The sequence below is a fragment of the Diplotaxodon limnothrissa genome, linkage group LG6 (genome assembly GCF_057381915.1).
Source record: "Diplotaxodon limnothrissa isolate DT_005_m linkage group LG6, D_limnothrissa_male_GT1.1, whole genome shotgun sequence".
Classification (NCBI taxonomy): Eukaryota; Metazoa; Chordata; class Actinopteri; order Cichliformes; family Cichlidae; genus Diplotaxodon; species Diplotaxodon limnothrissa.
Window position 1 is genome coordinate 24,321,893 of NC_140601.1, and position 71,796 is coordinate 24,393,688.

At 40.5% G+C, this 71,796-nt stretch overlaps 3 protein-coding genes and 1 non-coding gene across 7 annotated transcripts; 2 read left to right on the forward strand and 2 right to left on the reverse strand.

The window, feature by feature from the left end:
* Window positions 1-14,822: 14,822 nt before the first annotated feature.
* On the forward strand, window positions 14,823-22,009 carry LOC146630608 (uncharacterized). 2 transcript variants are annotated; one of them, XM_085355982.1, is made up of 10 exons: window positions 14,823-15,188; window positions 15,741-16,037; window positions 17,601-17,900; window positions 18,652-18,762; window positions 19,013-19,066; window positions 20,491-20,526; window positions 20,603-20,644; window positions 20,741-20,773; window positions 20,857-20,904; window positions 21,869-22,009. In XM_085355982.1, exons 1-10 carry the CDS (start codon window positions 15,101-15,103, stop codon window positions 21,928-21,930), a joined length of 1,071 nt encoding a protein of 356 aa, XP_085212108.1. In that variant the 5' UTR covers window positions 14,823-15,100; the 3' UTR covers window positions 21,931-22,009. The 2 variants fall into 2 exon arrangements, with proteins under 2 accessions (XP_085212108.1, XP_085212109.1); XM_085355983.1 differs by having other exon boundaries at window positions 20,606-20,644.
* A 2,316-nt stretch (window positions 22,010-24,325) lies between these two features.
* On the reverse strand, window positions 24,326-38,683 carry fam114a1 (family with sequence similarity 114 member A1). 2 transcript variants are annotated; one of them, XM_085355984.1, is made up of 13 exons: window positions 38,646-38,683; window positions 35,836-36,162; window positions 35,238-35,322; window positions 33,850-34,082; window positions 32,080-32,214; window positions 31,700-31,852; window positions 31,436-31,616; window positions 29,754-29,839; window positions 27,775-27,987; window positions 27,450-27,589; window positions 25,934-26,006; window positions 25,388-25,441; window positions 24,326-24,801 (listed from the first exon to the last, which is right to left on the reverse strand). In XM_085355984.1, the coding sequence occupies exons 2-13, from the start codon at window positions 36,154-36,156 to the stop codon at window positions 24,676-24,678; spliced, it is 1,800 nt and encodes a 599-aa protein (XP_085212110.1). In that variant the 5' UTR covers window positions 36,157-36,162; window positions 38,646-38,683; the 3' UTR covers window positions 24,326-24,675. The 2 variants fall into 2 exon arrangements, with proteins under 2 accessions (XP_085212110.1, XP_085212111.1); XM_085355985.1 differs by lacking the exon at window positions 38,646-38,683 and adding an exon at window positions 37,091-37,146.
* A 494-nt stretch (window positions 38,684-39,177) lies between these two features.
* On the forward strand, window positions 39,178-39,249 carry trnap-agg (transfer RNA proline (anticodon AGG)). The gene has a single exon. It is a non-coding gene; the product is annotated as a tRNA-Pro (tRNA).
* Window positions 39,250-43,073: 3,824 nt separating this feature from the next.
* klf3 (Kruppel like factor 3 (basic)) lies at window positions 43,074-56,413 on the reverse strand. Of its 2 annotated transcripts, XM_085356996.1 has the most exons (6): window positions 56,125-56,413; window positions 48,691-48,751; window positions 47,722-48,214; window positions 46,887-47,022; window positions 44,696-44,862; window positions 43,074-44,600 (listed from the first exon to the last, which is right to left on the reverse strand). In XM_085356996.1, the coding sequence occupies exons 2-6, from the start codon at window positions 48,730-48,732 to the stop codon at window positions 44,419-44,421; spliced, it is 1,020 nt and encodes a 339-aa protein (XP_085213122.1). In that variant the 5' UTR covers window positions 48,733-48,751; window positions 56,125-56,413; the 3' UTR covers window positions 43,074-44,418. The 2 variants fall into 2 exon arrangements, with proteins under 2 accessions (XP_085213122.1, XP_085213121.1); XM_085356995.1 differs by lacking the exon at window positions 56,125-56,413 and having other exon boundaries at window positions 48,691-48,768.
* Window positions 56,414-71,796: the final 15,383 nt, after the last annotated feature.

The window sequence follows — 71,796 nt, forward strand, 5'->3', positions numbered from 1 at the left end:
TACTGTTATCGGAGAGAATACATGCAACAAAATTCATGAGCAGTGTTGCTTCAGTCCATGGTTGATTTCTTTTAATGCCTCCTTTTCATTTCTATTCCTCTGTAATCTCTCTCTGTAATATCCTCCCTTGTCCGTTTACTGATACCCTCCTTCACTTCTTTCCCATCCATTAGGCTTGTTCTCTAATTTCTTTGCCAGCCTCCACCTTCAAGAGACAGAATAATGGTTTGAGAAATCCAGTATTAATTATGTGTGTCTCATGTGTGACTAATACAAGTTTCTGAGTGCAGATACAGTAGATTGTAATGAGTGGGAGTAAAAGAAAGAAAGAAAGACAGGCAGCAAGAAAATGAGCAAATGCCTGTGTGATCTGAGACATGGAAACTCAGCAGGCATGGATCAAAACACCCAAAAGGCCCACAATTACATCTATGCCTTGCGCTGACAGAGGGACACACACACACACACACACACACACACACACACACACACACACACACACACACACACACACACACACACACACACACACACACACACACGTACACACACATACACACTCTTTCTGATCTTGTATCGGAGCAGAACCTTACATCCTGCTCCTTCTGCACTGAGCGAGACTTTGACACACTTTTACTGACATCCTTTATTAACACAGTGTAGAGAGGAAAAAGATTGTGTGTGTGTGTGTGTGTGTGTGTGTGTGTGTGTGTGTGTGTGTGTGTGTGTGTGTGTGTGTGTGTGTGTGTGTGTGTAGTTGAAAGGATGCACACTGTATTTTCCTACCAGATCTGGGAGGTAGAGAATGCACACACACACACACACACACACACACACACACACACACACACACACACACACACACACACGCACGCACACAGACACACACACACGCACACACACACGCACGCACACACAAGGGCTTTAGACTGCCCAAGTGTGAACCAAACTGTCCAATTACTTTGATCCATGCCTGTTGCTGTGGGAAGAGTTTCTCCCCTTTTGCCTTAAAGCATATTACCTAGGTATACACATGCACTCACCGCACACACACACTCCTACGCACATTTATACACAAACAGAACATAATGGCTTTGGTCTGGCTTGCCAGATCTGGTTCCCCTAATTGCCTGAGAGGATGGAGAGCAGAAAATCAGGGAGGGAAATGCAAACTGCAAAATTTAACCACATTTGTTGAGTGGTGCATCTGTTTAACAACTCCAGAGGAGCAGCAGCAGCAGGAGGAGGATGGAAACAGCTGTGGCTGAAAAACAATGGCTCCTGGCTCTCATTCAATCTAATCAAAATCCTTGTTATATCAAACCGAACACACAACCATGTATTTTGTGAGCAGAGGCAGCCACTCATGTGTCAAGGCCCAACGTGGCATTCGTGTGTGTTCCTGAAGTTAAACTTTGCTGCTGCAGGACAAACAGAAGTTTATGAGCCCCTATGAGATTACACCCTCCCCCAATAAACCCCACTGTGCCCTCCATCAGTCAAAAATGCAGTGAGTGTAAACTGTGTCCTTCAAACAATATTTTCACAGTCTTTCAGTAATGTACAAGTTATCGAGTACATCACAGCAGAATTACACAAAAACTGGGTTGAAAATCAGTGGCAGCAGGACTTTTTTGGTTCAAATAGTCAGTATGTGTGGAGGAGGTCAGGAGAGGGGCACACCAGTGAGTGTCTAGAGTCATTTGTAAAAAACGGTGGAGGCTCTGTCATAGTTTGTAGCTACATTTCAGCCAGTGGTGTTGGGAATACTGTTGAAACTTTTGACAAGCAGCTGATTGACAACAACTTCCCTTTTCAGCATGACAGTGATCCCAAACACCCTGCCAATTCAGTTTAAACATTCCTGGTCTCCCCAGAGCCCGGACCTGAAACCACGTGGGATCATCTTGACAGAGACAAGAACAAAAAACATCAAAAGAAGAGCTTTGAATGTCCTTCAAGAAGCCTGGAGAACTATTCCTGAAGACTACTTAAAGAAATCACAAGAAAGCTGCCTAAGAGAGTTCAATCAATCAATCGATCCATTAATCCTTTATTGGTACACATTGCGTGTTATGTGTAGTTACACATACACGTTACATGTTACACGTTCAGTTGCCTGCAGTGAAAATTGGACCCCTTCTGACCACACGTACATAGCACAAAACATCACATTGGGAAGACAGGCCAGAGAGAGGTTGAATGGTAAGAAAAACAATGATGTTTAAATAAATCCCATTTTCCTAACAAAATATAAAGAATGAAGGGCAGCTCAAGTATTTTGCACAGTACAGTAACCAGTAAGAATCTGTTATTGTTTAAGAAAAGACTGTAGTGTACTGTTGCATAAAACAATCAACTTAAACTCTTCATAAACCTAACAATATTCATTAGTGTAAAGTTATTGTAGTTCATCAGAGAAAACAGTTGTTTACACTATATTTCTTCCATACACATGCAGCCTCCGTTAAAGTATCAATAGACTTATTCCGATTTTTCACCTCAAGCTCAATTAAAATAATACTAATATTACCTTATTCTGTTTTGTTTTCCTTTTAGGAAGTTGGGACTGGACCGAGATGGCCAGAGGGCTGGTTCTGACCCTCAGGCCGTATTTTCTTTTTCTGATACATTTATTTATTTGATTACTTCAATTATTATTTAGATGAAATTTTAATATCATTGTAAAGTTGTTATTCTTTATCAAGACCTTTCTTTTTGAAATTAAAAATACAAACTGAAGTCTTTTTCTTTGGGGGGGGGGGGGGGGGGGGGGGGGGGGGCACTGCTGACCTTTACCCAGTGATCTTTAATTTATTAACTGGTTAAAAAATGAATGGATGGATGGAAGCTACTATGCAGCTGCCTATTGTTGATATCCATAGACATGGAAACACATTCACACTGATTTAGAGTCATTGGTGGAAATGATGTAATGAGATCCCTAAAATGCAGCAAATGTTTGCTATGAAACCAAAACAATGAGCTAAAAGAAGTTAAAATGCTCCCCAGGGCGTAGAGCAGAGTCATGGGATCATTTTCCACACGTTTTACATCACACCTAATAAATATGATATAATATAATATATACTATAATATATATAATATAATATACTTTGGGTAGGAAGTAATTGGTTAGAGCACCTTCATTCAGGAATGGGGAGGAGAGAAGGTGAAAAGTTTAAGATAGCAGCCATTAGCACAGAAAAAGATGGCACAATTAGATTTTATGGATCAGCACTGTACAGTTATGCTAAGTAGGTGTTGCCTGATAGATTCGGAAGGACTCAGCAGATAAAGAAAGTACGCTAATAATCGCCCCACTGCTGCTCTGGAGTCAGAACTTTTCAGTGCATGAATCTCATATTGACATAAATTACTAGTTTGCTGGCAAAATACCACAAGTGATGCCTAATCCTCCTGTGTGTGTGTGTGTGTGTGTGTGTGTGTGTGCGCGCACGCGCGTGTGTGTGTGTGTGCGTGTGTGTGTGTGCGTGTGTGTGTGTGTGCGTGTGTGTGTGTGTGCGTGTGTGTGTGTGTGTGTATACAGGCATGTGTCAGGCTGTTTGCTGCTCTTAAAAGTGCTTAGGCATAAAGTTTGCAGCTGCACACACCAGGAGATAATACACATCCTGAATAATTGATAGAAATGAAAACAGCTCTATTTTTTCTTGATGCACTCTTTCTCTGTCTCTAACCATCTCTCATCTTATCTTGCTTCCTTTCTTTCTGCCCTCTCCACCCATTTGGCAGTTTAACAGCTCTTTAATGACAACAACACTTAAATGGTCCCTCTTTGGTAGTTTTGTAAAACACACGCACACAAACACACAGATTCACCAGCAAATAGCCTCTATTCTGAGGTACGAGGAGGGGGCGTATTTGCTCTCATGCAGTCAGACATCAGTGCAGGTCAGGTGGCAGGTGTGGAGGATTGGAAAGCGCTTGCTGTGCAATCCATCAAAACTGTCCCTTTGTCACTCTTTCCTTTTCCTCTCTCATGCTCCATAGCTCTCTTTTTAAAAAATTTCCCTGCTGACATTTTTTCCCCCCATTTCTGTTCATCACATTTGTCTCGGTGTTATTTTGCCTTTCTTTTGCTCCTGCATGCTGTGGTCCCTTTTGTTACCTGTTCACTCGCTTCCTAAATGGGCACAGAAAGGAAATCAGAAAGCACCGGGGAGAGAGGAAAGGGAAGACAGGGTGCATTTACGGCCAAATAAAGAGCAGGCCTTAATAATTTACTGCCCTCCACAGCCACTAGCCAATCACAGGCCATTGCAAGGATAGAAATGAGAGAGAAAGGGAGAGAACGAGTGAGAACAAGTGAGAGTGCGATGAGGAAATCAGACAAGCAGGGGCTGCTTCGTATTAAACATCCCTCCATGCTGTGATGAATTATTTGAGGTGACGTATGCTCTGAAAGCTTTGAAACGGTCACCATTGAAAAATGTCACGAAAACTGAGACGGCAGTCCAGTTTTTTAAAAAAAAGACATCTTCAAGGATAAAATGCAAGCTCTTCCAACAAAATGATCCACACATGCATTCAAAAAAGTAAAAAAAAAATTCAGGAGCTAAATATTGTGTGACTCACAGCAAACAAATATTTCCACTGACCCACTGTAAGATTTCAAATCCATTATAAAGTTCATCAAAGCTTTTTGATTTTGAATTTAAATCCTACTCCTGCACAGATCTTTTAGCCTCTCTGCATTTCGCGCATATACTTCATATAATTATATTATAATGATTTAACTCTGCAGGAGCTGCATACAGTAGGTTGGCCCTAATGTGCTAGTGTCTCCTCTGGGAGGTGGTCTCAGATTACTGCTCTTACTATAATGGATACAAGCTTCAGTGTAAACCTTAACCTAACTACAATTTTGCTCAGGAGAAGACAGAAATCAATTTGTGGCTGCAAAGAAAATAATTAAGGACATCTGTTCCCCCCAAATGAGACAAACAATCCTCACGTAGAGTTAACAAACACGCGCACACCATTTCACGTGAACACTTACAGGGCTGCTACTGTACGCTTTCTGCTCATGGTGTGAAAGAAATAGACAGATAGTGCCTTAGAAGCATTTTTGGCTGTTGGAATAGGCAGTGCTCTATTCAGCAAGTGCTCGAATTGGTCAGTGTGAGGAAGGTCACCTTCCCCCCCCTACCAATCATTGATCCATAAACCTGTGAGACAGCAGAGATACCAACAGGAGAGAAAGAGAGAAACAGACAAAAGGTGAAATGGAAGAAATAAAAGGTAATCGTGAGTACTGTATCTCACATCGGTTGCTGATGGAGTAAAGTCTTGGTGGCTTCGGTAATTGAATGTTAGCCTAATCTAAAGCCAATCAGTCTAATAGTGCTCAATCAGCCAGTCGACACCTGATCAATTCTGGATCCAATTCTCACTTAGTGAGCGGTGTTTGAAAGTGATGCATGTGTGTTTTGCTTTTTCTGTTCTTAAAGAAAATAAATAAAGAAAAGGAAAGAGAAGAAGAAGAAGAAGCAAGCACGATGCACTTATACTGCTGTCAGAATTATTACACCTGTATCAACAGCGTGGTGCAGATTTTTATTCAAGCACATAAATGTAGCATCGTAGTTTTTTAAGCAAAATGGATCATGGCATGCATCCAGCCATCCATACGGCCAGTGTTGTGCAAGAGAAAACAAACTCCTGCAGAACAATGTTTGTCTCAGGTACGCTGCTGGACTAAAACTAAGCACTGATATGTGCTGAACAAGCTAGTTAACTGCACTGGTGCATCTTCTTCAGCCAGCTCCATATAGCGGCTCATTTGCAAACACTGTTGTGGCCACTTGTGTGAAGATGTGGGTAGAGTAAGAGTGAAGAAATATGAAATAAAATTACATTTGTGAAATTTAAGCAGGCTTGAGTTGTTACTCTACAGCAGAGGTGGTGCAGGCAAAGAGTCAGAATAGTACAAAATGATGAGAACTGGATTGTTTTTATGTGTCTGTACACACTGTTAATTATTCTATTATAAGCCCTTATAACTGTGGGTGGTACCATCTGCATTTCAAACTGCCAAACTGCAGCATGAAAGCAGACTTAGAATAAGAATGAGTGGGTAGTGAAGAAGGTGAGAGGAACATCAGGCAGGGCTCTTGTTGGATAGTGTGACTAAGCATTAATCAGCGGTAGGTGGGATAATTACAGGAGGGATGGGGATGCATTTAGAGCACGTTGACACCGCAGTTTATCACAGGATAACTGGTCCTCAGTACTTTATATTTCAGCACCAGGGAGCTTTTTGTATGCATCTGGTATATTGATGGGTGAATGAATCAGACTGAATGAACTGATGTGATGGTGGAAGAGCATTTAGGGCGTGCGTGTGTCAGAAGAGAGTCTGGAGATGGGCGATAACAAATGTTAATCAAATCAAAATGGCGGGAATGTTCTCACTGACGTATGATTATAATTTTCTGTGCGCAGAGCGATTACGATTAACAACACACAATTAACCTGCTTTCACTGATTGCTGGGAACAGTGTTTTTTGTGAAGGACAAAAATCATGTGGCAGAAATGTGAGCCCTACCAGCCAGTATCCATAAACATCCGCCTGCTGCTTCTCAGTCACGAATAAAAGGAAATGAGATTTACACTGCTAATGTTTGTCTGAAGTTTAAATGAATGAAGTTTTGTTTTATTTTCACTGTATGAGCTGTATTGTAGGAATAATACGCTGCGGAAAATGCAGACAATTAAAAAAAAAAAAACAGTCAGAGGAGGGAGAGAGCTGTGTGCTCATCTTTTAGAGAGCTCTTCTATCAGGGTACATTTGAAGATCTCTGAAAATAGCAGGGTCATCACTGCAAAAATAACACACACACACACACACACACACACACACACACACACACACACACACACACACACACACACACACACACACACACACACACACAGATCTAAAAAAGATCACCAATGCACACTGTAGTCTAGACTGTTTTATACACTCAACACACAGTTCTGAATGTCTGGTTTTGACAGTGAAGCCAATGAAAGAATGGGTTATATTTGGTAAAAAAGGAACATTAAACAAATTTAAATTACTTGGAGTAAACCTCTGACAAGAAATCACACGTGAGATTCATCCAATAGTTCTCACGCACTAATACCACCACATTACTTCCCACCTTGATTCAGGTGATTTATCAGACATGGTCTGGTGCTCGTTCGAGATCTGTTTCCACAAGTCAGAAAACAGTCTTTGACAAGTTGGCAAGATTTGGAAATTATGTTTTTAACTTATCAAGAAGACTTACATTTTATCAGGTACACCTAGTTAACTACTCTTTAATGCAACAACTATCTGATCAATCCAGTCACATGATAGAAATTCAATGCATTTGGCCACCTAGAGATGGTCAAGCTGACCTGCTGAACTTCAAACTGAGCATCACAATGAAAAACAAAGATTATTTAAATGACTTTGAATGTGGCATTGTTGCTGGTGACAGAGAGGCCAGTTGAGCATTTCTAAAACTGGATTTATGGTCCGAAAAGGAGAAAATATCTGGGGAATGGCAGAGGGAAAAAGACTGCTTGTAACTGCTAGGGGGCGGCCTTAATTAACATCTTGTTACAACTAAGATAAGCAGGAAAGCATCTTTGAACACACCACATGTCAAGCCTTGAAGCAGATGACCTTCCGCAGCAGAGGAGTCTGGATATGTAATGCAACGTTCAGACGGTAGGGTCAGAATTTGATGTAAACACCATGAATGTTTGGATACATTCTGCGTTGTATCAATAGATATGGCTGCTGGTGATGTAATGGTGTGAAAGATATTTTCTTGGCACACTTTGAGCCCCTTAGTACCAACTGAGCCTTATTCAAACACCACAACATACCCAAGTATTGTTGGTGACCGTGTCCATCCCTTTATGACCACAGTCTACCTATTTTCTGATTGCTGCTTCCAGCAGGATAAGATGTCATCTTACAAAATTCAAAGAACCTCAAGCTGGTGTTTCAGCATGACACTGAGTTCACTGTACTCAGATGGTCAGCTTAGTCACAGGATTTCTAACCAATAGAACAACATCATGGATATGCAGAAATCTGTAGAAACTTTGCGATTTATGGATGAAAATCTTGGATGAATCTTTCCAGCACCTTGTAGAATCTATGCCATGAAGAATTAAAGTAGTTCTGACACCTCATGCTAGGAAGGTGTACCTAATAAAATGGCTGATGGTGTACTTTTATCCCTTTATTAGAGACGTGGCAGCAGAAAAATGACACAGCTAACCTCCCACTCTGTGCCAGCAGGGCACTCTGGCAATGTCTGGCAACCCTCATGAGAAATAAAAGACAAAAATGGTGATGTCACTTATTTAACTTACAAGCAAAGCACTCTTTATTTTGCAGCGATATATTGTTGTAATTTTAACTCATGCACTCTGTCTCTTGAGTGAATAAGGCTGTACAGAAAATACCTATTTGTTCATTTAAAATTGGATCAAGTGGACTTAAAATAGAGGCCTCTGAATAAAGACTGATGAATCAAATCCAGCAGTAGATTCTTTATATTTTAGAATAAAGGGCAGTGCATCTATTTTATCTCTGATGTGAAGTGGAAATATAGCAGATATCACTCCGGAGAGGCAGTACAGACATTGGCATCGATCACTGTCTGCTCTTACTAAATGATGTGAATATATGATGCATTTTATTGAGCCTTTATGTTAATGTATTTTATAGCGTTTGCATTGTTTTTATGATACATTTAACTGTGCATTTTTACTGCACAGCCCTGCCTCTGATCCTGCTTATCTGCTCAGAACAGTAAAAGTTGATGGTATGGATTGTGACCAATAAAGCATTGTAAAGTGTTCATGTTAACACATATCAACGTAAAACAAGAGGAGAAAGCCCGTGTTTTTTTCAGTCTCACTTCACAGCGCACAGTTATTAAAAATCCGCTTTGAATTTTCCTTTTTACCTGGCTCTTATACATCAGCCGTGCTGGTGTGCTGCGGCAGAACCGACCATTTGTTGGGGAGGCACGCTTGAAAAAAAGGTGCAATCGGAGCACATTGATTTTTCTTCATGTTAAAAAGCTTTTATTGACATGGCATTTTCTCACCAGAAAGGTTACAGCAGAGGAGAGACGAGAGGGAGGGAGGAGGTGAAACATAAAGACACGCTGCACCAGCACGGCTCAAGAGCTTCTTGTAAATTCACCCCACTTTAGCCCACTTTAGTGGGTGTGCTATCCTTTTGAAAGTGCAAATTATGGCCTCTCCCAACACATACGCATGCCCATGCACAAACACGCAAACACATGTGCCTCTAAAAACCTTGAAATCCTGGCGGACACAGCGAAAGAGGGGGAGAGTGTACTGACTGAGTAAGGCGAGAAAAAAAGATTCAAGGTCATGAATTCGGAGAACAAATGAACATTGTAAAACTGTGATTCAGAAAGACAGGCAGGCAGACAGCTGGGCAGATTACAGCTCAAGGAGGACGGGACTGGAACCTTTCATCACCTTTAAAGATTCACTCATGGTGATAATCTCTTTGTGAAACATCGTAATTTCTCAGTAAAGACTCATAAAGCCTCACAGTGTCTTCGTCTCTGGAGAGCCAGGCGACGCCTGCTGACACAGCTCTAAATCACCATGCTCTCCTCCCTCTTCTCCATCCTCCTCCTCCTGCTCTGTTTTTAATAGAAAAACATGCTCACGACTCATACCTCATTTCCCACCACTTCTCCCTTATTTCTCTCCCTTTAAATATATCTATTTATTTTACCACATCGGTGACTGGGTTGAATACCATCAAAACAATCGGCACACCCTCATCCATTAGCTGCGGTTAAGCCTTCATGCTTTTAATAGAACATGCTTGAAATAGACAGAATACCTGCAGTAACTAAACTTTTGGTTATGTGGAAATCCATCAGCTGCACACCAAATAACTGTAAACATGTTTCAGGCCACCAAGCAAAAACAGTGAATGGAAATTCACAAGCTCCTTAAAGTGGAAATATGTGTGATTCAGGCATATTTTGTATTTGTATTCTATTTTTATCTTATTGTATATTTATTTTTATTTTATTCTACTGTATATAGTATTTTATTTTATTCTATTCTGTACAGTTGTGTACTGTATTTATTCTTATTGTATTCTAATTTTTGCCTCATAACTTTTGCACTGTCCACTTCCTGCTGTGACAAAACAAATTTCCCACGTGTGGGACTAATAAAGGTTATCTTATCTTATCTTATCTTATCTTATCTTATCTTATCTTATCTTATCTTATCTTATCTTATCTTATCTTATTAGTTCAGTTTTATCCAGTTCACCGTTTTAGTTTTGTGTTTTACCATGAGAACATTTGCAAACAGCAGCTGTTATTTAGGAGACAGAACATCCTGTCCTCATGTCAGAATGACCCCTCACGTCTTTATCAAAATGCGTGCCTGTTTATTTCTCTATTAACCATAGATGATGAAGGAACAGTCACCAAAGTTAGAATAAAAGCTCATGTCCATCAACCTAACAGATGTTGAGATGTTTTAGTGTGAACCAGAGCAGCTGACTGACAGACTGTCATTTTCATCCCTGGGCTCGTGTCATTTGGATGGCTAAAAAAGGTGATAGAGATGAGATAGTCTTCTTTCTCCTGCGGTGCCAGATGGTAGATGAGAGGCAACAATGGAAACTTGACACAGTAACTATGTGTAAATTTTGACAGGAGGGGATCCAGAGAGAGGCATTTTTCCTGTCTCATTAAAATGTTGAATTTTACCTAGCTCTATGACTGATGCAAAGTCTAACATGCACCGTGAGCTGAGCAAGTTTAGATTAGATTAGATAATTCTCACTCTTCTTTTCCAGAGAGGAAAATGGCTTCTTTACCCATGCTCGTTTAAAAATGTCAAAAGAAAAATGATGCAGTCAGATCAGAGAACAAAGAACAGCTGTGACGATGCCGTAGTGGCATTCATCAAACTTCTGAGAGGACTTTAGTGCAGCTCGCCATGAACCTATACAATGCATACAATGCACATCTCAGAAGACAAGCATGCATCCTTAACCCTGTAAAGCCTGAAACAAAGGTGAGTTCAGAGCCTTTTTAGGGGTGCTCAGCATCCCTAAATGTAATTGTAGCACCTTTAAAAATAAAAGTAGTGACAGTAGTAGACTTCAATCACCTATCCTACTAATTATGTTGCTTTTGAAAGAAACATTGTCATTTGTATCTAATTGAACTGATGCTCAATTTATGAGGTTATGGAACCCTGATGATGGGATCGACAAAAACTACAATCAAAACTAAAATCTACAAAAGCTGAGCCAGGGACTAAAGCATGAAATAAAATAACAAAACTAAAAACAAAACTTGTTTAAAACTGGAAATGACAGAAATATATTTAGAAGCATAAAAACAGGATTTTGGTAATTATAAATATTGTTAATTTAGGGCAGCTGTGGCATAAACCTAACACTGGGTGGTGGGCTGATAAATTTATTTCATAGTTTTTTGTGACCCGCCTACCAACTACGAATAAAAATTAGCAGCTGCCGTTTTCATGTATTTTAACAAGTGTCAGGACCCTGCTGAGGTGTCCTTGATTCCCTGCTAAAGAAATAAGTGAAGAAAGAAAATAAATAAATAAATAAATTCTTCTGTAACGTATTGTCTTAAGATCAGAAACAGTTTTTATACACATGAGCACATCAAACAGCATATGAGCTTTAAGCTGTCCTCCTGTTGTACAGGGTGAAAGAGAATCTCTAATCACTGACAGTAATAATTCCTTTGCTTATCTAAAAACATCAGTGTGTCCATTAAAATCAGAGTCAAGTTCAGATATGATGTAGAAGATCATGTATCCTACATCAAATGCCTGTAAGATAACCACCGAGCCAGCCGAGTGGAGCCTGTTCTCAAATAACATCGCTTATACCTAAATCCCTAATCTCATCACGCTATTATATTCCAAGTCTGAACTCTCCACATCAGATTCTCTGTTAAAGCAGAGCTCCAAAAATAGCCTGTACACTGTACCTATCGAGCGATTCTCGCCTTTGACACTGTCAAAACATGTGACAGGGTGTACGGTTAATGTTCATATATATATACAGCAAATCACTGAGTCTCAAAGATGTGTTTAGTGCTATAAGGGCACCCGTCTTTTCACTCTCTCTCTCGCACACACACACAGACACACTTTTCGCCCGGTCAGCATTTGCACAGCCGTGTGTGTTCATCGTTACAGCCTCTGACTGCAGCGCTAAAAGTGACAGATGTGTCCTGTTAGCTATATGTGACAGACCGTGCAACAAGACAGAGCACTGTGCAACAAATGACCTGTTTGATTGCACACATACATAATAGAAACGATTTGAAGATGAGCCAAAAACTCCAAAGTGCATGTTTATTATAAACAAGATTAAACGTCTAAAGTTCTGCCTGTGATCTCTGGAGGCTGCAGAGTTCATTACAACCCATTAAAAGCTCAAACTATATACTTTTCTTAGTGCCCTTGGTCTTTTCTAACTACATTATATCAGGTGAGTTGTATAAGCTGGTCTAAAGAGCAGAAAAGTGTTAACACGATGATGTCTAAAGCCTCAATTATACTTTCTGGGTTTGTGAGTCAGCTGGAGTCCCAAGTGAAGTAAATTCTCGTCAGATGGCAAGCGCAAGTCCATCTGCTGCAGCTTCCAACTAATCAACCTCAGAGCAAAAGGTCCAATCAGCTGCCTTTATTCAACAGTTTGCAAGGTTAATACAGATCCACATTCTCCAGAGGAAGATTAAAATTTAAAAAGAAGGCTAGAAAATTTAAAAATCGAAGCTAGAGTTCATTTTTTAACATGCAAAACTATTCAGTAACATAGTACGGTTCACAGCCTCATGTTTATTTAGTAGTGTTAAACTACCCATGCTTCACCCAAAGCTGATTCATCCATGTTCATCCAAACTGAATACTATCAACACATATTGTTCACTTTGTAAAGGTTTGTACAAGGCACTATCTAGAGATCTATCCATCTAGTTTTCAAGCAAATGTATTTGCAAAAGGCTAGTGGGTATTCCTGTCTTGCAGTCAGTAAATAGACCCCTTACCAGAACTGAAATGTGTGGGCTGAGTGTTATTTACATCTGAGGGTTTAAACTAGCACATATGTGACAAACTGTCGAAAGTCTCAAACACTGAACAGCATTTTAGTGTGAAGGTGTTAAAGTGATAAACTCAGAAATGTTTAATTTTAACTGCGGGTGTCCAGTTATTATTTATTAGAGTTACAGACATCTCGTCAGCAAAGTGACATTTCCATTAAAGTCATGCTGTTAATAGAGTATATATACATTTTTTTTTATTAACAAACAAATAAGCAAACAAAGGAATACAAGGTTTTCGCACACAACCATCTCTAGGTTTTAGAGAGACTGGTGTGAAAAAGAGAAAATGTCCAGTGAGCGGCAGCTGAAAGTGCCTTGTTGATGCAGAGCTCAGAGGAGAAAGACAAGAGTAAATAAAATGACCACTTATTACAACCAAGATATGCAGAAGACCATCTCTGAACACACAACATGTTGGACCTTGAAGCAGACGGGCTACGGCAGCAAAGGACCACACCAGGTGTCACCTGGGTGCTTACAGCACGATAACACACCTCGTCACAAAATTCACATCATCTCAAACTGCTTTCTTCAACATGGCAATGAGTTCACTGTACTCCACAGTCACCGGACCTCAGTCTCACTGAGCACCTTTGGGACGTGGCGGAAGAGGAGACTGGCATCACGGATGTGCCACAGACGAATCCGCAGCGTGTGATGCTGTCATGTTAAAAATGTTTTCTGAAGAATGTTGAATCTCTACCACAAAACATTAAAGCAGTTCAGAAGGTAAAAGGGGGTCTCTTTTGTACATCGCTACCACCTTCCCATGCTGTCAATCTCAATACTGATTAATGTAGTCTTACGTCTGCATGGTTTAAATCTGTGCTGTCTGTCATTCTCCCTTTTATACTCTCATTTGTGCAATCCATCTCCTCCCCATGTCCACCTCGCCTAATTCACTCAGAGCTCCACCCAAGTCTTAGTCTTCATCTTCACTATCACCAGCGTCTAGACTCCAGGGGGGGTCCTGTCCTAAATCCCATCACTGCTGGAATTCCATTCTGAGATGATGGGGCAGTCTAATCACTGAATGCACTGATTAATTTCTCTATCTAAAGAAATGATATTCTTTTCCCCAAATGATCTCTGCTTACTGAAATATTTTAGCCCTTTTTAAAATTAGGTTTTACTTGCACAAAGACAAATTTTCTGTAATTAATTCTGGAAATCAGGACAATCCCATTGTTTCCACAGGGATAATTTACGAGGGTATTTTTCAAGGACACCTCAGCAGGGTCCTGACACTTGCCGACAGCAACAGCTCCTCACACACAAACACAATCACAGATGGTAAATGCATTTTAGCTAAACACTCAAAATATTCAGGAATTCTCAGAATGTAAAGCATTTCTTTTGTTTTTATTGTGCATAAAAGAAAGAAGGTGATTTTTTTTAAGTTTTGGCTTCTGCCCCCCTCTCTAAGCTACTGACTGAGCCCTGAGAGAGGCAAGCCGCTGTGGAGTGGAGATAAGGCTACACCTGCCAGCCAAGCTCATCACTGTGTTTGTGGTTTTGAGTGTGTGTTTGTCTAAGTCAAACAGAAACACACTTTGTACTTACATTTTGTTGACTGAAACTCTTTGTTGTCTGTGCAGCGCTCCATTTCTCTCTCTTTCTCGCTTACTCAGAAAATGACAGGAAGTGTAAAAGGAAGGGAAGTTGCTTCTCGCTTTGTGTACGTGTTTTGAAATGTTGCGGCCAGCCTCTTCTTAAATTACGAACTCTATCGTGAGAACATCAAAAAGTCCAGCGACGGCTTCTCTGATGGGCAGCGGCACGAGTGTGAATGGATGTGTTTGCTGAAAACTCGAGAGGGAAGAAGACACCACGCGCCACGAGTCATGCCTGTGCCAGTGTGAACAAGTACCTGTGCCTGAGCGCGCGTGTGTGTGTGTGTGCGTGATCTTATGGTACAACCATGGCAAGAGCAGCACTTACTAAACTTCTTCTCCTCGTGATTCTTGCCTTCATCATCTGCCTCCCGGAATTTTTCACATTTTACCAAGGTTGGTCACACAAACAGCTTCAGATCCACATTAGTTCATTCTGTGTGTGTGTGTGTGCGTGTGTATTGTGTAAATGTTAGAATGTTATCCACCTTTTGTTCAAACTTTGCATCAAAGTAAAGCTTTAGACAACGTTCGCTTGATTTGCTTCCTCTTTACACACATTGTCTGTGGAAAGACCTGTCTGTGTCGGTCTAAGATTATAAATAAGACCCAAATATAGCTCCATACAACTCTGACTGACAGCCCTTTTGAAAAGGTTTCCGTATTGTGTTGCCTTGAAAACACGTTTCTTTATGAGAGCATCTCGGTTTACCCTTGTGCTCCTGCCGTCTTTGCCTTCAGTGGTTTTTCTTTTTTGTCTCTCCATCTGTGTCTTTCCTCATCTGTCTCTTTCTGTCAGATACAAACTGGAGGCAACAGCTTCCATTTCGAGATCTTGCTATGATTTATAGCTTGACAGCTCGTTCTTTGCTGCTTTTCCTCTTTATGCCTGCTTCTGCTGAGAAATCAGTCTGAATTTTGCCGTGTTCATTCTCTTTATCCTTGCAGTAACAAAAGTGAACTTCTTCTGCCTTCCCTACCGACCCTGCGAACAAGGAAATCAGGTGAAAGAGGGAGAAAATGGAAAGGCTGGAAATGATGACGCTAAGAGAGGCCATATGTGTGACCCATCTCAGACTCCAGATCAGGAAAAATGGGAGCAAGCGTGCATACGAGAAGATCAAAGCAATACAACAGATTCGGCTTCAGACGTCAGGCGAGGCAGAGATGATCCAAAAGCGAGGTGGTTCATGTGTGAGACAGACATGGAAATGGCAGAAGTACACAGAAATATCTCAACTTCAGGTATTCACATCTAGAGACTCAACAACATCTGCTTTCTGTTTAGAAAAGCTTGCTACTGCCTGAAGTCCACACCGCTGAGTGCATCTGACCCGTACTGTCTAGTGTGTTTGGCTAGTGTGATTATTGAGTGCCACGTCTGGGTGCGGTTAAGTAAACTGTGCCCTGGTCTGCTTGAAAAGGTGGTCCAGGGCATGCTTCAGTTAGACTCTTAGCATACTCTGTGTACGCTCTTAAGACTTCCAAGGTGAATCATGACTCTAGGATCCATCACATTTGAAAAGTTTAAGCTAATTAACAACTAATTAATTGTTTATTAAAAGTGACATTTTATGGTTACCGTCACAGTGAGGACTCTATGCAGTCCTGTGAAAAAGTAAGTAGATCCCATGATTCAGTAGTTTAGCGACAATAACTTGAAGCAGTTGTTTTCTGTATGACTTCATCAATCGCTCACACTGGACACACTTTAAAATGCCATTTAAGTTCATTGAGGCTTACGAGCATTAATTTATGCACATTTCTCTAAAGGTCTTGCCACAAGATTTCAGTCATGTTCAGGTTTGGACTTTGATTGCAACAGCTTAACCCTTTTGTTTTGCAGCCATTCTGTGGTAGTGTGCAGTCTGAACCAAGCTTTAGCCGTTAGGCAGATGGCCTCACATTTCACTCTAGAATACTTTGGTGTACAGAGGAGTTCAGTGTTGACTTACTGAGTGCAAGATGTGTCGGCCCTGTGGCTGCAAAAGAAGCCCAAGTCATCACCCCTCCACCACTGTGCTTCATAGCTGTTATGAGGTGATATGCTGATATGCATTATGGCCTAACATCACGTTGGTCTCTTCTGTCACTGTTCCTGAAGTCATGATCAGATGCATTTTTGCAAACTAAAGCCAAGCTGCATGTTTCTTAAAGAGAAGAGGGTTTGTCCTGGGACTCTTCCAAGCAAGCCATATTTGTTCAGTCTATTTCTCAGTGCATTTAACATGCTAACTGAAGCTTGTCAAATCTGAAATATACCTCTGGTTTGGTCTGGTGTATATTTTTGTATTTGCTCCTACCTGTTAGTTGTGAGATTCGCACCTTTAGCAATATTTGGGTGAGTGGTTGTACTGTTTTTTCAGCTAGTGTTCAGCTAGTAGCTTAGTAGTGGAAAGGTGCATCCCAGGTCTTAAAACTGCAATTCCTTGAACAGCCACTTGAGGGTAGATTTACAATGTAAAATAAACTTTTTTATAGCCTTGTACAGGAAAAGGCTTTTAGTCTCTAAAACTTCATGAAAACTGTACAGAGGACACCTGTCACGAAGTTTGCCATAATTCATCTTGTGTTTCTGTTGTTCAGCAGACCATCAGAGGTGCAACGCTTCCAGAGAGAACTGATCGCCTTTCACTAATTAAAGAATCTAATTAAGCTTTAAAATATGAGCATATTAACGTGAGCGTCACTGTGAGCATGTTCACAGGCTGGTGTTATTTAACTCTTGCGCTGCGATGCCTTCTTCAGCAGACAATATAAGCCTTTTACGCCCCAATCAATACATTCATGCTATTTATTCACCCACAGCTTACGAGTCACATCTGGAGGTGTCAGCCGAGCTTCATCTGCCCAACGCAGAGACCCTGAATCTCACCTTGTACGGCCGCAGCAATCACAGTTCCTTACACCTCTACCCACCTGAGGAGGAGGAGGAGGAGGAAAATAAGGGTGGTGATGAAGGACAGAGGAAGGCATTCTACTGCTGTCTCCCTTTCCTGCCCAACTCTGAATCGCCCAATCAAAGCCGCTGTCTCCTTTGGTTCGCCAATCAAACGGTTTGGAATTCAACAGCAAAGGAAAAGCTGCCATGGAAACAGACACAGAAAGGTTGGTGTCAGGCGGATGGAGCTGGGCTTCTTTGATCCCCACGCGGCAAGTGTGGCTTCACTGTAAGATGGAAAGGAGAGGAAAGAGGAGACAATAGGAGACAAGGAAATTGGCCACTCAGTTTTCATTTCATTCCAAGCTGCCCACTCTCTCAGTCCACAATGGAGTCATTCTTTTTAATAGAAGAAATTTCCTTCAGTTCTTCTCCTGACTTTTTGTTTCTCCCTCTTCCTCTGTACTACATGATCAGTCATACTTTCCAAAACTACAGTACATCTTAATTTACTGTATCTCTAAGCCTGTATTGATTTCTTTCTTTCTGCTCTGCTCTCCAAAAGTCCCTCATGCTTAAGACATTGATTAAGTAATATTTTCCAAAGTGCATAATGAAAGCTGGATATCCATTTCCTTCCAATTTTTCTGCAGCACCTCCACCAGACCTTTCCATTTATGCTTTTCCCTTTCTTTGTTCTTGTTTGTTCATTTCCTCTTATTATTTATATTGCCTCTTCTATGTCTTTTATCTCTTTCCAGTCCTCCTTCCTTGCCGGTCTCTTGCCTTCTTATCCTTCCTTCTTTTCTTCCTTCATCCACTCTACATTTTCATGTATTTTATTTTCACATGGCATGAATTTTAGTGCTGGAATGACTGGGATGGATTTTTTTTTCTTTAGGTAAAGAGGTCAGTAATGAAAATAATACATAATTGTTTCAGACTCTGCTTTGTCCAAAATGTTCCTCTGTTTTCCAGATGAGTGGCAGTGTGCGCTCAGAGTGGTCTGGCTGGCTCTGCTGTGTTTGGTGTTGCTGAGTATAGTAACGAGTGTGATCGGACAAATCTACAAGAAAAGGCGTTTGTGCAGTAAGAGACAAAAAACAATCAAACAAAAGAAATCACTCGTTTTATGATGCCACAACTGAAGAAACAAAGTCAAAATTTTGAGTTACTATTTTAAATTTCTAATTAAAAATGAAAAACTTTGAGTTTTTGAGTTGAGTTTGAGTTTGTATTAGTGAGTTGAAAGTTTGGACTTATGAATATAAAAAAGGCTTGGCTTTGTTTTTCAGTGGTGGAAACAGGCGTCCTAAGACATGTTTTTTTCCTCTGCCAGGGAAGCCGAAGGTGCACCCTGATGGCTTCAACTTAATTACTCAGCAATTAAATGGTAAGCCAGCAAAATGTGTATTCTGAAGTTACTGTACACTAGATACGTTTGTACTTCACTGGATTTCAATATTGTGAGTGCTTAAAAATATCCAACTTTAAACAAGTTCACCTTTTGCTGAAGGGCAAGACTGAGCGTGCAAACTGAGGTGCACATAAGAAAAAAACAACAACCATTTACACACAAAGATAAAAAGCAAACTCTAATTATAACACAAGAAAAATGTTTAAATGTAGCATGTTCAGCAGCAGTGGTCTGTCCAAAGGTGACTGACAATGTGCAAGGCAAAAGTGCAAAAAGTCATGTTTAGCGCTGTGACGTGAGACTTCCTGCTTCTATGGTGAAAGACAAGCTTTTTCTCCTGGCCGCATATTGCTATCAGAGCCACTGCTTTAGACTAGTTTCAACCACAGTGCAGAGAACTTAAAAAACAATTATTATTATGAGAAATTCTGAAGTGATTGGTTTTGTCATATTGTACAAAACCTTCTATGACAATTAAGCAAAGGTGAAACCAATGAGGGACAAGATCAGAGTCGAACTGAAGCAAGACTCATGAAAAACTGACTTCCACACCCAAAAAGGAAATGACAAAGAAATGAGTGTCTTACACTGAGGCATGAACACTAAGAGGAAGCAGACTCAAGGGAACACAGGAAGCCTCAAATTACAACCCCCACTAGGATTTTCTCAGTGCACATGTACCAATACACAGCCCTCTGTGACATTTCAAGCAGCCCTCAAGGACAGAATACACTACCATACAGTTCATTCACCCACAATATATAACTTAACATCAAATATAGAGGCAGAACCAAACCAAGGGAGCATAATCTATTCATCAAACTCAACAGTCACCTCAAGGCACTTTATATTGTGATAATACAGAGAAAATCCCAACAATCAGACTGCCCCCTATGAGCAAGCGCTTGGTGACAATGGGAAGGAAAAACTACCTTTTAACAGGAAGAAGCTTCTAGCAGTCCAAGTATCAGGGAGGGACAGTCGTCTTCGACAGTCAGTGAGGGGTGAGGACAGGAAGCCGCTCCGGAAGAGAGACAGAGATTATTAATAACTAATGATTAAATGGTGTATAAACATAAGACTCAGCCATTCAATGTTAACAAATACATCTGGTGTCAAGAAATGCCACCTCTCACTGTAATGGTTAAAAAAATGATAAGCCATGGCTTACTATCAACCAAAAACCAGTGTGTTAGATCTCTGAACAAACACACTAAATGTGTATTTAATCTATGTTTTCATTTATATGCTGGCTCAGTACATGGTCACTTTTAGAAATCCTGGTCTGTGAATAGTCTGTATTGTCTCTGAAGTATAATATATTAATAATATACTAAGTAAACTAAAATGTATTCCAGAAGATGAGAGTTACAACATGTTTATGCTACTCTTTTATGTAGACGGTGCCAAAGAAACAGAAGTCAGCCCTCCTGAAGGTAAACTGCTCAATAAAAACGCATTTACATCTGCGTCAACAGGTTTGGAGATTCTAACAAACTCTTTTTGGTCCAGCAGGGACAAACCTCCACTTATACGGGTTTCATACCTGGTCAGGTCAGTCCTTTTAATCAGTCAGCATCATTTAATGGATCTGTTGTTTCACTGCTTTCACCACGTTAATCTTTTTCTTTTTTTTACCAAAATGGATAGGGCTCTCACCAATTAAAGAAGTTGACAGTCAAAGTAGGTACACACACATGCACCTTTTAGAAAAATGAGTCAGATCACAAACACACGTTCTGATTGTCCTCACGTATACTTTTCAGATGACATATCAATGTTGATGGATGGAAATGCTGACCACTGCTATACTGGTAAAGTCTTTACTGGAACAATTGTACAGGTTCAAAGAGAAAGCTGTTGGTGGTTATGACCACCAATAGCTGGTTGATGACTTTCAGATACTCTTGCACGCATTCAAGACTTAACTTGGCGCCTCTTCATGCAACCAAAGTTTGATTAATTATATGCGGTTTAGTTTTTAGATGCTATGGGTCGGCCTTTAGTCCTGTCCTTACCAGCGTATTGCTGGATACGTTATTTGAAACTGCTGCACGGTTGGGAACCACATCGCCCTTCATTTTCATACGTGTGTGGTAATCTGCGAATGGTGCTACGAGAGCTCAAAAACTCCAAAGTGTAGCTTTAAATATGATGGACTTAATGCATAAATACAAAAAGTATACCAATGTGTAGCTAATTATCATTGAATTGTTTGCTGTATTAGGCTGTTCTCTTTACGTAAAACGTAAACATAAGGTCAGAGGTTAAATGTGATGTGATATTTGGATGTAAATTATAATGTGATATTTAGAATACACATACACCAGTATCATTTCCTAAATGTTGCCAATACAAACAAAGGCAGTCGTAAAGTTAAAAGACATTTTATGATGTTTGACCTTATAAAATACACACAACACTTATAAGAATCATAGTTTCTAAGTTATAAGGCTTTTTGGTAATTTTGGACCTATACATCATTATTTTGACATTGAGGATTGTGGTTGATGTGAGCCAAATTTTGAATGGATTGTTAACACGACTCCATTCTAAATAAAAAACGTAAAGTTTTATCGGAATTCATTCAAAACTTTTTGAGTTATGGTGTTTACAGACAGAACGGCATGCACACTTCCAAAAACGTAATCTTCCAGGCGGAGTTAATCGTCAAAAAATTCATCTCAGTAGACAATTACTGCAGAGTATCAACACATCAGAACCCTTTTAAAATGTCATCTAACAGTGCGCTTGGTGCCTTTTTTCTGTTGTCTTTAGGTTTTCTGCATCATCGCAGCCATCCCTCCGTCAGCTCCATCAAAGATGAGCCTGCTCGATGACAGGCGAGCAGCCGGAGGAAGCTGGAGGAAAACAGCCGCCTCATTTACCAGCATTACTAATGGTGAAAATAAAGATATCTGAACCACCTACATGTGCTTGTGAACTTATTTTCAGCATGTCATCTCGGAAGCTTTGTCTATGTTAGCACTTTATTAGAGGACAGTCTCTACACATTATTAAACTATCAAAAGTTAAATAAATGGATTGGCCCTCGAACATTTTTCACCCTGAAAGAACTAAATTGTTTTGTATTCTGAGTCAGATGCATGGCTGATAAACAGCCTTACCCCGTCTGGTTATAGCTGAAAGGAGCCAAAACATTTTGACAGCACTGACTAATATCTTGTTTGCTTAATAGCTTTCCTTGCCAGCATCCATGTATCTCTAAAACTGAAGAAGAAGCAGAGGGAGAGAAATATTTATCCTTCAGAGATCGAGGTAACTGTGGGCTAAGCGCTATAAAGTAATTCATCTCAAATTCTGTAGAGACGGCGGTTCAGAAGGAGGAGAAAAATGTAGAGCATAGTTGAGATACAACACATCTGACACATCTCTGCGGTGATGTGTGAGATGAAACCGACGTGGTATACATTTCTGAATGTTGGAACGCATGATCAAAGGCTTTGTTCTGGAGTAAAAACATGTAACCTATGTGTGCATGTAAGGCTGTCTTTGGGGTGTTTAAAGTGGAATCACACAAAGTGTACAGCAGGTCGAACGCGAGTAACCACCTGGTTTTATTTCACCATAAAAACATTAAAGGAGCCAAGCTCACTCTGCCAGGAAGTAACTAACTCCAGATAGCAGCACCTGCAAGGCTCATGTCTTACTGTGAATTTGCTCTTTTTGCAGTCAGTCGTACTCAACCATCTGGAAAACATCTGTATTTGCAGCACATTTTCAGAATTATTAAACCCAATCGCTACTCTTTTACTTTTATGGCGTAAGAGGGAGACATGAAAAATATTTTAACTTATGGGTCATTCCACCTCATATCGCTCATCACATTTTTAGATCATTGTCTGCTCAACCACCTGTGTATTGCTTGAAAATCGAATGGTTTAAAACTTGGATGACTATAATCTAGCTGTGAAGTTTCAGCCTCGTGTATCAAATACTTTTTTGGACATGTTTTGTTTTTCTTTTCTGAGGCAATGTTTCAACATGAATATCTCAAAAATGTCCAAGATAAAAGCCTAAAACTTTCTCTGATCTTTCTTTCTCCGTAAGATAGAATCAGGGTCTGTAATTTGGAAACAATGCTTAAAAATGTCTGGGTGGATTGAGCAAACACAACAAGTTGCACACTAGAGACATTAGCTCATTATTTAATATGAAAGAACAAATTTCAGGAGCTTCCAGATGTGAGTCTTATTATAACGGAGAAAATTATCTTGTGAAGTATATGCATATTTGTTATTTTCAAGACCCACTGGATGAGTCTAATAATGATGTTTAATTTTGAAATATACAAAAATGCAACAAATACTGATTTTTTCTTGTACATACAAATAAATATTACAATGTTGTATCTTTAAATTTGAATGCAGACTGGAGCTGGTCGAGCAGATGGCCCACAATAATTTGAGATAAATCGACCCTTATACCAACAGTTTTGCAGAGTGAGGCAGTTTTAATGCATATTTATAACCAAAGAATCAGAAGTTACACTCCGTTTCAGCAAAGATTGCTGTGTGCGAGTTATACAATCCACATCTACCTATCGTGTTTCAATAACCTTTAAAGTGAGTGAACAATGAGTTAGCTCATTGTTTAGCAACAAACAGATGCACATGATGGAGTAATTCCGGCTAAAGAGCTCAATGTCCCCTTTAGGATTTAGCAAAAGCCAAAATCAGAGTTTAAAGAGTCAAAATTCACTAAATGAATGATAGTGTTTAAAAGGTGATACATAACACAAGTGTTCACTATTTACTTCCACAAAAAATGTCTCTAAAATCAGTTATTGCAGGTTTGAATTAATAAACCCCCCCAAAACAGACAGTTTTTGTTTTACTGGGGTAATTAAATGTTTTATTGTTATTTTGTTGCTGTATTTCACACTGTTTGGTTTTGGTGCAGCCAAACTAGCCGATTCCCTTCAAAAGGCTGTGGTTTCACTTTTAGCGTAGAGAGTGGTATCGCTCATCTAATTCAGTCCAACAACAAGACGCAAACAGAAATTAATTAACCGACATCACATTAGTAATGTTCACAACAAAAGATGGAAATAAAATATAAGGTAGTGTTGTTTCATATAATTTAACACAGAAAACAAAATAAGTATGATATTACTATATATAATCACTGACGCTGGTATTTTATCTTAACCTGCAATTAAACAGTCAACACAACAGACACTCTACTAGTGTTAGTCTATGTTTTTTCCTGTTGTGCAAAGAAAGCTCAATGTACAATAATATAGAGTTTGATCAGTACAATCAGTAATATTCTGTTTTTTGGTTTTGAGGCGTGGACGTCATTTTGGTTTCTTAAAGCAAAACATCAACGGCAAAACAGGCAAAGTAACATTCAGAGACACAACGTGGCACAAACACACAAACAAAACGTATGCGAGCTACCACTACGTGTGTCAGTTAAGCTGGTATCTTCCTGATGATATTCTCTGTGTTCTGTTACTATTTGGCACTTAGTGTAGATTAAAGCACTTGTTCTGGTGACTCTATTCTCTATACTTTACTGTACAACAATAGACACACTGGCAGGCAGTTGCACAGGCAGTGTTAATGCTGAATCTGTGCTGCGGCCTCTGTGGCGGGTCGGCAGTGTTGGCTCTGGATGTGGGAGATCTGCAGGATGGGCAGCAGCAGCTGAAATGCATTCTGGATGTAGTTGGTGCTGTTGGAGCCCTGCGGATAGGAAATCATAAGTAGATGTAGCATAGTGCTGAACAATATATATGCATATATACATATATGTATATAATTGAGAGTTTCAAAGACTGATGGCTTGGGGACAGAAACTGTTCTCTTGCTATTCTGCTCCAACAGCTGTAAATCCTCTAGCTAGACACCTGTAGTGAGAATAATCCATGATGGGGATGGATGGAATATAACAATGCTACATGTGCACAGTTTGTGTGCACAGCTCTGGATGTTTCTGGTCATCCAGAAATTCCTCGAGGCATTAAACAGGTGCTTTGCTCACAAGAAAACAATGCCTCCTGGCATCGCTGTCACAGAGATATAACAATAAAAATGAGGAAAGATTTGTTTCTAGAGATGAAATTTGTAAAAAAAAATGCATTCTGAAAAATGTTGAACAAGTCTTTAAACGCTGTGTGGATCTCGTCTGAGTGCCTCTTAAAACTCAGTTCCCATTGCATTAGTGATGATGATCCTGATCATTTATCTGTCACTCATCATGAGACTGCTACATCATTAATTTTATCCATTTTTATTTTTATTCACGATGTTCAAAGTAAAAAAATCTCACCTCTAGCAGCACACTCTCTACCAGTGGGTTCAGCTCTTCTGCTTTCCTCTGGCCCTAAAAAAGAGAGGCAGTGACACTCGTGAGATCAATAAAAGATGATGGAGTAGCAGAAAAACACAAGTACAAAGACAAAGATCAAAAATTATTTTACTACTGTCAGCAGAGCCTATGAAAAAACCCCCAAACAAACAAAAGAAACAGTGACTTGATCCAACAAACAAATACTCACACATCAGCTGTCTGATATATCTCCTGCTACATCTAAAAAGCTCTGCTGTCACTGAGTCACGTTGTTGTAGTGGGTGAAATGTTTTATTACAATGAATACGACCACTGTATTTATTATGAGTCAGCTCTACAGAGACTGCTCTGTTGGCATAAATACTCATTAGAGCACCCCGTGTGTATTCATACAACTTAAAATAGGCCCCAACTGAACTAAAGTTAAACCCCGATGGATACTTTTTGACAATAGCAAACATTATTAGAATAGTCACAATCATCCCTAATGTTCACACACCCACATGCACACACACTCTCACCTACCCCAACATCGAGCAGCGTATCAGAGAACTTCTTGGCCAAACACTCCACCTCCTTACACATGGCACATGTCAACCTGCAATAAGAAGAGTGGATTTGAGCATGCATCACTCCTTGGAGTAGTGATACTATCTCTTCCTTGACCTCTCTCTACCTCACAGATACACACACACAGACATGCAGACACACATTATGTGCAAATGGATTATTTCTTCACATTTAGTTTTTGCTAGCTCTTTAATTGTAGACCTAATGCCATACACACCTAACTGTTCTTATTTTAGTGCCCCTCAATCCCCTTTTCTCTCTGTCCTCCTCTCTCCTTGGTACCAGGGGGATTCACCCAAATGATCCTGGTAAAACAGATCCTTATCAAAGCCTTCCCCAAGCTGCAGTATCTGCCCTAGCACAGGGCCGAAAAAAAGGAAAATCAGACCCTCTAACTGGACCGACTTTATCTTTGATAACAGCACGTTTTTCATAAGCTTATGCACACGTGAACTGTGCAACATTTATTTTGATCATTTTTGACCAACATCTTGTGTTGATGATGAGCATGTTGGATTGTTACGGCAAGTTATCTCCAGCACATCCCAGTGGGGTTAATGTCTGGAGTCTGTTGCGTCTAATCCACGTGAAAATGACGTCTCCTATTCCCTGAACTCCCTGAACCACTCTTTTACAATTTGAGCCTGATGAATCCAACCCAACCACATTGGAAGAAAACATTTACTAAAGGAAAAACCTGGTCATTCAGTATTTTCAGGTAGTAAGCTGACCTCAATTTCTGAACCAATCCCAGATCGTAACACTGCCCCCACAGGCTTGTACAGCAGAAACCTGACACAATGAATGCATCACTTCACCCGCCTCTCTTCTTGCCCTGATGCACCCATCACTCTGGAACAGAGTAAATCTGAACTCATTAGACCACATGACCCTTTTTTCATTTACTCCAATCTTTATGCTCCCGAATATACTGAAGCCCTTTTCCTGATTAGCCTCACTGATAAGTGGCTTTCTTAAGGCTACACAGCTGTTTAGTCCCAATCACTTGAGCTGTTCTCGCACTGTGTGTGTGGAAAGGCTCTTACATGTTGATTTTTTATCATTTCATTCCAATTTTAGCAGTTCCAACAATCTCCTTAGTTGTTTTCTTTGCTTGACACAGTCCAATAATTTCAGTGAAACGCAGTAACAGCTGACACGGTTGTCTAAGAAATGATAAGCTCTTATGTATTTGCCTAGTTAAATCCAGGTGGTGACTTGTCTTTTGGCCAGGCAGTGTATGCGACTGTTTCAGTCTTCTTTGCTTGTGAACCTAACCTCAACAATCACAAATGCCAAATCCCAAACATTTCCATTATTTCCCTTAGCAAAGACATAACAACAGCTTATATTGATCTCCTGGAGGCTTACCCTAACCCGTACCATAACCTTGAACCTGTCAAGGGGATACCCACAGAAGGAAGTTCCCACAATGTAAGTGTGTAATACAAGTACACATTCACACACATACCTGGTGAGGACGTGTGCCTGGTCTCTGGCTGGTTTCTCTTGCTCCTGGCCGTGGAGGATGAGCTCCGCCACCTTGTGGAGCTGCTCGATGCTGCGAGCCGTCACTTCTGCCAGACTGCTGACCGATGACAGGTAGATGGCCTGATGAGAGGAAGGTGAGTGTATACACACACACACACACACACACACACACACACACACACACACACACACACACACACACAGAATAAGTGATTCAAATCAAATAAGGCAGTGACAGCAGGAAGAAAAGGTGACGGAATTTAAACTTGAAAGCAGAAGTCATAACAGTGCAGATGAGACGTCACCTCTACAGATATGGGGTCGCTCTCCTTTGCCTCTTCTCCTCCCTTCATCTCCTCCTCCTCGCCCTTCTTCTCCCCCAGCTCTTCTCCGTCTTTCTTCTTCTCTTCCTTTTTGTTCTCCTCTCCTCCTGGCTGGTCCTGCGTTTCCCTGCCAACTGTCTCTGTAGTGACAGGTTGTTCCACCTTGCTCACCCAATCATGGGCCCTCATTCGAGCCTGGAGATGCATAATTACCACTCATCAGGTCTGCATGAAGACACATTCCCACCCTGATCCTGATGTATCCTAATTAGATGCATATACATGGATATATGCTAATATTGGTTTCTATAAAGAAAAGGAAAATATTTAAATTAAGTGAATGTCTCTATTTAAAAACAAACAAACAAAAAATTCATGATGTGATATTATAGTATATAGTATATCAGAAATCTGTTCACTATTTTTATTACAAATTATATCAGTAAGGAAGCTGACTAAATATTCACTGATAATTTATGGGACAGGGGTGGGATTAAATAAGTGTATACTTCTTCCCACTCCCTTTCAACATGTAAATTAATCAGAATGTTTTTTTGTATGTAATTTGTATAGTATTTTTTTTTTCTCTCATTTCTTTTCTAAATGTACTTGTATATTGTTCACATGTTGAAATAAATTACCAATCAATCAATCAATCAATGTGATTACGCAGGATGGCTTTAGGGGCTGATAACTTTTAAATTAGCTTTGCAGCAGGATGCAGAGTTACTATGTTGAGTGTAGATACAAAGATGTGTATTTTTGTAGCTTTGTGGACCGTTTTCTCAGAGCAAATAGGAAGAATGATTGGTGGTTGTTAGAATATTCCTGGTACTAAACTACACTATGGAATTTGAAATGCATGATTTCAACACAATTTCATAACAAAACGAGGTATAAACTAATACTCATAACACAGCTTTATAGAAGAAAAATCAAAGATTTTCTTTCCAAATCAGAATCATATCACTATGTGAAGGAAACTATCTGTGCATTACACCTACAGGAGTGTTTATGACACCCCAGAAAAAAGACAACAACCCTTCTCCATCAAACTTTAGAGCAGGCACGATTCGGTCAGGCAGGTGGTGTTCATGTGGCACTCGCCAAAGCCAGATTGATGATGTATTGCTTGCGTGCTGCTTCTCAGCCACAGAAACCCGAGTCATGAAGCACCGGGCGCAGTTTTTGTGCTGATGTCGAAACCCTGCAGTTACTCAGTCAGCAGAGCACTATGTGCCTCAGCACTCGGCAATCCTGTGCTGTAACGTTACGTGACTTGCGGTGATTCCTAAATGCTTCTGCTTTGCAGTAATACCACTTACAGTTGACTTGTTGCAACAGCTGAATCAGAGTTGCAACACTGGCATTTCTCTATCACAGTGCCACCTTCAAATTCACAAATGTTTGTAAAGGCAGGCTGCCTTTATATACCTGTGGCCACGAGACTGAAAACACCTGGATTCATAAATGATGTGGCTCAATACCTTTGTCCATATAATGCAGAATGATATGACATTCAGAGCACAGACAGTATACTGGCTACTTCCTAGACTTCTGTACAATCAGACCTCTTTTTGAAACCAGAGGAGTCGCCTCCTTCTGGACATTAGAGGAAATACAGGTTTTAGGCAATTCAACACCAGCTTCGCTTTTCAGCCACACAACTAAGGTCTGTATTTTATACACAGTCTGTGATTTAAAGGCTCGTCACAGACAATGTACCAGAAGGCAAAAAGGCGCTTCACCCACTGATGGTGCTGATGTAAAGTAGTAAGTGTCAGTAACTTAACAACCGGTGTTGCCAATAAAAAAATATAAAAGATTGTATTTATTATTAAACTGTACAATTTACAGAAAAGACAGTTAATTTAAAATTGATAGCAAAATGCAGGATGGATGGATGGATGGATGGATGGATGGATAGATGAAAACTACTGGCATCTGTGTGAGTGAGTCACCTTGTTGAGTTTGTCCGGCGTGGCGGCAACATGAAGTTCAAAGAGCAGCTCGGTGAGAACACTCACAAACTCCTCGCCATCAGCAGCTGATAAAAATGCACAAAAGGCATGCACCACCTCGTGTCAGTTTACTTAAATACACAAAGCACGTGTTAAAGTGTGATGCTACACGCATTTACACCACATGTCAGGAATCAGTCGATTTACTCCATGCTGAGATCACGAAGCGTATATTGTTGTTGTCATGCCAACGTAATTCAAACTCCTGTGTATAAATTACAGCTGGAATTGTAAAACATGCAGATTCGGCGCCTGGATCTTATGGATTGTTTCTGTTGGCTTTTCTTGAGTCTGCAAATGTGTCGGTGGCCCCTGAACACCAAACGCCGGATCAGGCATCCTGTTCAACCCTCCGAGCAAAAGGGCGCCTGCCTGCTTTGAGCTGTGCACCTCCATGACATCCCCTGAAGGTGCCCCTCACAAACCCTTTAAAATGTAAAGTGGTGAGATGTGACGAGACCAAAACTTGGCATCACACTGACACAGTTTCACTCCAGTAGAACATTTTCTACTTCTTTAGCAGATTAGGAACAGTCACCGTCATCGCTGATTCCCGTAAGGATCTAAGGTTTTCAGGGCTTTTAGGAAGAGGAAATATAATTTGGGTAAGTTCTAGGATGCAGAGCATATAAGATTATTTGACATGAAGCAGATGTTTAAGTGAAAATTTGGATTCTTGAACTCTAATTACGACATAATATAACAGATTGATGTGACTTGTCAGAGTCATAAGAGAGTGAATAAAACAAAAATGTCAGGTCAGATAATAAGACGTTTGGGATCAAAAGGGTGGCTGATCATAACCCTAGGTAGACCTACTTGTCAGGTTAGGTTACCAGTGACCAGTGACGATACTAATGCAATATTATTAGAGGCTGAACTGGGTCAGAACAAGAGAGTTCAGGCAAAGGAATGCTATTTTTTAGTTTATGAGGAAAAGGTCCAGATTTTCTTAATTTTTTTTTTTTCGTGGAGTTTAGATGACCTCCATATAAACAAAGAAAAGAACATATTTTTGTGTGCTGACAGAGCCTGACTCAAGGATGACAACGCAGTTAATCTGGTCACGTTTTCACTGAAGCCATGCAGTGTCTTTCATCTCGTTATAAGATGCTAAAAGATCATCCTGTATCAGTAACAGGAGAAGGAGGGGTACTCAGGCCATTTTCCATAAGTTTGTTGCCTCATAAGAAACAAAGGAAAAGTCATTGCCTCACTTTTTTCCTGCAATGTTGCTGAAACTGGAGAAGGCTGTGTAAACGGCTTTAAACAGCAACCAAATACCACAGGATTAGTCTTTGTGTCTGAAATTGATGGCGCACGCTTTTAAAAAGCACTCTTTGAATCTGCACAAACTAACTTTCTGCACAACTGCACAAACTTTGAAAAGATTAAAACTAAAATAAGTGAGCTAAAGCTCCCTGAGGAACAACAGCAGGCTGCCCACAGCCAGCATCAGAGATAAGCGCAGTCATGAGTGTGTTCAACAACAAACCCTGTTTTTAACAGTTTGGGTTATCATTTCCCATCCAGGTGCCTGTCAAAGGCCACCTGATCCTGGGTCAGCGCTAAGGGACCACCTCCACCTACAGCAGGTCTAGCAGTCGATCTGGGTCACTCACATAAGGGGGTAGAACAGTGTAATTGGGAACTAAGATCACCGTTATCCTTCATCTGTCCTCCTCCTTCTGTCTCCACATCCTCCTCTTCCTCTTGCTTGATGAAAATCTCCTTGATGTAAATCAGCTCCTTCTTCACCTCCTCCTGCTCCTCTTCGGTCAGGGAGGAGAGGAAGGCTTGAACCTAAAATCACAGCTGCAGGTAAACTGCTTGAAACAGGCAGTGTTTCTGAAGCGCTTTCTGTATTCCCGACACTCGCGCCTTACCTTTGCTTCACTCTCATTGGACAGAATCTCCAGGGCCTCCAGGTGTGACAAGCCCTGGTAGTCATCAAAAAGAATACCGTAGTGAGCTGTGGGAGCACTGATAGGCTGGTTACTCAGACGGGCCCGCTCCTTCTCCTTGGCTTCCTTCAACATCTGAAAAAAGAAAAAAAAAAAAATCAGAAAAAACAGAGCCACCAATTTAAAGCAATTACACCTACACACACACACACACACACACACGACACACACACACACACACACACACACACACACACACACACACACACACACACACACACACACACACACACACACACGACACACCAGTTTCAGATTCATTTCTTATCTGACAAGATGAGATGAGATGGTCAGTTGCATGCCTGACTAAGTGACGCGGTCTTTTGCATCAGAGTTTTGGTCTTTTTAAAACCCGGGTCACTCTCTGCAAGAACAGTCATGGTCTTCTTTCCAATGAACTCCAAGGCATCCAAGCCTCCACTGATCACTGACTTACCCTGAGAGACACAGAGAGACAGATGCAGAGCGAGGAAGGGTGGGAGGGGAAAGGCAGTTCAGCAAACTACAGTAGCCTGTTAAAGAAAACAATAAAAAAACAAAAACAAAATAGGATTGACCAACAAAATTGTAAATTTAGATTGCACACTTTTATAAAATGTTGTAATTTAAATAATATCATACTGAAAGTTTGCATACTGAAAACTAAATGAATTCAGTTAAAAAAATATGAGCTTGCTCTTGGTTTATTGAGGTCCATGAGCGCCAAAATGAATGAAATAAATACATTGTTAACTAATTAAATGTGTCATTAATCAATTAACCCTTTAAATCTCAGTCAGTTCAGTCAGGAACAAAGAGGGAAAAAATAAAGTGAATGTTTTTGCAAAATATTTAAGTAGGATTGTAATTTTAAAACTGCAGCCTTCTGCCAAAAATCAAGAGATCATTGCTTACAATCCATAACAGCTCACAACTGCTTCCAGTCTGATTTTCAAAGCACAGATGATGTCTTTAACTTTAACTGCGCTCCTTCACACAGCAGGAAATCGAGAGGCAGAGCATGTGTTAATGAGAAATATTTCAGCTTACTAAAACTGTGAATTAGGAGGTACTTAATATGTAACACAAATAAATAAATCGTTGACAGCACTGAAGGGGCTCAACTTTTCTATCGACCATGGCTTGCCATCGAACACAGATTGAGGAATGCCGCAGGGAAGGAGAGGAGAGGAGCTGGCAGCGACGTCCAGAGGAGGATCAGTAAATCAAGGACTGTCTTCTGCAGCGTGGACGCTGTCTGAAGTCATCACAGTCAAGCACTCTCACCAATCTGAGGCTATAATAGAGCTGTGCTGTGTCTGCTGTAACTCTATAGGCTAAATTAGTTAAAGGGTTAACTAATTAAATAGGTTAAGCTCTGTAGAGTTCATTCTTTTTAAAATCTCACTTATATTTTGAGACATCTTATTAAACAGTTTATTTTGGATTAACCTGATTTTGTAGATTAAATAAGCCCCACTTTCAGAGTACTTACTTCTATTTGCATCTACTTGTCTGCTAATACTGTAGCATTCAGGGTTAATAGGGAAGCTTTTCAATTATGTTTGCAGTTCAGCAGCAGTTTTATATGCTTATACGTTAGGAGCAAAACTGTGACACCACTAGTGCATTATACTGATCACTGACTTATCCTGAGAGAGACAGAGAGAACCTGAAATCTAAATATTTAAAAATTTTGCCAGGAGGAAGGAGAATGACTGAGGGCGACCATAAAAAACTCTCACTAAGTCTAAAAGTCTCAGGAGACTGCTGTGGATCTGATTAAACTGAACGACCTCCAAACATTCGGTAAAGCACATCATCAGAAACAAGCACAACTCCATCACACAGACAGCTCTGCTGTGGACACCAAAGTGCAAAAGAGAGCGCCCTAAGACCACACGGCAGCAGACTGTCGAGGCGGCATTATGGGCACTAAGAAAACGAGACGACTCTTCATATCTGAGTACATGACTGCCTGGTGAAATGTATGATTTAATCGCCACTAACACTCTTTCATGACATGGTTTGGAAGCTTCATCAGATGGATACCTTTTGTGTGTCTCTCTGTGCGTGTATGTGTGTTCACTCACAGTGTTTTGTACGGCATGTGTGATTGTAGAGAAAACGCCCCTGCTAGAAGCTGTGGCTGCAGTAGGAGAAGACGACTCCCCGGAGTTGGACAGGTCAATCTCTCTGCTTTCGATTCCTCCTTCTGTCTTCTCCTCCACTCCCTCCTCCTCTTCCTGTGCCTCCTCTCCAACTGAGGTTCTGTGGAGACGAAGTGCCTCTCCTGCCTTCACCTTTACTGAGGTCAGGCTTTGACCTGCACACAGAAAGCAGCAAATTAAAGACTCACATACATGAGGAGAAGTAGACATTGATGGTCTATTTCTCCTGCTTGCCAGCGACATTTCTCATTACATATATAAAAACACATGGTCCTATAATAATCCTGGCTGAAATCTATGAGCCAATTTTGAAACCGCAAGAATGATGGCAGAAGTAAGACAAGTGATAAAATGTTTCTTCACTTGCTTATGGAAGGACTCTGTGCTTGTCTGTTACTATCACCTTGCTATCAGGTCCCTGCTACTGCAGAAATACCGTACCAGCGATTTCTGAATCGCTACACATGAGCAAATACACATATAGATATTGTTAAAGTGTTTATGTGATGACAGTGTGTATTTTCAAATTGTGCATCTTGGAAAACATTGCTGCACCACAAATCGTGTACAGATTTGGGTGCAACAATGTTTGGGTCCTTTCATAGTTATGGTGTATTTGACATTCCTGTGTTGGTGTTTGTGCATCGTCATTTGTGCAACTGACCAGTCATGTTGCTGTGATGTCACAGCTGTGCAATGGAGGGGAAAAAGAAAACAAATAGCTCTGTTTTTATAAAACACCCTCCTGGAATAAATAGTAAGCACTGCAAGTGCTTTCTTTATTAATTTATACAATATAATAAATTTACTATGGAGTTAGGTTTTTGTTAGCCAAATTTAACTCATGTTAGTTCGCTAGTAATAGCTTTCAATAGCATTAGCTACCTTCTCAGTTAATGCTAACTGTATGCTCACACAACATCACTGGTCAGTTTCAATGTTGACCCTGAACCAAAATTATTATGGTGACGCAAGAACAACATCAACATGGGGATATCAGATTGTGCCACAGTTATGCACAACTGGCCAATCACAGGGTGAAATGTAATTCAGTTCAATTCTATTCTATTCATACAGCACCAAATCACAAGGCCACAATGTGCTTAATATTGTAAGATAAAGACCCAACAATAATACGGAGAAACAATCAGATGACCCTATGGGCAAGCACTTTGGCGACAGTGGAAAGGAAAAGCTCCCCTTTAACAGGACGAAACCTCTGGCAGAACCAGCTCAGGGAGGGACTGGTGGTGAGTGAAATGGGTGTAAATGTGAAGAAAAGAATTGGATGAGAAAAACCTGGGACATACCCACTGTGGAGGTGGCAGTGGTCAGAAGAGATTTTCCCCATGAACTCCAAGCTCCCCAACCTTTTTCTTTGTCCAGGAGGGACTTCTGTGCGCAAATATCCATCATAGGAAAGGAATAAAACTGTTAACCGTTTGGTCTATAATATGTGTGAAAGTACAAAACAAATGACAATCACAAATCTCTAAATACATATCATAATTGCTTGTTTATTATTAAATATTTCAAAATGTCAATATGAAGCTGTATTATACATAGAAAGGCTGGATCTTAGCTTTAAGGAAATTCATGTATCATGAAAACAGAAACTAGCAGTTTTCATCAATCAAAATAACTAACGAGAAGTTAATAGGCTTTGGCTTTGTCAAGCTAAAAGACAGTGTAACACCTTCAGTGTCACTTATTTAAAGATTTCAGTGATTATATGTACATATTTGAGCCTGTATATACAATTTCCTGAATAAAAATCCTAAATATATTCAAAATTCTTGTTTCTTTGAAGTTATTTTATAACTGTGTGCAAGTGTATCTATGAGACATTTTCCTCTCAGTGCTTTGTGTCAAGGAAACATAAATCAAACTTCAGCTTGTGAAACAAACCTCCACATCTTCCTCTGCAGCCTCTGTGTCTGGCTCCAGGCTCACTGGTTGGTCACATTCAGTCATCTGACTCTCTGCAGGAGACTCTGGTTGGTCAGCCTGACCCTCTAATGTCTCAGAGGTGGTGGTGTTCTCTGTGGTCGACTGCTCTTTGAACTGATCAAAACTCTCAGGGGAGAAAAGAGGCTGCAGTGGATCTGCTGGGGGTGTACCGGCTGCTGGTACATCCTGACCGAGGCTGGGAACAGGGTCGGGGGGCTGAACAGGTGGAGGGGTGGGGTCTGTGGAGGGGTCAGCATCAGAGGAGGCAGCCTGAGACATGATGATCTGCAAAAAGTTGGATTTTTAGTGGAAAACTGCTCATCTGTGTCTTTCGTATAAATGCACTTTCCCTAAAACAAAAACACTGTTTATACAAATCTAAGCATAAAGTGGAAACACTCAGTTCTTACATGTTTTATCATGTGTGAAACTCTTGAGGCCTGGCACATTCACACAGCGTTTAATTATTAGTGTGAATTAGACTTTTCATTGGGATTAACTTTAGTGACACTAAACAATGTTCCTCAAATTATGAAGTACTAAGAGTACCAACTGTGTAAACTGTTCCGTGCCAAAGAGGATTGAGGAAAAAGTCAATCAAGCTGTGTCTGTATCCCACACATACGTCATAAGAGGTGTGATTGGGCTAAAAACATCTGGCTTTAAGGACTGGGAGCTTTTTTCTGCAGCTCACTGTACTTGCAATTGAACATGTTGTAAGGGACTTTTGTTGATAATATATAATGTATTAAATAACAATTAAAAAACTGGGGTATATAGAGACTCCTGGACCATTTAAAGCAGGGGTGTCAAACATAAAGCCCAGGGTCCACAATTGGCCCGGTGAAGTCTCGAATCCGGTCCCCTGGACAGCTTTAGAAAGGGACGCATAGATTTTGAACTTTTGACTGTATTTTCATAAGTTTCACAGATTTTCCTATTGATAAAGACCAACCACCTTCATTGCTGCAATTTTACACAGGTATTATTAATTTCTCTGGTCCCAGCCACTTAAGATCAAAATGGGCTTTATGTGGCCCATGTAAAAGGAGTTTGACATTCCTGGTTTAAAGTGATGTAGAATAAGTATTTTTTTTAAAATATATAAATAAAAATGAAAATCATAAAAAATGACAACTTGGATTTCTACCCCATCCATCCCTCTCAGTCACATGCAGCAGTCCCTGAAGACACACCCAGACCCCCTTCTTACCGGTCACCTGCTCCTTACCCAGCTCAGCCCAGGCCAGGTGAGAGATGTAATCTCAGGAATGCCTGTCTTGGGTCTGCACTGGTGCCTCAGATTTGGCTTGGGAATTAGTGATTGACACCATTATTTAACACACACCATTTTCAGTGCATGGGAGATCCACGTTTAGCCACTGTGGCATCAACAACCAAAGGGACTCCACTTGAGTGGGTATCTCTTTTATCTCACCCTGGTTTTTACTTAAGGTGCAGTACCATTTATTCTTATTTTTGTTTTCTTTTTAGCCCTTTATTATTTATTTAACTTATTTATTTCCATATCTTAAAGTTGCAGTTTGTCTTTGTATTTTCTCTTTGAAGCATTCTAGGGTGCAGGTGTGCATTAAATAATCTGTAAATAAAGAGTCGAGTTTCTATCTTATTCTAAACTGTTGCAGCAACGAACAATTATCCCGATTCTCTAATAAACACGATGGATACTATTTATTTTATTTGGCCTGGAATTAGAGACATTTTCTCGCTATGCTCTCCTTTTTTTCCTCTTCTCGTTCCCTTCAACCTCCCACCATATGGTAGCAGATAGCTGTCCCTCAATGAAGCTAGATTTGTTGGTCGCTTCCTATTAAAAAAGAGTTTTTCCTTCCCGCCATTGCCAAGTGTCGTAAATAAGTGAGTGAGGTTTTAAATGTGATTTTTTTTTTTCATTAAAGCTGCAGTAGAAAGTGCCGTGAGGGGAATTGTTGCTGTGAACAACTAAATAAAACTGGACTCAACTGAAAGAATTTTGACAACACAGAATTTTATATGTGCTATAATTAAAGCGACAGTACTGCTGGTCATTTCATGTCCGATGTTGCCATCTTGTGTTCAGTTGCTGTACTCAGATGCATATGACTATCACTCAGTGATTTTATTACTGTTAAAAGGAGTTTTCTGCCAGAAAAAGGTCCTTGTGCAGAACGTTTTTTGTTTGTTTTTGTTTTTTTAAATCAGAAGAGCTGGTGTGGTTAAAAATAATAATTAATATATATATATAAAACTTCACAAAATAGAAAAATATGTTTTCACCCACACACAAAAAAAAATGCTTTAAACAGATACTGGAAACCACGGTCTCATAATTCTCATTTTGCATTTTGAGCAGTAACAATAATCTTGCACTTTTGACATAAATTATATAAACATCTTTTCCTCTGACTCATATAGAGCGTGACAGCGTGACAAATAATAATTCCCTAATGCTAACACCTAAGTAAGGATGTATTAAAGACTGCCCTGCCTTTTTAGTGCGATTTATAGCATTAATGCAACGTGACAGCATAGGCAACGCTGTATAAGAGACAGGCAACAAAGAGCACTGTTATGCTCTACTTTCACGCTAACATGAATGGATGTTTCTCACTTCCTAAACACATACAAACACACAAAAACAAAGCGATGCAGCAAATTTATGAAAGACTAATCTCAAGTTGAACTGCAGTTCTTCGCTTGTATAGTCAAAGGAAAATTATAAAGCTGGGAGACAGTTTTGTTTTTATGAAAGTGACAGTGCAGCTCACCCGTTTGGTGCCAGCCAGCGGCTCTTCCGCCCCGCCACGTCGGCAGGACGGTGGTCTGTGACTGCGCCAAAGAGTAACAGCTGACAAGAGAGTTCTCTGCCTCGGGAGCGGCTCTGATGAGCTAAACTAACACAACTTCACAGACGGGCAAAAAACTACAGCGCACACAAAAACAAACTGTACGTGTGTGTGTGTTTTTCCTCCAATAATTAGAAAACGGCACCACAGTTTCAATATAGCATTCTGTTTCAGAATGCGACCGCTGAATAAGTTAGGCCAGTCATAAAATAAACGACGCCAGTCAAAATAGCAGCGAAGTTGCATCTATGTAGGAGTGAATCATTTCAGTTCTTCTGGCTCTTTAGAGGAGCAACACCTCTATTCTGAAGCTCGGTGAAACGAGAGTCCGCACAACAGCTGCTGTTACACGCAAAACCCCACAAAAACAAATAAAACAAAACAGACTAAAATGAGTACAACTAGTGATGACGAGTACGATTTATATACATATTAATCTGCTTGCTTGCTCAGCGGCTCGTTGGTCTAGGGGTATGATTCTCGCTTAGGGTGCGAGAGGTCCCGGGTTCAAATCCCGGACGAGCCCTCGCTTTTTCTTACGTTTATATCATCTCTAATATGCACAACACAGAAAATCCAAAGTAAAGGGCTATTGCACGTAATGAGTATGCAGCTGTATTTTTTTTGTCCCTCAATGTTGCATTCTTATAGTAGTAACAGTATTGCTGCAAGGCAGTGTAACATTTTAACATTTCTAACTTTGAAATAAACTACTGGGGGTGTAATAAATCACAGGTTTGGTATTTAGTAAACAAAGAACAAATATGTTTTATTTGAATTCAACTACTCCACCTCTCTCACTAAGAAAATCTAGTGACATTAAAAGTCATGTTACAGTCTTTTAACACTCTTGTGTTCTCCTTATCCCAAAAATAATCATCACTAAGCTGATGATAACCATTATTTCACTGCTGTTCTGTCTGGTTATCATCAGTAGGGATCAAGCATTCATAAACTGGCACACCTCTTTTGATCCACACCTGACAACTGTAACAACTGTAAGTGCTGTCACTTCATTTTCTTTGTGGGAGTTCCCTGAACAGAGAGATTAAATTGCACTTGACTGTAAAAACGTCCTTTCATGCTTTCTTCAGGTGCAAGGGGTGAGTGCTAGACTAAACATGCTGTGCAGTCACACATAAAGAATCCAAAAAGCTTAGAGTGAAGTCTCTGAAAATGGATGTTTTTATTTAAAAAAAATGAAATCTGCTCAAATCTCTAATGCTCCATAACTACTTCATGATCCATCCATCCATCCATCTTCATCCGCTTTGTCCGGGGCCGGGTCGCGGGGGCAGCAGCCTAAGCAAAGAGGCCCAGACCTCCCTCTCCCCAGCCACCTCCTCCAGCTTATCCGGGGGAATACCAAGGCGTTCCCAGGCCAGCCGAGAGATATAATCTCTCCAGCGTGTCCTGGGTCTGCCCCGGGGCCTCCTCCTCCTGGAACACCTCACCCAGGAGGCGCCCAGGAGGCATCCTTGTCAGATGCCCGAACCACCTCAGCTGGCTCCTTTCGATGTGGAGCAGCAGCTGCTCTACTCTGAGCCCCTCCCGGATGGCCGAACTTCTCACCCTATCTCTAAGGGAGAGGCCAGCCACCCTTCGGAGGAAGCTCATTTCTGCCGCTTGTATCCGCGATCTCGTTCTTTCGGTCACTACCCACAGCTCGTGGCCATAGGTGAGGGTAGGGACGTAGATCGACCGGTAAATTGAGAGCTTCGCTTTTACACTCAGCTCCCTCTTCACAACGACGGACCGGTGCAGCGTCCGCATTACTGCAGCTGCAGCCCCAATCCGTCTGTCGATCTCCGGCTCCCTTCTCCCATCACTCGCGAACAAGACCCCGAGATACTTGAACTCCTCCACTTGGGGCAGGAACTCATCCCCGACCCGGAGTGGGCACTCCACCCTTTTCCGGCTGAGAACCATGGCCTCAGATTTGGAGGTGCTGATCCTCATTCCCGCTGCTTCGCACTCGGCTGCGAACCGTTCCAGTGCGAGCTGGAGGCCCTCACCCGATGAAGCCAACAGAACCACATCATCTGCAAAAATCAGAGATGAGATTCTGAGGCCACCAAAGCGAAAGCCCTCCGCCACTTGGCTGCGCCTAGAAATCCTGTCCATAAAAATTATGAACAGAACCGGAGACAAAGGGCAGCCCTGGCGGAGCCCATCACCCACCGGGAACGAGTCCGACTTATTGCCGGCAATGCTTCATGATGCAAATGAGTAAAGATTTTACACCATAAGCTTTTTGTGTGGTTTGCGGCATTTTTGTAGGAACTACCTTCTGCAAACCACACATCACAGCAGATCTCAATACTATCTTGTAATTTCTTCCTTTTGCTCTTACGCTACCCTCATACACATATCACCCTCGACCCTCATTTCCACCCACTTTGTCTTGTCTTTACCTATACTGTCCAAGTATTTAAGCTCATCCACTTTCACCTTTCCATCTGTCTCCCTCTCATTCACACACATGCATTTTGCCTTACTTCTACTGACTTTTATGCCTTCACCATCATAGTCCGCATCTATCAACCTGTCCATCACCACTGCAAACAAGAAGCTCAGAACTGATCCCTGATGTAATCCCACCTTCAGCTTGAACCCATCTGTCAATGCACCTCACCACTGTCTCGCTAGCCTCATACATGTTCTCAGCCATGCTCATACTTCTCTGCTACTGCGGACTTCCTCATGTAGCACTACAATTCCTCTCTCAGTACTACTATCATATGCTTTCTCTAGATCGACAAACACACAGTCCAGCTCCTTCTGATCTTTCTGTGCTTCTCTATCATCACTCTCAAAGCAAAGCTAACATCCGTTGCGCTCTTTCGCACTATTAAGCTGCACTGCTGCTCACTGATCATCACCCCAGATCATACCTGTCTTTACTACACCACCTTATTCTTGAAAAATCAGTTCACTTCTCCATTCCCCAGGAATTCTCTCATACTCCAAGAATGTTTTAAACAATCTAGTTGAAGTCCCTCTCTCCTAGACATCTGCACCATTTATTCCTGCCTGTGGCTATCTCACTGTACAATCCCTCCATGTAAAACAAATGTACACACTGGGCAACAGCACCTTAATATCAACCATATTTATATATTTATGTAATTTGTGTTATATGGTGGAATTTTTATAATTAGAGTCATTTGTATATTAGTTATATTTTATAACTTTGTAATATAATGTATAATTTTTAAGATTAAATATTTAGTTATTGTTCTTACCATCTTGGAGAAACTGTGACTGATTCCCTGAGGAAATTATGTAAAGTTTTCCGACTGATACTGCCACAGGTATGTCTTCTGGACCTCCTGCCTTTCCACTCTTCATCGCTGCCCACACTTCCCGATTTGTTATAATTTCTCCATTTATTCTCCTCCCTCAGATGTTCTTCATTCAGCAGCTCCTCAAAGTACTGGTTTCCCAGCACACTCTTCACTTACCCTTAATCAGTCTACATCCTTTCCAGCTCAAAATCTCTGCCTAGCCAATTAATAAAAGTCCTTTTCTCCTTCTGTAGTATCCACAGACATGCACACACACTTTTCTCTTCTAAAATAAGCTAATTCACTAGCAAACAGGTGAACAAAAAACAGAATCACAAACAACGATACATGCTTCAAATATTGCAATAACTTTATTAAGTGGTATGAATATTTTGTTTAAAAATGCTAAATTGCAGAAAGACCATACGTTCACAGTTTGAGGAGTTCCCTTTGAATTGCCAACGGTAAGATTTAATTAGAAAAAAAAAAAGACAGGGTTTATCATAAACACTAGAAATATGTAATAGAGTATCAAAATCATGCTTAATAAAAACCATTAATTGCCCGTTCAGTCTAATAATGAATTATAAAATATAGATATTAATATGACAATTGTATTTGCAAAGATACAAAAAGGAAAAAAAAACCAAACAAAAAAAAAAGAAAAAAAAAGCACAAACTGCAAAAGGCATCGAGGAGCAAATGCAGATCAGTTGAGCTGCTACATTCGGGGTGTGTGAACGTGTACATGCGAATAAATGGCGGGGTTACACCTTCTTGTATACATGACTAGAAAATGACAACAAACAAAAAAAAACAAAAACAAAAAAAAAAAAAAACAAGACAACTGCTGAACTGGACACCTTCCAATTAAACCCAAAAGCAAATGTGTGATAGAAAAAAAGAAAAAGAAAAAACACACAACAGAAAAAAACCAACCTGATGTGATTTAAAATGTCTGGCTTTGGGAATGTTAAATAATGTACTCATACATACTATTTATACATATATATATTTATAAAATATATATAAAGTGCACATTGGAGATGTACAAAGGCGCCATTTAAAAAAGATAAAGAGAGAAAGTGTATTGCTCTCCACCTGTGGAAAATTGTGCTCTAAAAACCTTTATGGCACTTTTAAAAGGAAAAAAAAAAAAGGTTTGGCAGCAGAATATCTGCTACAACAATAATCCCTGATTTGACTTTTAGGGGAATGATAAAGTATTAATTGTGTACAAGTTAATTTTCTTTTAAAACAAATGCATGTGTAGAGTGGGCTGGAATATAACTCAACTGCTCCTGAATATAAAAAAAAAAAAAAAAAAAATTTATTTTGTAATTTCCCTGCCTTGCATTTTGCATTTTCTCCCCACCCCGTATCAAAGTGTGACACAATAATAAAAGCTACCTCGGTGTCACGTCACAAACCGAAACACAGTTCATAGATACAAACTCAACATAAGAAATCGGTAAAGACACAATTTCATTGCTTCTACCCTTAAACTGACCGGGTGGTGCCTTTTTCCTCACCGACACATTAATGCCCCTGTGCAGCAACTTTCACATTTCTGAATGAAAACATAAAAACACTTCACTGACTGAAACTGCCCACTAGACTGTTAAAACCCACGAGTACACGAAACCAAGGCTGAGTTGCTTTTAATAAGAGAGTGTATGTACAAGAGAAAGCGAGCGTTAGCAACCTGTCATCACTTCATGATCTGAGCTTGCAGAGGCAGATGAGGTGTGTGGTGTGTTTGTTTGTTTTTTAATTATAGCAGATCCCGAAGGAGGAAGTTGGCACGAGTGTTTTAAAAAGAAAAAGAAAAGCTGAAGTATCTATGACACAATGCACAGTAGGCGTGATAGGATACATTCTGGAATGTTTCACATTGTATTGGCGTAGCGAGCAAAAAAAATATGTATTTGTAAGTGTGTGTCCAAGTCCCAAACATTTACTTGAATGCATGTGAAACAAAAAGCTTTAAAGCTGGAGATCATGTTGCGCTGAGAAGCTTGTGAGCATGCCATGTGGCTTGCACAGACTGAACTGCTGTTTTGGTTGTGTAGCCACAAGAGGGCGCTGCTCTCAGGCCAGCTGAGGAGCTGCAAGCAAAAAGAAAAAAAAAAGTGTCTGGCCCTTCCACAGCTGATCAGAGGTTTGGTTCAGCTACCATATTTCTATAAAAATGAGCTGGTCTTAAATGTGTGAGCTGGCAACCAGCTTTTTTTCCCCTCTCTTTGGCTTAATGAGGTGAAAGGGTTTAAACATTAACCCTGAGGAAACATTTCCTCACTCCCTGTCGCAGTCCAGGTAAGGCCAGCAATTTCATTTTAAAGTCAAAGTGGTGTAGTCCAACACTGAACCCAGCACAGAGTTGCATTCAAGTTGCACGGCAGAGGGTTTCACACTAGGAGGTGTCGTTTCTTGTGTAAAGCCAGGTGGTCAGAGCGGGAGAAGCTGCGGTCACAGTCGGGACAGTGGAACGGTTTGACTCCCGTGTGCTTGCGGTAGTGTCTCGTCAGCTCGTCTGAACGGGCGAACTTCCACGTGCAGCCTTCCCAGCTGCACCTGTAGGGTTTCTCCCCTGCAAAGAGAGGAAATTACACGAGGTTTGTTAGAAGATGTCAAAAAGTTTGAGGCTTCTGGAAAAGCACGGCTGGTATATGAATGAAGGCTCACCTGTGTGTGTCCTGCGGTGTGCTTTGAGGTGGGAGCTCTTGGTGTACACTTTGTCGCAGCCACTGAAGTCACAGCGGTGAATCCTCCGTTTTTTCAGTGTGTCAGGTGAATCAGCAGGGAAAGGGTGCCTTGTGCCCGAGTGGACTATTACTGATGGGTTGTTACCCCTAAAAGAAACACACAAAGGGTAGAAAAAGATTTTAAACGCTGGTGCTTTGTCCATCTTTGTCTAATGTTGCCAGCAGAGGGAGCAAAAGTCCTCTCTTATGACACTGAAACCCACAGTTTAACTTGGCTTCAATGCAATAACAACTTCTGCCAGGCAGGAAGCTGAAAAACCCGCCTTTTCCAGTCAGCCACACCTTTGCCTTGCCCTGTCAACCTCTGTCAATCAATGTTTATAAATTTATCCTTGACCAACTCCAGGAGACTGAAAACTGTCAAACAGCAGGTGAATCTGCAACACTGTTCCCAGTCAGAGCACATCAAGTCCTGTTTCTTTGTGTGTGCAAACAAACGCACAAAATGTACCAGTTTTACAGTTACAAGAGAGGAGTTGTCTTTCATCACTGTGTGTGTGTGTGTGTGTGTGTGTGTGTGTGTGTGTCAGTCAGTTGAGAGCAGGTGTTGAGTGCTGAAACATGATTCCACACAGATCAATTCTGCATAAAGGAATGTGCAGAAAATCCCCTAACACACACACACACACACACACACACACACACACACACACACACAGCAGCGTATAGTAACTGTACGTACATATTGTTTATGAGGATGTGTGTGTGCTTTATTGACAAGATGTGATGACACACAAAGATGCACCCTCTTTTTTTCCCTTTAGGGTCCAATTATTTCATGTTTGGCACGATGACAAGAGCAGCCTGTAAAGGGAACCGCCCTAACAGCCAAAGTAAAAAAAACGAGGTGTACTTCACAGCACACACACAAACACTGACATACACTAGCTGCCAGCAAGGGCTGACTATTACATGTGCATCCAACTTGCAATTATTTCTTCTGAGGAAAAACTTATTTTGCAGAGGGGAGGGGACCAGAAGAGGAAGGTAAGAAAGTGCAGGGGAGATGTTGGACAATGAACACAAAGCTTAATAAATCAATCATAATAACAGTAATAATAATAATAATAACAGTAATAATAATAATAATAATAATAATAATAATAATAATAATAATGAGGGAGAATGAGGGGAGGAGGAAGCAGAAGAGGAAGAAATAACCCAAACAAAAACAGTAGGAAGAGGAATGAAGGTGGTAACAGGACCCAGATGGCTGGCATGAACTTGTGACGTCTTAGATAAGGAAAGAAAGAAAAGAGCTTCTAATGTGAGGCGTGGCTATTGGGCCTGATGGAAAATAAAAGGATAAATATTCTTCTGTACTTCCCCAGTGGCCGAAACTCTGTTAGTGAGACAAAAGAATAGAACAGACAATAACAAATAGCCAGTGCTCTTCACAGAAGCAAGAATCTAAAGACAAAATAAATAAATAAATTAAATTATGGCTCCACAAACATGAAGGAAATAGAACTGTGTCCAGACTCAGGCTGGAGACAGATCATTTTCTAATGTGTTATCAAGGTGATGATAAAATACATTTGGAAACAACGTTTGTTTTATGACTTGGAAATGGAGCCAAATTTTAACAATTATGTTCCATCAGAGTGAGATAAGCTCTAAATCTTCGGATATAACCAGTAAGTTCACGCAGTTCGGTCAGTGTTTTTCTTTTTTTCCCCCCTAATCACACAAGGCTCTTACTGGCTGCCCACTAATAAGAACCGCACCGCCCTGATCCTGGGACTGCCCCAGAAACTGACATGGCTCAAACTACAGTGACATGCAAAGAACAGTCATATCTTATGACAGGACTCTCTAATAACAAGACTGTAGGTTGTATTCCGTTGCATATGTAATGATCTCGACAACATGCTTTTGTTTTAAACACGCAGAACAAAAGTTCAGATTAGGGAGCAGAGAATAAGACCTTCGGCAGCAGGGAGTGAGTCAAAAACGCTAGTGAAACAGGGGTGTGGAGTCAGGGGACGTGAAGTGTGTGGCCACCACCACCAGCGTGTGGGTTTTTACATGGAAAACAGAAGGAGCTGTGACAACTCGCTGACCACTGAGTCCACACAAAACTCGCTACAGAGTGTCGTCGTGTTACTTACTCGTACTCGTGTGGCATCGCTCTGACTGATGACTTCTCGTGACTGCTGGGGTCATGAGCGGGTTCAGTCTCGATTTTGATTGGCTTGTGCAGGTCGTGGGTATCACTTCGCGGCTCCAGAGGCTTCGTTGGGTGAACTGGGTAGGGATGAAACAATGTGTGAGCTGACAGTATGATCAGGTCTAAATCACATTCATAATTAATATGTTAACATAAATAAATAAATCAGGCATCTAAGGTCCCCAGAGGATAAATCCTATCAGTGTGGCTTTTTACTTAAAGTTTCTTCTAGCACCATCACGAGGTCAAGTTTAGACTGAAACCTTTCTTCTCAGCCTTTTGGACCAGTCAGGTTTAAACACTTCCACTATATTTTTTGTGTTTTTGCTACTTAAGAAGTCCTTCTAGAAAAGGCCACGGCAAACAAACTGGTAGCCGTATGTTGTGTATCTGTCTCTGTGACAGATCAAAGACTTCTGCGGATCACAGTGGGAAATAGCTGATTTACCCCCCCCTTCCAAAAAAAAGAAAAGGAAAAAAAAAAAAGTGCTATTCTAAGAACAGAGGGAATGAAAAACATTTCCTCATTATCACTGATAATTTTTCCATTCTCTCTGCAAAAATCGTTTACTGATAATTTATCAGTAAACGATTTTTGCAAATTTAACAAGAAAATGCCACAAAAGTGATGTGATTTAAATGCAGTAACAACATGAAATGGATACATTTCACGATGACTCCTGCACTGATGTGTTTTTAATGTGATTCTCTAATGACTTCTTGTTTTGTTTTTAGCTTCATGTACAGTTGCAACACAAACACTGAACTGCTCTCACCTATCTTGGGCTCCCAGATCCTGAAATGGTCATCGTCGCTGCTGGCAGGTGAGTTCATCATTATTGGCTGGTTCAGCAAATGTGGTGGGTAATAGGGGAGAATGGGCAGAGGCAGTACGATCTGAGAAACCATGATCTGTGACTTTGGGATGACCCCGGGGCCCCCCGGAGACACAATGGTGGGACATGGAAGGGAGGAAGTGGGCGGCGGGAGAGCGTGGGAGGGCGAGGAGCGCAACTGAGTGTGTGGGGGAGAGTTGCGGGAAGAGGTGCGGCTCGCCGAGCTGTAAGGCGAGGCAGGGGAGCTGCGAGGGGACGCCGGGGTCGACGCAGAGGAGCAGGGAGGGGACTTGGAAGATGAGTGCTTGTTGACAGACAGGTCCACGGGCTCCATCTGGGTGTGTGTCAGCCCGGTCGGGGTGTGAGAGTGGGACAGGGGGTGCATTCTGTAGAAGTGCGGCGGATGGGGGAAGATCACTCCAGGATAGAACGACTGTGAAAGAGAGGATGTAGAGAGAAGAGGAAGCAGTAAAAGGGGGACAAAAGAGCAGAGGGTTAAAAATTTCCATTCTGCTTTGAATGGCAGGGAAAACATGTTTTTGCCACACAAACAATTACAGCCAGCCAAAAAATTTAAACGCTGCTCTGTTTGGGAGCAGATAACTGTTTTGTCTCAGAATACAGTGTGTGTGCTCATTAGCCCACTGCCTGGCAGTGTGCGTAGCTATTGTTTGCAAATGTCCACTGTACATTAGCCTGTTTGTCCAGGAAGAGCTGGAATGTGGGAACCAGTCTGTCTAGACACGTATAGGTGTGTGTGTAGTGTGTGTGTAGGGGTTGCTGTTTGGTATCAAAAACATGATCAGGCATGATAATGCGCGTACACGCACACACACGCGCGCGCGCGCACACACACGCACACACACACGCGCGCGCACACACACGCACACACACGCACACACACCTTACCGGCTGAATGTCTGTCTTCGGAGGGTAATCATACATCAGCATGGCTGCACACGCCAGACTCCTGCAGAATACACACATAGCACCAAAAATCAATATACAGGGAAGACATTTACACTAAGCTCACACTCTTGATAATAATTTACTTTATGCACCAATGCAACATTGTAGAAACACTTCAAACTTATTCAAACATTTGTCACCTCTCTACTTAAAGTACTGAAAGCAAAAGGACACATCCTTCAGATAATGCACCTCTATCACACTCCCCTGTGTGAGTATAAGTGACCCCCCAAAAAAAGAAAAACACAAAAACAAAAACGGTAGAGAACCTAAATCTGAGGTCATAATTAATGGTCAGAATAAAGTAGAAGAATAATTCTGTCAAATTTTTCTTTTAGTTTAAAATTTTAAATATAGCCATGTGCAAACAGTCTCAACATGAATGCTAACGAGCAACTACAGCTGCAGACTTTGCTTTGTCTGCTGCCTGACTGACAAAACTCCAACCACTGCAGCTTGTCCTCCTCTACAGGAGGGTGGACCATGCTGCACCACGGGCTTAAAGTCCATCTGCCAGGCACTTGGCCAGCAAGCCCAAGTCTGGCATCAAGGTGGAGTGTTTTCTGACTTTCGCACTTTGTCATGCCCCTCACCCAGGACCAATTTGCCTTGGGAGACCCTACCAGGGGCATGCTGCTTGGGGCAGAGCGGCTCTGACCACAAGATTCGTCTTGTGGTCAGAGCGCCTGAAAACGGATAAGCAGATACCCTTAGTTACATATAGCCCCAACGTCCACCTTGTTCATGTATCTTCTTCTTATGGCAAGACACTGCCACACCAAAACACACATTTTGTGACGTAATGAAAAATAAATCACATTAAGTAGAGGGAATGATGTGACAGGGTCTGTATTTAAGTAAAGGAGACCGCGAGGGCACGATCAACGTTGGTTCAGCCCCAGACATATTTTTTTCTGTCAAACTTGACACATCATCTCCTCTTTTTTCACCACTCAGTCATGGTTTCAAACAGGTACTCTGCGTTTGACAGATAGCGCTGCCGATGTCAATCAAAAACACTCGACATTCAGACTTGTGAATTAAAGGGACTGGGGTTTTTTTAACGAGAATGCAACCGGTTGCAGGTGTGATGCAGCTAGAAACTGCCCCGTATCTGAGAAATGGGACGGACACACACACACACACACACACACACGAGTATTTTGGATCAAAAGCGTGTGAGGTTTCAAAGGTGTTTCCAGTTACCTTGGCTTTGAATGGCCAGGTGCAGCTGGGATGACTCTGCTTGTGCTACATGAGGGTGTTTATTAGCTTCTTTGTGTGCTTGTGTGTGTGTGCGCGTCTGCTGGTGCATTAAGGCAACATGAACTGTCAAAGAATGTACCCTGAGGCAGTCTCCGTGTGTGTGACCTGATTAAAGTCCACAGTCTGAAGACAAGTTAGCCTTTAATTATTAACAAATGGGCAAGAACAAGTCATTACACCCTAGTGCACACATATAGGAATGCGCGCACACACACACACACACCCCAGATGGGGAGCAGACCAATGGTGAAGCAGGATGCTCACTAGCTGGCTCAGGAAGGGTGTGAACATGACGACTGAAGCCTCACCCTTTGCCCAGCTCCAAAGAAACAAAGAGCCTACAGTCAGGTGGGAACTGGGTGTGTTTTGAGGGCGTGTTTTCTAATCCGGGTTTGTACTGTACTGTAGTTCAACTTGAGGTCAAGCAGTTGTTCTATTGTCATTGTAAATCACACATTAAGGTGACAATGAGACCAAGTATGAAACACAAACAGATTCTGAATTCGGAAAAAAGGAAGAAAAACAAAATCACTGACAAACCCCCCCAAAAGAAGAACAGATTAAGGAAAAGAAAGCAGCAAATACCTGCTGTGTATAAAAGAAGCAGAAGGTCTGCCAGAAACAAACACACACAATAAACAAAATCCCATCTGGGAACAAGGTGTCACTGATGAAAAACATTAGAAACCGCGACCAGAAAATGTTCTGGTCCCAAACGTCACAAACATGCACGACAATGTCCCAAAGTCCAAGATGACATTTTAAAATAGTTATTGTCTCATGCCACGTCCACATCACCACAATATTAAGCAAACCTTATTTTCCTTGTTTTTATTTTTCCTTTATACTTACTGTAGATTTGTAATTCTATACCAGTTAAGTTGTCAGTTATATCCTGTTATATACAAACTACATAGATGTACTTAGTGGAAGAAGCTCCTTTCAGCTGCTTGTTAAGCAGTTGCCACAGCAGATGGATCTGCATGTTTGATTTGGCACAGGTTTTACACCGGATGCCGTTCCTGACGTAACCCTCCTATTTATCCGAGCTCTGGACTGACACTCGCGTGCGTGAGGCTGAGTTCGTGTCTCCTCCGGATCTTGAGCAGACGATCACAGAGCCAGGTTTCAGTGAGTAGCGTCACTATCAGTACCTCACCAAATGTGTAAGGTCACCAAAGTCTAATCGGTTCATCCCTGAGTACAAGTCTATGTTTGTGCCAAATGTGACAAAATCTCCTTCAGGTGTTCTTCGGATATCATCGGGGGCCACGGTACCCTCAATCTTTGCCAATTCTAATCAGTAAATCCTTGAATCCAAGTGAACATTTGAGCCAAATTTGGAGAAATTCCCTCAAGGCGCTCAAGAGATATTTAATTTATGAGAATGGATCGGAAAACTGGAAAATGTTATGCTGTCACTAGTGCAAGGCAGGCATGAGTAACTCAGAGGCTCCTTTAGGCTCTGTCATACAGGAAGTGTTAATTATCTTCTGACTTCAGGGCTGGGCAGGTGTGGGCTGTGTACGCCTGTAAGTGAGAACATGTATATTCACAAACAAAGTGTTCAAAGCCTCACTTATCTGGCTTCATCTCTCACTGAACAACATATGCATCGCTCAGTGCATGTTAAATTCTTTGAAAGAATGCGTGCAGTGACAGGAACATGCTGCTCTCAGAGTTCACCTGTCATACATAGTCTTGCATTTCCCCTTTTATTAACACTTTTGCACGACAGACGCGAAAACGAGTTCTTGGCAGCTGGTTAGTTGGCCACAGGTACGAGTAAACGCAGGGGAGAATTTGGCCGATGGCGTCAGAGCCCGGTGTCGTGCAGCAGGGACGGCAAATAATTCACGTTATTTGCTTTAATCCAAAGACAGGCGTGTGCCTAGTGGTTGGGTTTTACCACACAGGAAAATGAACAGAAAGGAGTCATCAGATAACGTGTGACAGCAGGATGGCAAGCAAAGGAGGGAGAAACTTTCCCTCTGGGTGTCTCATGAAAGAATAAGCACAATGAGTCGCACAAATGTAACAATCACAGGAAAGAAATTTCACTCAGCCGTGCAGCATCTTCCTCAGTGGCCACAAGGCCTCAGCAGATTAGAGATAAACTGCAGCTGGAGCAGCATTTCTGATAACTGAATTAACCGTTTAAGAAGTTCCCACAGGAATCCCCCCCAAAAAAACCAAAAACAAAACAAAACAAAACCAAAAACATATTCCATGAAAATGTGAAGAGTTCTTTCTTATAAGACATTAACCTGAATATCTTTGGTTTAATTAATTTGGATATTTTCCTATTACTTGTTTCTACGCAGCATCAGGCTGATTGCATTTGTCATAGCTCTCACTAGACTGTGCTCTTATTTTCTATGAAATTGAACTGACATACTCGAGGACAGGAATTAGTCAGCACTCTTTTCCTTTATTGCCTTTCCAGGTAAAAACAGACAAACAAACCAAACTCCTGCATCATCACGATAAATAAGTCGCCCTACTTGGGCTAGGTTTTTTTTCTGCTACTGGGTTTGAGTTTGTGCATGTCCGCAAATATTGTCCTTCTAGGTCAGTGGAACTACTGTGTATTCAGCCCCAACCCACTCTGCAACCACCTTCTACACCCCTCTATTGTGTCTCCACCCCTGGACTCTTCTCCACTCGCTCCCCAGCAATCGCTCATGTCTTTACTACTGTATTTATCTGAACCGCACACCACCCCACACTCTTATTCTCTCCCCCTCTGTGAATGTTATAAAAAAACATGACTGAAGGGGAAAATATTGTGGCTTGGACTCCCTGCCCCCCCCCCCACACACACACGTTTCTGCTAGCTCAACAGAATACACACACTAAATCACTAAAAGGACTAAATTATTACAGACACGCACACATACTGGAACACACGCAGACAAAAGCTGGCCGGCACACACAAAGTCTCTCTCTAATGGCAACAGGCTGGAGATGATGAGATCACCAGAGAGACCAAAAACCTCCAGACAACATCTTTGTCCAAGAACATGCCACAATACACTCACACACATTTTCAGCCTAGCGTCTTCTAGCCTCTTTACCCCCTCTTCACTTAAGTCATTCTCACCTTGTGACAGTCCTGTAATGCTTCATGTCGTGATATCAGTCGACTCAAGGAGAACCTCACATACAAACTCACTACCTATTCACACTCTTCAGGAAAGGCGCCCATTAGTCTTAATTTAACATCCTAATTGCATGACTCATCCAGGTACTCATCCAATATTATGCCAACATTTAACTTTTCCCTTTCCTGACCTCTCCCTAAAGTACTCTCACTTCTTCTGTTGCCCCTCACTCATTCCAATTTATTCCCCCTTTCAAGCTCTCACTCCCAAGTGTAGCCCCTTGCTCCCTGCTTTCAACCCTTACCTCACTTCCTGCTCATGACTCCCCTAATAACCCAGCACATGCTCCAATTTTGACTCCTCTCGCTTTAAGGCCCTTGCTTACCCCCAACCTCCCCCCCCATTCCTCTTATTTTGGCTTCCCATTCCCTCATCCGAGCCACGCAGCCCACTTCTCGTATTTTTACGCCCCCAAAGACACACACACACACACACACACACACACACGTAGTCCCCCTGAGCTCCTCTCAACTACACTATGAGGCTGCAGGCCTCGGGGGGGGGCAGAGGGGGCCATCAGCAGGGGAGAGGAAACAGGATCCATCATCTCAGAAACACACATTTAAAGACACACCAGACTCATCTGGTCGCGAGGCTCAAACACTGACAGAGACACACACGCGCACCTCAAGTCGAACTTGACGGGGTGCGCGAGAGAGTGCGCAGCGTTTTGAGGCTTTCCAGACAACTGAGGACAGAGGGAAGGAGAGAACAAGAGAAGAGGGAGAGAAGCGGAAGCCCTTAGAGTTTAGTCTGACTGTTATTATTTCCACACTGCGTGATGGGTCGGGGGGTGTACAGAGGAGAAGGAGGTGGAGGAGGAGGAAGAGGAGAGCGAAGCCAAAAGGGGGGTGCTGCTGCAGGGGGCCTGCGGTTTCCTGTTTGACTCCACACACACATATTACACCTCCCTAGTCTGAGAGAAGAGAGGTGGGGTGGGGGGCTGGAAGGAGAGAAAGGGCAAAGAAAACAGCCGCTCTGACCAAACTATGTCAAAATGGAAGTGGAAAGAACAGGGCAGAGAGAGAAATGGGGAAGAAAATGAAGTGGGTTTCAACCAAAATATGACAAAACTTCAATGAACCTCAAACATGGGGGGGTGGGGGGCAGTAAAGAAGGAGCTACACAGTCACAGTGGCTCAATCCAGTGGTTTGAACACACAAGTGTTCGGTGTGTGTTTAAGCATCCGTGTCCTGTCACTCTGCAAACTTGTGCAACTAGTCACAGCTTTTCACGTTTATGGCCGCCTGTGGAGCAGCGTGTCCTTATTTCCTCAACTTCTCATGGAGAATCACCAACTACTCAACATCCACCCGTTTAATGTTTAGCCCTAATGTTCCCTAGCACATGCCCTTTGAGCAGAGTGTGCGCGCGTGCATATGTGCGTGCGTGTGTACACACAGTCTTGCGCATTTTGTTCCACCAGATAACATCAGCATGTTGATTCAGGAAAAAAGGCGTAGGGATGGGTGGAGTATTTGGGGCGTGTGTGCGTGTTTGTGCTGCACTAATGCCAGACAAATAAACAGGTAATACACAAACGGAACAGCGACTCATCCGTGTTTTTCTGCTCAACAGTGAAACAAAAGTACAAACTTCAGGCAACAGGGAGGGGAGAGATGTCGCCCTCATTCCACCCATCCACCCCCCACATCTCTCTCCCTCTCTCCTCCCGTCTTTCTCTCTCTCTCTCCAGGCTCTAAACAGGATAAGGGCTTCATATGCCAAGTGGAATGCGTGACGCAAGCCTCAGCCTTGAAACAAAGCACAGGAAACGGGGAGAGACAGAAACACAGAGGGAGAGTACAGGGAGAGATGTGTATTGTAAAGAATGCAGTGACACAACAGGACTGAAACAACATCTCAGGTGTGACAGTTTGGGAAAAAACAAACAAGCAGATGCCCTCTCCTTCACCCTCACCCACACACACCTGTCACATATTTTCCCATCTGTAACTGAACTCAGCACAGACACACAGCAAAATCTGAGGCTCGTCTTTCAAATCACTGCTCTATTCTGCATCAACGTCAGCCTCTACAGTTTCACAATCTGACCTATGAATAAATGAGTCATGTGCGCAATAAGCAACAATAAATATGATAGTCCTTATGATTCATTTCACTTGATGAGCCCAGCAAACACCCATTTCTCAAAATGTTGCCATTTTCCTTATATGGAAATATTTCTTCCCCCCAACTCACATATATAAAAAAAAAAAAAAAAAAAAAAAAAAGTGAATCCATTTTTAAATAATCTAAAATGTACTTCTCAAAACTTACTAAAATGTAACAGAATAAAAAAAATGTAGTAATTAGTAGATAAAAAGGATCCCCAAGTAATAACTTTACTATAATCTACATTTATACAACAAAGAAATAACGGGGGGGGGGGGGGGGGGGGGGGAGACACATACACAAATAAACCCACATTTATGTTAATTAACAACAGCCTTAGTTTTTAAAAGGCTCTGAAAGCCCAAAATAGCATCGTCTCCCCGTGACTTGTAACAGCCTAAAGTCGGGTTACATAAGTTACAGCCAGTGTTGAGCTCATTAATCATTAATCAATAAATTAAGAAGAACAACGTTCACCACTGTCAGTGTTATAGGAAGATAAATTAAGCAAACATGCTGATTTGAAGGCACGGAACAGAAAACAGCTGTGAGTAATTAACTAATTAATTAATCAAACCTCAAATTACGCACGAGCCGTCTGTTCTCATTAAAACCCCGACCCGCAAATTTAATTTATGGACTACTTCTCCCTGCTGTAATCTATTAGGAATAATAGTCTACATCAATCCCACTACCACATCCAGCTTTTATTAAAAGACCACGTTGCAATTACTGACTTCAGATAGGAAAATTAGACCGTGCCGGGGTCAGCCTGTGAGGCAGCCCGGCGGACACAATGCTGTCAAGAAGTCACCGAGTCAGACTTACCTCTCAGATGGGGTATACGGTCTTTTCCTGCAAGGAGAGACGGTAGTTTCGCGGCTGCCTTGCTGAAAGGCACAGGTTCCCTTCCCAGGGAGAAACTCAATTAGACTCTCCGCTGAAAAGGTGACGCAGGCGACGCTCGGTCCTCCGCTGTGTCACTGACATCAAGGAAAAAAACAACAACAAGACGATTCTGTGATCGATGGCTCCGTAAAACTTCCCCAAGTTACGAAACTCCTCTGTGTATGTGTGTCTCACTGTGGCAGAGCATTTGTGTGAGTCCGCTTTTGTCGTTCACAAACCGCTGCTGTCACATGACCCGCCGTCTGTTCTCCGTGGGGTCTGGCCGCTGGGCGGGACCGGGGCGGGGTGGTCCAGATTATCTATGTGTGTTTCTCTCTCTCTCTGTGTAATGCTAATTTCAAGTTTTAAACGCAAACAAACAACAATGTGATATGATTATGACGCTCCTACTACAACCTGAATGTATCTGGATAATTTTATATAAGACTGAATAGCGTATTTTTCAGAAATGGACAGAATAGAAACAAGTGAAAGAAACAGCCTATTAAGATCTTAATAGGCAAAACTGTACTTTGAAAGAACATATTTTTATTTATAATTAAAAGTACAAAAATATCAAAATCCTTAAAGTATGAAACTTAATTGTAAACTGAAAGACTTTTTCCAGCTATCAGTTAAATATTATTTTTCTGAATATATAAAGCTTTTCCACTATTACAAGTTTCATTTCATTATATTTTCATGATCTAATTTTATTTTATTTTATTACTAATTTAGGTTCTTACCATCTCTGAGCATTTGTCCTGTATTAGCTTTGTGCTTTTATTTTGTAGGGGATGCGAAAAGCAGAAGACCTGAGACTGCACCCTAAACTAACCCCACAAAAAAAAACTGCAAAGCCCAATTTGATGTTGTCACAACTTTGCTCTGTTGTTGCAAAACACCCCATCACAATAGAGTTTCCTCAGTGTTGCAGCATGTTGTATTTAACTAATTGATGTAGGGATGCATGATGTGATATCGATATCACTTATCGATTCTCATTGAGTTATCATTGGTTTTTTAAGGTCACCACCATTGCTAAGTAGCAATAAAGAAATTACATTCATGTGAATTAATTTTATGCTGTGGGTCAAATGTTTGTGCATGTTTGTTGTGATCAGTGTTGGAGTCTTACTCAAAAAATAATTATTACGCATATTACACAGAACACTCTTCTTAAAAAATAATGCAGTAGCTACTTAATGACTTAATTTTCAAAGATGAAAACCAGCACAAAAAAGCGATTGTCACAGTGATTCTGCTTTAGAAACGTGAACAGGTAAAAAGTGAGACTGCAGCCTGACTGCTTATCTGCTTGTTACCCGTTGAAGTTCAGGGTCTGGCTGCTGGGGTCAGCATTCACTCAGCTTTCCCTCTGGGTTCTTGGCTAGCTTAGCATTAGCATGCTATCTGTGCAGATGCTTGCAAAAAACAAAGTTGTGTTAGCAGCATAATGCGGTTGTTTCTGTCCTGGATGCAGTTTTCCACTTTACCATTTATCTCGTCCTTTTGTGCAATAATAATAAAATAAATGTCCATATCCATGCTCTAGACTGTGTTGCTATTTTCCTCCTCTCACAGTTAAGCTGAAATCAGATGACTAGCACAAGCGCAAAAACTGCTAAGCGGGATCAATAGGCAGGTAGACTAACTCCAAGGAATTGGACTACTGGTTCTCGATTCCCATCCCTAAATGCATGTTTATCTTACCAAAGGTGAGGCATTATTATTATTATTATTATTATTATTATTATTATTATATAAATTGTAACGTGTTTAGACTGTATTACAACATATTTAAAGAGCCTGGTATTACATTACTTCTGTAACTTGACTATAATTTGATCATAAGAAACCGCTAATATTTCACTTCCACAAGCTATAGTTGTGCTTGTTGTGAAAGCTTATCTCAACTTTTTGTTTTTCTGAAAAACATACTCTATAAAAGTCCTAAAATGTAAATGCAGTTTAAAAATATGATCTAAGGTGTAGTTAGTAATAAAGTTTTTTTCAATATTCCACTTAATTGGGACTTACATGGAAACAGCTGTCCTGATAATAATAACGATAACAAAAATATTAAGTATAAACTAGCAGGAAAGGCGAAAGGTATGACACTATTCTAAGGCAAAACTAGAGATGCTGGAAAAGTTCTACAATTCCTTCTTTGTCTCCACTCCTCTAGGTTCATGAAAATCAGCATGGCCAATCAACAAGCAGCAACAAAAACATAAAAAATACAACCTCATTGGTGATGTTAATAAAGATTTACTGACTCCTCTATATTTTGTTTCCAAGACTTTCTTGTATTTTTTAAAGTGAGCTTGTTTTCCAGGTTTTCTGAAGGCCTTTCAAAGTTTTTCCTTGGACACTGGCTTCTTTTTCACTTGATTTTAGTTCAGTCCTTGTACCTGATCATTTTCAGGGAACTTTTGTTTAAGCCACTTGACACAACACTGACCTATGAATCATTCCAGGCACATATGCTGTAAAACAAAAGATGAACCACATAACAAACAATTTAGCAAGAAACCAAGTTTAAATGATATCTTTAGAAACTCTGTTACTAGCCCGTCACAAAAACACATGGTTTGTTCCTGTTTCTTTGGTTGAATCTATGAAAAAAAAAACCAACAGGGTGATTTCTAAGGAACTGTTTACAGAAAAGTTGACATGTCCCAGCAGGTTGCGTATAGTGCGTCCTTAAAGAATCTGAAGAAACTGAACAAGTGTACGCCTAAAAACTATCTACAGCAGATGAACAGTAAGGGAGTCATTATCCTTAAAAAAATCCAGCAAAGACCTGACGCGGGACATGAGAGATGCGTCTGGCCCTTCTGTCGATCAATTTACCGTTCAGTGAAATGGTCTCAATAGAAGGGTGGCTGTCAAGAATCCATTGTAATGAAGGGAAACATGACAAAAATGCTGAGGTATACTAGATTACAAAAGAACTTGACTGAAAATTAAGTGCTTGTGGTTCAAAACATCAATATCAATGGGGTAAGTCAGGAGAGAGTTAAGGTTAGTGCACACAAAACACGGTGGAAGCTCTGTCATGCTTTGAGCTGCATTTCAGCCAGTGGTGTTGGAGAGCTTGTCAAAATTGATGGAATTATGAGCATCAATTCTTGTGTGCGCGCGCACATGCATATAGGAGGAAGACAATAGCCTGGGTTTGGCAAGGAACAAGCTCTTCCCAAAAGGAAGAAGAAAAATGTTTACGTAAGATGAGAGGGGTGGAGCTGCAGAGCAGAGCATAAGACTGAAACTAATTGGTTTCAATTGGAAAATTCTTCTATCAATGACAGAAAATGCAAATCTTTGATTGGCTGCCAAGTGCACATAAATTTAAGCCACAGTCGATGTCAATAGATTAGCTGTTTGTGTTAAACTGCAATGTGCCAACAACACCTACACTTGACACTTTCATTTCCAAATAAAGACCTTTACACTATATTTGAGGTATTTAAGGTAACGCTAAATAAATCTTGTGGAACCCACTGAGTATCGGCACAAACAGAAACTCAAAGATCTAAACAATGAGCCCTGATTTGTTTTACTACCTGAATAGTATAGTGACCCTGGAAGTTTTCAATAATATTTAAAAGTTATTTAAATAGAATATTGTTAATTTCCTATGGTTATTCACCAGATGCATATATATACATATATATAGTTTTTTAAAACTAGTTTTTCAGTAAGCGCACTGCCCTCTGTTTCACATTCTGAGCTCATTTATCAAAGCCCAACTGTGGATAAATGAAATGTAGCGTAGTGCATTCTTTCCATTCGTCCAAGCAATGGTGGTAATTTGACAATCCTCGATCTAGATTTATCTTCCAGGTCAGACACATTTCAGATATCTTCCCAGGAATTCAGAGGTAAAGCTGATTGTGTAACCAGCTTGCTTTCATCAAGCCAAGAGAAATACTCGGTGTGTAACCTACTGTACATCACAGATGTATCAAAAGAAATATCCTTCAAAGTGCAAAATGTATTTCACTACTACAAACTATCCATGTAACGTGACCTCTTCTCCACTAACTACCAAACACTGCTAGCACAAACGTAACTGTTTCCCCTATGAAAACGACATTCGACAACCTCCCCTGTTCCCTTAATGAACAAGTATATATGTCAATAAAGATGTGGTTCAACCAGCATTAGGGTCCGGGTACTCTTTTTCAAGAGTAGCCTTGGTAAGACCAAAAACTGCTCAGTTCAGAAATGAGAAACAAACGTTGCTCCTGGTAGGCATCCAAGGAGGAAAGAGTTAAAACAAATAGAAAGATGAATCATCCTGAGAGTGAAACTTTATCAGCATCTATGTGTTTTTTTTCTTTAGAAATCTTTGATTCTCCATTTCATTTGCATCTACAGTGTACACTTTGAATAAGGTAAAACAGTTCAACACCACAACCGGAATGAGTGTTACGCGGATGATCAGGTGGCAGGTGTCTTTCATTAGGTTTTTCTCAGTCCTAATCTCAGTAATCCTCAGTGTCACTGTGATATGCACTTGTAACAAAGCACTCCAGTTGTTTAAAATTTTAATAGGCTCTTTCATTATCAGAAATGCGATACTTTATATTTTGGCCTCACACCTCATATTTCTTTTGATTGATCAGTTTTCTAAGACAGCTCTTAGTGTGGTTTACAAAATCACACTTTTTTCCACCACTTTTTCCATCACATCTCTATTTTATATGCTTTGCTCTCATAAATGCGTTTGCCTGTACTCATTTTTAAGGAGTTCAGCAGAATTAGCGACACGGAGCAAAGGATTATAAAGTTTGTCTTGTAAACAAAGAAGTTGTAATGCGCACACACTGTGACATCTGTCATCACTTCTGTCATCCATGATCTATGCGCTATGCATTGAGGCAAGGCATAGCTGATATGACAATTTATGTTTTATGGATGGTTTCTGTATTTGTTATAGTGCAAGGCTTTCAAGTCTGAACACACATCCGCATACGCTCACCTAGCTCTCTCAGCATGATGTCAAGTGGCGCATCAGACATGATGGTGGCTTACAGCGCAGGTCAGGCAGGATGAGCTGTTGTAAGTGTGTTCCTGAATCAAAAGTGACTTAGGGAAAAGTAGGTGTGTTTGACTCCACAACCTACTCTAAAACGGAAACTGTGGAATTTGTTTACAACACATTCATGTGGCATTCATAAGACATCTTCTTCCAAATAACACTAGACCAGATCTTCTGATTTGTAATCTTTATAATTTTCTATATTTGAAAATTTACACACCTTTAGACCGCTGTGTCACGAAGGCACTGCGCATGGCAAGTTCCGCACATGACGGGATCTTCTGTGCAAACTGCCAATGCAAATACTGCTTGGAACAAGTTTTCCACCTCTGCATCAGTCTACAGGAAATTGTCAAAGAGGGGCAACAGCTCGATTTGTAATCGTTTCTTCTCAATCTTTGTTTTTGGTCACAGCAATCAAAACTAAAACATCAAGTTCAGATGCATTTACACAAATACATACATATCAGATGGTGAACTTGAAGGGAACCTGTTTGTTTATTCTTCAAAAGAATCCATCTATCTGTTGTGGAGTCAGCGTAGAACTCCAGCTACTAGAAAGTTACTAGAAACATTTGATTTTTTTTTCTTTTTTTAAGTAGTAGGAAGTAAAAAAAAAATAAAAATAAAATCTCAACAAAAATTATATAACACTTTTATAAAACGGTATCTCAAAGTTGCTTTGGAGAGGGATTTTTTTAAATGATAGACACATTATTTTTAATAAGTTCTTTCTTTAAACCACATTCTTTAAGTCTTTGTTCTGATTAAGATTTTGTTGCTTCCATTAATCTACAGCCACATTCTTCATTTCTTGTTTACTTCTCGTGTCTCTTGTGTTTCAGCATTCCTGCATGACAATGGATTCTTTATGTGAAACTATGCTGCATATATCCCATGTTGTATCTGCAAGCAGACACACTAGCACTTAAGCAACCTGCAGCCTTTATTGTAAATGCAAACATTTATTTTATCCGTAAAAGTTGAGCAATATGACGGAGATTTAAAATCTTTTATTTGAATGAATGTCCAGTTCAGTCAGTCATTTATAAAAGGTTTTATGTAACTTTTAGTTAGAAAAAAAAGTGTTGCATAGTGAAAATGCACATACCACATACCAAAAAGTAATCTGTGGCTTTTCACTGGAAGTATTACTTGACATGCCTCTCTTTGCCCCGCCCTTAGGTTGCAAATCCTCCCCCAAATTCCTAGGAAATATACTGACAACGTGACCTCACTGGTCTCGATGGAAACGACTTCCCATACAATTCTGAATGCATATATTGTGTGCATCATCCATATCAACAGCAGCTTAAGTAAGCGCAAAGGCCAGGCTCAATGGTCCTGACAGCATGCTGTCATCTTGAAGTGATAAGATAATGAAAAAGCTATTTTAGTCAATGACATGCCCCAGGTGTTAGATTCACAAACACAGACTTTGACTGCTTTATGTTTCTTGCTTTCTTATTGATTGATCACAATGTGAAGCAATTTTGTTAATGAAACCAAATGAAATGCACTAAACATATAAAGGTAATAATAATAATAATACATGATTACTGTAGTTTCGACATTACTGTTAGAAAACAAGTACAAATAAGAGCAGCAGTTTGCTTCGGGCACAAATACATGGCTAAAATCTGTGCTTTCAGTGAAACTAGCACTTGGACCACAATCTGTGAAAGTTCATCAGTTCGACCAGTAAGTTTCTGTGGTTTGACTGGAGTAAGAAAAACACAAACCAAAAGAGTACACAGATTCTGCCTCTAAATTTGTGTCACACTAAAAAAAAAAACAGTTAAAAAAAATTCCCACTGAGGTGGAAAAATTGAGATCCACAGCGTTTACCTTGTCAATTACATTGTGTGTGTGTTTGTGTTTGAAAAAGGGGTACTTGCCTGTCTTTAACTGAAGATGTGTCATTGTTCAGGTTTCGGGTATTTAAAAAAAGGAAATCAGTCAGCAGATACTCTTTGTCCATCGTGGGTGTGGGAGTATACCACGCAAACGGTTTTAGGTGTGATATCATATTATTTTTCTGAAGAAAAGGCAGAGTGGGATTTTCTCTGTTGAGCCGCACCAACAAAGCTGGTCTCAGTTGGAGGATATTTGATCCTGTATGACGGGCACAGAAAAAATGTTCCACATAAAGCATGTTACAACAGAATCATTAATAATGTCATTCATTTCTAAAATTTGCTGAATGAGGCTTCAGTGAAGACTTGACACAATATTAATTGCATAAAGCTCTAATTATTCAATTTGTTTACTTTTTTTCTTTACTTAAATAATTCAAGTAATGCGATGAGACATCAGTGGAAAAATAGTGATTGATTGATTGATTGATTGATTGATTGATTGATTGATTGATTGATTGATTGATTGATTGATTGCGTCATGGTCCTGGATCTTTGACTCAGTATTTTGAGTTTGTTTTCGTCTGGTGATTCTTTATTTTGAAATTAAGAGATTGGTCTAGTTGGAGCATGGACCAAAAATGGCAGGGCCGATTTTTTGTCCTGGTCAAATGCTGCTTTGTTTCGTTAGCTATGATTAAGTTCAGCTGTGTTTTCATTTGTCTCCATTTCCCTTAATTACCCTCCTGTGTATATATTGTCTGTGCCTCACTCTGATCTTTGTTGCGTTATATATATATATATATATATATATATATATATATATATATACACACTTGCATGCATACATACACACATCTATATATACACTACATTTATGATTAAACCATTTTATGTGGTACACTTCATTTTGTTGAGCAAAATTGCTTTGCATGTTACCTTAAAAAAACTGCCTAAATTTAATATTAATATATATTAATATATATTGAAAGGTAACTCATTCTGAAATTTCATTTTTTTGTTCCTGTTTTTTGGCGTTTGGAACACCATATGACACGTTTATATCAGATATCTACAGGTACTATAGCTGTATATATGTTTTCTGACATGAATAGTTGAATAGAAAGTGATATAATGTACTCCTTTATTTTGAGCTGACTGTAGTTGAGTTTTGAATCACCAAAACATGAATTGCATGGATGGACAAAGTCCAATTAGACCAAAATAGAAGAAAACATTTTCCTTTCCCCTGTTGAAAAGAAAGACATTTTTCCTATTTTAAAAGTTTTGTATTTAGTTAGTGTGGAAGAGTTTAGAAAAATCAGTGCAAAAACATGAACGCACTTTCCATCTCAAGTGTTACACTAAAAAAAAATTCAGAGGATTAGCAGTAAAGGTTCATCAGCTCAGGACCATGAATCTCTTTACTAAAGCAGCACAACTGATCTCATACAAAAATAAAGGGCTATTCTATTACCTAACATCTCTTTCACAAGAATAAGAAGAGAAAGCAAAAGTGTACATGGTCATTATTCATAGAGCGGAAAAACAAGTCTCTTTATGATTGTGGGCAGTCTAGTCCTCTTCCGTTTAGTTACAAAAAGTAAAGAAATCCTCAAAATGATTACATTTCAGTGTCCAGACTTGGTGTAAGGTTAGCGTAAGATAAGATAAGGGGTAGGTATGGTTAGGCTGAGTCAGGCTCAAAAGTGATGGAAACACAAGTTGATCAATAAAATTAATAAATAAGATAAAAAAGTTTGGTCCTTTATTCCAGTGTGTGCAAAAATACTCCATCAACTTAATCACTGATAACATATTTAGTCCTGACTTGAATGGCTGCAACACACTTCCCTGATTAATAAAGTAAAAACATTTTCTTTTTCTTTTTCAACATTCAATTTGACTGGACAGCTCACACAGAGACAGTCACTGGATTTCAGGGTAATAAAATCAAATAAAAGAAACTGAATAATACTGATAATGATGATGATAATAATAATAATTAGTTGAAGCTAATCTAGCCTTGTGATGCCATTTTAGCAGATGCCAAACATGTTTAAGGCAAGCACACATTTTCTAATATTTACCAATTACAGCAATACAAGATTAAATTATGCCAACTTTCTGGAGTTGTGAAATTAGCTAATAATAAATTCACTGTTACTAAAATATGCTTCCTTAACAAGCTCTGCAACTAAAACTAAAACCAACTTCTGCTAGCAGATTGCTGTGGTTGCCTGTGGTTTGCACGGAAGCCGACTTGACTGCAAACACTCAGCAGATACTGGCTTCAAAATCTCGAAAAAGAGCAAATCAAACTGGAAATGGAGAAGGTTCACCTTCAAAGTAAAAGACATGCCTTGCCAGCATAGTCAACACTATGCTGGCAAGGCATAGGGGCAACTTTTACTATGAAGGTGAATGCTCGCCATCTCAAATAGTGAGTTGTTTTAGTGGTTATGGACAATCCTCTATGGGAACTATGGGCCACCATAAATCATAAGCAGATTATTGGTGCAGCATCGTATACTTCTTTGTGACTAATTTTACCAGTTCAAGTGGCCACAAACAACCTCCAACAGCCTCTCACTAACAGATCAAGGAAAACACATTTTCCCTCAACATGGTTGCCTGATGGATGCTGACTGGTTTCTGCACCTGTGTGACTGGGGCCTTCCATTAATAGCTGCTTGCAACATAAATTGTACAACATAAAGTTCCCAGTTGTATCTAAGCTAATGGATGCGAGAGAGAGAGAAAGCAGAGAGGAAACTAAAACCAGAGGACTAGACAGAAGTACCTTGCAAAACCCCAACTGTCCTGATGTTGACACCTCAGGCTAGTTTAGTTTACTCCTGCAGATAAATGTAACCCTGTGCCTCAACAAAGTGTCATTAATATGTGTCAGAAACGAAACAATATGCTGTTTTGCTCACTGCTCATTCTGAAAGCCCATCCCGTACCAAAAGCCATAACAAGTAATTCCAGCGACAAGGCACACACATTAAAAGCAGAAGCTTGTATGAGGTCAGGAAAACCACTTATCATTGCAACACAACGACAGCCTGCTCCTTTGAAACTGTTTGATCTATCTGTCATTCAAACAATAAAAAGATTTGTACACTGATGAGAGATTATTATCAAATTTGTCAGCCAGCTATTTAAATCAAACATCTAATCAGTAACATTGTCAATCCATTGCTCTCCAGCAATGTTTTTACCACGTTTGTCCAGAGCTGGAACTAAACCATGACTGTGACAATAGAAAAACTAGTTCATAAGTAATGCATCTATGAGGAGGACCATCATGCTCCTAGAGGGTCTGAACTGGCTACACTCATATGAATGCTTGTTTCCAGGAATGCCGGTTTGATCATAGATTGTGTTTAACCCTGTTGGGCACACATTTACAGAGGAATGAGTGTTACTGTTATTTCCCTTTTTGTTACCGGAAGGATAGTTCTGTCTAAGGTGTTTAGGTGTTCTGCTTTATGTGTGGCCTCATTGCTTTTTTTATCAGCCATCCCTCATCCCACATATCCAAACAACATCACGGCTCCCATTTTCAAAGGCTGCCAGTGGTTGCAGTCCCACAAGACTGACAAAACTGCAGCTGCAATAGAAAAAGAGTGGTTACGTCTGTGCAAAGATGCATAAAACCATAAAAACACCCTCTGCCTTTCTTTAATGCTCATTACATTTACTTAGTGAGGGTGTGAGAGAAGTTGCACAAGAATAAAATGCATGTGTTAAACACCTGGCTGTGCATGGCAGAGACACAGAGATTAGAAAAAAGCTGGCAAAAGATGGCATCTACTCGTCACCTTGCTTTTTCTTTTGTCACGGCTAAATGTGCGCTAAATGATGTAACTGAAGTGCAGGAATGCTGATACGATGAGCAAATCACGCGTTAAACAATGTATTCATTATCATGTTAATGAGCAGCAACAGTTACAAATGCAAAAACTTCCTTTTTTGTGTCTGTGGGATGAGTGGGACACATCTCTTATTGTTCCTATGTAATAACACTACATGGAAAATTTAGTTGTAGTCAAATTACCTAAAAATAGATTTGATTGATAAATAATACTTTATTTATCCCGAGGGAAATTGTTTTAAAGGCTGCCATTTGGGGCATCTCTCTCTCTCTCTCTCTTCATATATATATATATATATATATATATATATATATATATATATATATATATATATATATATATATATATGTGTGTGTGTGTGTGTGTGTGTGTGTGTGTGTGTGTGTGTGTATGTATATGTATATATATATTTCTTTTTTTTTATGTTGCACTGAGTGGTTCTAACTTACTGCTAAAATTATTAGTAAAGCACTAAATAATTTTATAAGCTTCTGAAATGTTTTCTATGTCAGAAGTTTCTATGTCCAAGTTTCAATCATCTAGCTGTTGATTTCAGGTGAAGTTGAAGAATTTGGAGGTGTTCCTCTTTCTTTATTATTACATCCACTTTGTGCAGTGTACCAGTACCACTGGAAGCAAAACAGCCCCAGTGCTCACAGCTGTCAACCACCATGCTTGACAGCTGGTACAGTGTTCTTGGGTTCAAAGGCCTCACCTTTACTCCTCCAAACATACCTCTTGTCATTGAGGCCAAATAGCTCATTCTTTGTCTCGTCTGAAAAAAACTTTTCTCCAGAAGGTATTTGGCCTGTCCATGTGGGCAGCTAAAAATTTTAGTGGAGCTTGAAGATACTGATTTGGAAAGCAAGAGCATCTTTCTTAATCACCATCCTCTCAGTCTATGGTGATGTAAAACTTACTTCATTGTGGACAGTGACGCTGGTATTCCAGCAGTTTCCGTCTCATGACAGGCTTGAGCCTTGGTGGTTCCTGGGTTGTGCCTGAAAACTAGAGATGGACCGATCCGATATTACGTATCGGTATCGGTCCGATACTGACCTAAATGACTGGATCGGATATCGGAGAAAAATAAAAAAATGTAATCCGATCCATTAAATATCACGAAAGCACCTCACAAAACTTGCAACACGCCGTAACTCACCTCAGAACGTTAGCATGTCGGAGCAGTATGCATCACGTGATAGAGCGGCTGTGGCATGCGGGACCTGTGGTCTGGATAGCATTTGGAGCTTCGCTAGCAACCTGGCATTTCATCTCCGACAAAGTTATCCCCGAGAGAAGTAAAGCAAGTGTGTAAGTCCATCTCTGAATGTTTGTAAAGCATTCCTGCGTTAAGCTTAACGAGCGACTGCCTCTCGCTCTCCGGCTGCTACTTCAATCGTGAAACTGCTTAAATGATCAGCTGATCGGCTTTTCTGTCGCGAGTCCGTCTTTGTTTTTGGCCCACTTTGCACCAGAAAGAGGAAACCAGCGGCTGAACAACAGCAGCACGTTTAAGCTTGATAAGCTGTTGTTAGAATGTATTTAATATTACTTTCTACTCGAGGATCTTTTTCTACGTAGCTGACGCTGGTAACTGTGCAGGGGCGGATCTAGCAAAGTTTAGCCAGGGGGGCCGATAGGGCATTAACTGGGAAAAGGGGGCACAAAGACATACTTTTCTTTCTTATTCTCATTTAAAATGTCTAGCTTTTAATAAATAATTATCTGACACACAAAGTCTTAATTTGATGTAAAATGAATAGAAGTCAATTACTGTATATAGTGACTATTAAGTCTAATATATATACCCTAGTAAGCTATAGTACTTTTTCCTTTGGGAAGGTACCATCTGTGCAGTCTGCAATTTTGTTGAAGAAAGATGTTGAATCTATTTAATATTTCTTGAAAAATAATTGATTTCTGTGCATTTTTTTTCACACTGCATCAAATTAAGGTTGATTACGTCGATTAAGCATCATGAGGTGGCGCGTGAGGGGTCGTTCCCTATTTTTTATTTATTTATTTTTGTTGTTGCTGGGAGTTGGAACCCTATTAGTTAGGTTGCTTAATATTTAAGCTAAGTACTCTTTAAAATACCAGAATAGGGAGGATGGTGTAGGTCTAAGTTTATTAGATTGATCAGTATTGCTGAACTATGAAATATTTTTTTTGTATACAGGTATAACAGAATAGCTTTAGTGTAGTTGTTGTTTTAAACTTGAGTATGAACTTGCAGACTTGCAAAATGCAGCAAGATATTTTAAAAAACAGTTTTGTTGATTAAAAAACACTATATCGGATTCATATCGGTATCGGCAGATATCCAAATTTATGATATCGGTATCGGTATCGGACATAAAAAAGTGGTATCGTGCCATCTCTACTGAAAACCCTAACCTATTTTCATCTGAGGATGACAGTTTGGGTTTTTCTTCTAGACCTTGGCAAAAATATATATAAAATAATCTTGTACTTACGTACAGTTGTTCAAACTGGTGATCAAAATGGTCCATTAAACTTCTGAAATGGCCTTTCCAAAGTCCCGACTTCAACCTTATTAATAATATGAGGTCTACGCTCAAAAGCAGGGTCTGTGCCAGGAAACTAACCAATTTAAACGAACTCCACCACTTCGCCTTGAGGCGACTTTTGTTGTGATTTGGCGCTATATAAATAACATTGAATTGAAGAGTAATCACATATTCAGAATTATGCCAGAAACCTGTTGATGGCTACCAGAAGCACCTGGTTCAAGTTCAGCTGGCTAAGGAACATTTAACCAAATATTAGTGGGGGTGTATTTATATATTTGAGCCTGTACAGTATGTATCCTTCAATCCAAGCTAAAATCAAACTTGTCCACTGAATTCTTGTGTTTTAAAGTCATTAAAGATGTATGCTGTAAAATAATTCCTGCCTGCAAAAAGAACAGTCCCCATGATGTAAACCTCTGACCACAAATGTATGCTGTCCATCACTTATATCTATAAAACTGAATCCTCCTATTGGCATCATTTGCACTTGACACGGGGAATTCTAGGAAAAAATAGCCTAAGTTGTTCATGCATGAAGCATTTGACTCCTGAAGGCACAGAGACACACCAACACTGGGCTGGGTTGAACTCAAAGAAAACTTGACACCCCCCCCCCACCTCTAGTGCAGGTCACACCCAAAGTTTAAAAAAAAAGAAGCTCTGATGCAACTCTTGGATCGCACATTGCTGGCACAGGATTGGAAACATGTCTCTTTTGGTTCAAAGAGAAACAATAAGAAAGCATCTTTAACACCTACAGCTGCACTGAATTTAAAGAGCAGTTTACGCCCAGCTCATTTTCTGTCAGCAGCAAGCATTTACAATTTTTTATTTTTATTTTTTGCTGGTGAGTCAGTTCGCAGAGTCATAACAACTTTTTCACTATCTGTAGTTGGAGACATCTTGGCAATCGAAGCGTGAGACCGTCAGAATCATAACAAATCTCACAATGGCCTTTTTACTAGAGCAAACGTTGAGTTAGAATTCATGGAGTGCAGGGATGTGTTTTAATCCCTTATTAGTATTTTCTTGAAAGTATCCTTGTATTACTTGCCCAACTAGGTGCCATAGCAATAACAATACCACCACTCGTATGAATGTAGTAGAGCTTGAAAGGTAAACAATGGCAAAAATGCACAACAGATTTTTTTTTCTTTTTAAAAACAAGAAAGGTAGTTCTGTGGAAGCAGATGGAGGCACAGAGACTGACAGTGGGCAGATGGCTGTTAAGATTTCACAGGAATCACAAGCCTCTCAAAACACACAGGTGAGATGAAACATGGCGATACATACTTCATTCCTCCACTGCCAAAGTAAACAACCGAACGGAGCTCTTGCTAGGTGTGATATTCATTACTGCCAAATATAGGTTCATTCTCTAACAACTTAGATTTATATTTTATATCTTTCTCTGTGATGAAACAGAGTTTGGCTCACCACTGGTCCTCATATGTTGCATGTTTGTTTAAATGCTCCGACTTGCTGCTAGCTTGCTGTGGCATCAACCCACCCTGACATTGATAATGACTATGATCCCAGTACATGACGGGGAACAACATGTTTTTCCCTTATCTTTGGTTATAAATACAACAAGAGTTGTGAGGTCACCAGGTGCCACCCATACACCTTCTCCAATTGGTTGTTGGTGAGTACATTAATCAGTTTGTCAACTGCTTTCTTGGATGGTGCGTGCAGTTTAGATATAGATCACTGCAGCGTCACAGCTCTAGTTCAGCAGTAAAATAGCAAGCTGGAACAGAGCTCAGCAATTTTTTTGTCATTCAACAAATTTACCATACTATGCCATACAATTATAAATAATGTTTACTGATGAGATTTTAGTAATTCTATATTACATTATGTGTTACATCAAAGAATTGCACAGGCACAAAGAACACTGGATGTACTCCACTCACCAGTGACTTTATTGTGTACAACTTGCTGGTACTGGGTTGGACTGCCATAATATTTCATGGTATGAACTCCTCAGAGATTCTGGTCCATATTGATGTTGCTGCTGCAGATTTGTTTGTACATCCATGACTGAATCTTAGTTACACAACATCTCAAAGGTTCTCTGTTGGACAGAGATCTGGTGACTGTGGAGGCCATTTGAGGCCAATGAACTAACTCACTAAATTTTCAAGAACTAGTTTGAGATTATTTGTGCTTTTTTGACATGGAAGCAGCCATCAGAAGACTGGTACACTGTGGTCATAAAGGGACAGACATGGTCAGCAACAATACAGAGGTAGGTTGTGGTGTTTAAACAATGCTCAGTTGGTACA

What these genes read in the sequence shown, in the direction of transcription:
- klf3 (XM_085356995.1), bottom strand. Translation starts at nt 48,768, where the DNA reads ATGTGTGTATTCTGCAGGAGTCTGGCGTGTGCAGCCATGCTGATGTAT. An exon ending in CGAAGACAGACATTCAGCCG is followed by an intron (nt 48,215 to 48,690) that starts GTAAGGTGTGTG and finishes TCTCTTTCACAG; the next exon opens with TCGTTCTATCCTGGAGTGAT. An exon ending in GCGATGCCACACGAGTACGA is followed by an intron (nt 44,863 to 46,886) that starts GTAAGTAACACG and finishes TGTTTCTTTTAG; the next exon opens with GGGTAACAACCCATCAGTAA.
- fam114a1 (XM_085355984.1), bottom strand. Translation starts at nt 36,156, where the DNA reads ATGTCTCAGGCTGCCTCCTCTGATGCTGACCCCTCCACAGACCCCACC. An exon ending in CACTGCCACCTCCACAGTGG is followed by an intron (nt 34,083 to 35,237) that starts GTATGTCCCAGG and finishes TTCTGTGTGCAG; the next exon opens with GTCAAAGCCTGACCTCAGTA. An exon ending in CCAATGAGAGTGAAGCAAAG is followed by an intron (nt 31,617 to 31,699) that starts GTAAGGCGCGAG and finishes CTGTGATTTTAG; the next exon opens with GTTCAAGCCTTCCTCTCCTC.
- LOC146630608 (XM_085355982.1), top strand. Translation starts at nt 15,101, where the DNA reads ATGGCAAGAGCAGCACTTACTAAACTTCTTCTCCTCGTGATTCTTGCC. An exon ending in CAGAAATATCTCAACTTCAG is followed by an intron (nt 16,038 to 17,600) that starts GTATTCACATCT and finishes ATTCACCCACAG; the next exon opens with CTTACGAGTCACATCTGGAG. An exon ending in AATTACTCAGCAATTAAATG is followed by an intron (nt 19,067 to 20,490) that starts GTAAGCCAGCAA and finishes TCTTTTATGTAG; the next exon opens with ACGGTGCCAAAGAAACAGAA.